General features: G+C 44.8%; 1 protein-coding gene across 2 annotated transcripts; it reads right to left on the bottom strand.

The window, feature by feature from the left end:
* Positions 1-31615: 31615 nt before the first annotated feature.
* THAP12 (THAP domain containing 12) lies at positions 31616-69840 on the bottom strand. 2 transcript variants are annotated; one of them, XM_069759385.1, is made up of 5 exons: positions 69591-69840; positions 66981-67101; positions 55265-55369; positions 52949-52985; positions 31616-38117 (listed from the first exon to the last, which is right to left on the bottom strand). In XM_069759385.1, exons 1-5 carry the CDS (start codon positions 69677-69679, stop codon positions 36193-36195), a joined length of 2277 nt encoding a protein of 758 aa, XP_069615486.1. In that variant the 5' UTR covers positions 69680-69840; the 3' UTR covers positions 31616-36192. The 2 variants fall into 2 exon arrangements, with proteins under 2 accessions (XP_069615486.1, XP_069615487.1); XM_069759386.1 differs by having other exon boundaries at positions 35771-38114; positions 69591-69823.
* Positions 69841-72089: the final 2249 nt, after the last annotated feature.

Below are 72089 nucleotides of genomic sequence, written 5' to 3'. Positions count from 1 at the left end.
TTTTTGAACACTCTGCGTGGTCTTTAGTAGGTTTTAGTGCTGATCGCAAAGTTACCTTTCCTATCCTCTGTCTATTTAGTAAGTCTGGCCTCCCTTTGCTGAACCTGTCTCATTTCTGAGTTTGTGACTTTCATCTTTACTCACAGTCAATATATGTGGGGGGCTTCCTTTACCTTTGGGGAATTTCTCTGAGGCAAGGTAGGCTTTATTTTCCATCTCTAGGGCTAGATAGTTCTTAGGCTGTGACGAGGCGCCTAGGGTCTGGTCAGGAGCGCTCCACGGCTATTTCTAGTGTTTGTGATAGGATTAGGGCTTGCGGTCAGCAGAGTTCCCACATCCCAGAGCTCATCCTGTATGAGGTTTAACTATCAGGTCATTCCGGGTGCTCCTAACCACCAGGTCATAACAGTCCTGATGTCCTGCCTGTGTCCTGATGTCCTACCTGTGCCCTGATGTCCTACCTGTGTCTTGATGTCCTGCCTGTGTCCTGATGTCCTGAGATCCACCCTGTGATGACGTCCTTCTTGGATCGGTGTCTGATGTTCTCCTGATGAGCCTGTGCTGCGCCTGAGGGCTGAGAGAGAGGCTATCCTAGTATACCCCATGCCAGATGACCCTGGACTGCATCAACCCGTGATGACTCCTGCCATCGTCTGACTTCTGTCCAAGGTCCACCCTGTGATGACGTCCTTCTTGGATCGGTGTCTGATGTTCTCCTGCTGAGTCTGTGCTACGCCTGAGGCCTGAGGGAGAGGCCATCCTAGTATGCCCGTGCCAGATAACCCTGGACTGCATCAACCCATGATGACTCCTGCCATCGTCTGACGTCTGTCCAAGGTGTCCTGCCTGTGTCCTGATGTCCTGCCTATGTCCTGATGTCCAGCCTGTGTCCTGACGTCTAGCCTGTGATCCGATGTTCCACCGGTTTCCCGGGGTTCACCCAGTGACGACGTCCTTCTGGGATCGGTGTCTGATGTTCTCCTGCTGAGCCAGTGCTACGCCTGAGAGAGATGCCGTCCTAGTATGCTTGTGCCAGTTGATCCTGGACTGCATCAACCATTGATGACTCCTGCCATCGTCTGACGTCTGAGACGTGTACCCTTCCTTGATGTGTGGAATCGGGATCCTGACATTATGTTTTTGTTATGTACTGTGCTTTCATTTAAGTAAACTTTGTTTCTTCAGACCTGAAGTTGTGCGGTGTAGTCTAGTTCTGCATATTGACATCTTGTTCACATGCTCAGCTGCCACAGACCCTGCTCGCTGCCCTTCCCTAGTCTGGGTAGTTCCAGGTTACTCGGTGGTCCAGTGGGTCCAAATTGCATTCCTTTTTGGGACGCTCGCCCACGTCATCATGGTCAGGCGACGTGGAGGCGTCGGCTTGGCCACTTCTGCAGTCGCAGCCGTGACAGTGGGGCAGTCTGTCCATAGGACAACAATCACTGCACAAATCTGGCCTTTATGGAAGAGTGGCAAGAAGAAAGCCATTTCTCAAAGATATCCATACAAAATGTTGTTTAAAGCTTTCAAAAAGCTACCTGGGAGACACATCAAACATGTGGAAGAAAGTGCTCTGGTCAGATGAAACAAAAATCAAACTTTTTGGCAACAATGCCAAACGATATGTTTGGCGTATAAGCAACACAGCTCATCACCTTGAACACACCATCCCCACTGTCAAACATGGTGGTGGCAGCATTATGGTTTGGGCCTGCTTTTCTTCAGCAGGGACAGGAAAGATGGTTAAAATTGATGGGAAGATGGATGGAGCCAAATACAGGACCATTCTTGAAGAAAACCTGTTGGAGTCTGCAAAAGACCTGAGACTGGGATGGAGATATGTCTTCCAACAAGACAATGATCCCAAACATAAAGAAAAATCTACAATGGAATGGTTCACAAATGAACGTATCCAGGTTTTAGAATGGCCAAGTCAGAGTCCAGACCTCAATCGAGAATCTGTGGAAAGTGCTGAAAACTGCTGTTCACAAATGATCTCCATCAAACCTCACTGAGCTCGAGCTGTTTGCCAAGGAAGAATGGGCAAGAATTTCAGTCTCTCGATGTACAAAACTGATAGAGACATACCCCAAGAGACTTGTAAATCGGAGCAAAAGGTGGTGCAACAAAGTATTAAGTTACAGGGGCCGAATAATATTGCACGCCCCACTTTTCAGTTTTTGAATTTCCACAAAATTTAAAATAACCAATAAATATCGTTCAACTTCACAATTGTGTTCCACTTGTTTACATTTGGTATCTTTATGTTTGAAGCATGATATGTGGGAAAAGGTTGAAAAGGTCCAGGGAGCCGAATACTTTCCCAAGGCACTGTAACTGTGTCATTTCCTGCAGAGATGAGTCTCGACTGGACAAAGTGATGCCGGTCTGTGCTGGATGAAGATGAAAAGCAAAGATGAAGGACTTCAACTAGAGACGTCACTGGTGAGTCAGTGTATTACCTGTACACTGACACTATAAATATGCATTATTTAGTACATACAGAGCTTCTGTGTATAATGTCACTGGTGATCACTGTATTACCTGTACACTGACACCATATACAGAGCTCCTGTGTATAATGTCACTGGTGATCCCTGTATTACCTGTACACTATATACAGAGCTCCTGTGTATAATGTCACTGGTGATCCCTGTATTACCTGTACACTATATACAGAGCTCCTGTGTATAATGTCATTGGTAATCACTGCATTGCCTGTACACTCGTATATTATATACAGAGCTCCTGTGTATAATATCACTCGTGATCACTATATTACCTGTACACTGGTGGTGTCTACAGTGAAACATGCTGGTTGCTTGGTGATTTCTACAGTGAAGCATGGTGGTGGCTCAGTGATGTTTACAGTGAAGCATGTTCGTAGGAGATAACATCATGCCTTCCGTGAGGAATCTGAAGCTTGGGCGTTATCAGACCTTCCTACAGGACAATTATCCTAAGCATACCTCACACTCCACCAAGAACTTGGTTCCAGAAGGAGTCCGGGAAAACTCTGGAGTTGCTGTGACAGTTACCAGACATAAACCACAATTTTTTATAGGATTTGAAGAAGGCAACTGCAGCAAAAAAATAAAAATAAATAAATAATATTAGTGACCAAAGGCCATGAGAAATGGGCAAAGACTCCTCAGGAACGCTGCCAGAAGTTGGTGTCTTGCTCGTATCTTATCTGTGGCAGATAACAGCCAGAGGGGCAGGTTATAACAGCCAGAGGGGCAGCAGGTTATAACAGCCAGATGGGCTCCTTTATTACTAAGAACGCTGGTCATGAAGGGATAAATAATTCTGAGACTGTAATAGTCAGTAAAAGTGGCATTTTATGGTGAATTTGGAAAAAACACTTTTTGTATTAGTTGTGTTGAGAGTTTTACATTGTTTTTGTTACAATGGTTAAATGTAAACAACAAAAAGTTTTTACATTTTGTAATAAACTGAATTTACTGTGAGGCGACTGAATATTTTTGACTGCACCTGTACATAATTAGTCCAGGAAAAGCAGGATGATAACTTCTGAGATCACCCAAATGTAGCCAAAGCGGTATGTGCTGGGGTTCACATACTTTTCCAGGGCTCTCTGGTCATGCATTTCTCATTTCACCACAGATCTGGGCTGATGTGAGTCAGTTTTGGAAATCCTTGTTATATGTGGTTCAGGGAGCATCAAAGTCGGCACTGATTGTGGTTACTACAAAGTAAACTGAGGAAACCACAGAGCGGCTCCCACCCATTACTTATCATCTGTGATCTCGGGACGGGCACCGCAGAGATCATCTCCATCCAGATTTCTCATGACTGACGCATCAGAATTTTACAAATAAGGTATCATTTTTATTGGCGTTCAATCGCCTATACAGCCATATCGCTGCTTCCATGTGTAACAGCCTGCTGCCATGTTCCACTTAAAGCATTGTCGTAGAGAAAAATGGTAACATCCATGAAGACATCTTTGGAGAGAGGACACTTCACCCTCACATTGAACAAACGGGATTAATTTTTATAACTGAAGTTCGTGAAAAGTGTTGACACTTTCAACCTCCATTGAACTAGGACCTCCTGCCGTGATCAGGTAATTACAGCAGAGATCTGCTCTGAGGACTCCGATATTTATGAGAGATACATTTTCGGTGTCGTAGGGAAGGGACAGACATAACGCATTCACTCACATCACCGCAAGGCCGGCGTAACACCTCCAACTTAAAATCGTTCCGATGGATGATGCTATCCGTGTCATGTTTCTTCTCTATAGAAAGGTAAAATCATGATAGGAAACATTACGACAATATCTTCCGCCTGGGACCTCCAGGGGCGAAGATATTCTGAAACTTAGGGATCTCAAAATCTGCTAAAAGACCTAGGACATGAGGCTATCTCCAGGAAAAGGAAGGTGGAAGCAGGGTATCGTACTTCCTGAATACTCAGGCAGAGGGCAGCTTTATGAGCCGGCCTTCAAATGGATAAGATCACTGGTGGACACAGGCTGAAGAAGACCCCTGTCTGTGCAGGAACAATATATGGGCCGTTTGCAGTCCGACAGCTCGTCATAATGCACAATTGCACCTGCTTTGGAGAAAGCTGGGAGTTATAGTTCATCAGTTGAAGGAGACCAGTGCATTACTGAGCAACATGCCACCCCTGAATACAACAAAAAAAGAGCTATGACCTCCAAAGTTGAACAACCATACCCAAGCCTGACCCCACCATGCACAATGCCAAGCGGCAGCTGGAATAGGGTAAAGCCATCATCAACGGCCTCTGCTGCGGTGGAGATGCATTTGCCCATCTGACAGTCTTAGGGGTCAATTTTAGACATCAGGAGGACATATTCTGAGTCTTATGCCCAAATTCTGCTGGAAACCTGCCCAGAAAAGCGGAAAAGGGAGATTCGGCCCCATGCAAATGAGATTCCTGAATGCATAACGTGGGTGGTGAAGAGGGAGGGGGGTCACATACTTTTACAAATTAAAAGAAAATTTAAAAAAAAAAGTTAACGCCACAAACTTTTTTTTCAAATGCAAATCTACCAGTCATGAAACCTGAGCCCAAACCGAGCGTATTTGGAAAATCTGCTCACGGCTCAGTCATCGCTTTCATTAATATTTTCCCCGCTGTAAACAAATGAAGCAAATTAGAACCTGTGAAGCCACAAAATCTGCCAAAATTAGAAACCCACAGCGGTTTATATAACAGGAACACATGAAGTCCTGCGCAAACGCCCCGGCGTAGTCCGCACGCACGGCCCGCCGTAGAGCAGATCACTGGTCCTAATGACTGCAGTGCCATCTAGTGGTCACAAAGATCATTTCACCCGAAAATCCAAAAAATCAGCAGCATGTTCACATTTGGAGGGGTTCTCTTATGGAAACCAGTTTGACTACCGTCACGTTCTCCACTTGGGAACACCCAGCTTTCCTGGAATCCTCTGTGCTGCTGTGAGGACTCTGCCCTCTTGGGATCTTGTGTTGCCTGCCATTACGCTGACAGGTAGCGATGGCAGAACTGATTGGACAGGTTTGAGGTCCGAGGTTCTGCTGACAGGTGACCTCATGAGGCGCCGCCGTTTCGGATCCTTTCCATTTATGTGTATTTTGGGCTCAGTTACATTTTCCGTTCAGGAAGTTTTCAAGAATTTGATCGTTATTTTGCATATTTTTCCTGCCGCTATCTCCGAGCCACCTGAGTATTCGGTTCTGCTCCGTGACCTTCTGTCCCCTGTGTGAAGCTGGATTTAAAGAGACACCGCACAATATTGTAAGAAAAAAGAAAGTAGCAAACCCTCAGCTGTGAACAATTATAGGCCATATTCACTTGCTACAACTGTAACAAACCTTCAGCTGTGAGCAGTCAGAGGCCATATTCACTAGATACAACTGTAGCAAACCTTCAGCTGTGAGCAGTCAGAGGCCATATTCTCGACATACAACTGTAACAAACCTTCAGCTGTGAGCAGTCAGAGGCCATATTCACTAAATACAACTGTAGCAAACCTTCAGCTGTGAGCAGTCATAGACTATATTCACTAGATACAACTGTACAGTTGTGGCCAAAAGTATTGACACCCCTGCAATTCTGTCAGATAATACTCCGTTTCTTCCTGACAATGATTGCAATCACAAATTCTTTGGTATTATTATCTTCATTTAATTTGTCTTAAATGAAAAAAACACAAAAGAGAATGAAGCAAAAAGCAAAACATTGATCATTTCACACAAAACTCCAAAAATGGGCCAGACAAAAGTATTGGCACCCTCAGCCTAATACTTGGTTGCACAATCTTTAGCCAAAATAACTGCGACCAACCGCTTCCAGTAACCATCAATGAGTTTCTTACAATGCTCTGCTGGAATTTTAGACCATTCTTCTTTGGCAAACTGCTCCAGGTCCCTGATATTTGAAGGGCGCCTTCTCCAAACTGCCATTTTTAGATCTCTCCACAGGTGTTCTATGGGATTCAGGTCTGGACTCATTGCTGGCCACCTTAGAAGTCTCCAGTGCTTTCTCTCAAACCATTTTCTAGTGCTTTTTGAAGAGTGTTTTGGGTCATTGTCCTGCTGGAAGACCCATGATCTCTGAGGGAGACCCAGCTTTCTCACACTGGGCCTTACATTATGCTGCAAAATTTGTTGGTAGTCTTCAGACTTCATAATGCCATGCACAAGGTCAAGCAGTCCAGTGCCTGAGGCAGCAAAGCAACCCCAAAACATCAGGGAACCTCCGCCATGTTTGACTGTAGGGACCGTGTTCTTTTCTTTGAATGCCTCTTTTTTTCTCCTGTAAACTCTATGTTGATGCCTTTGCCCAAAAAGCTCTACTTTTGTCTCATCTGACCAGAGAACATTCTTCCAAAACGTTTTAGGCTTTTTCAGGTAAGTTTTGGCAAACTCCAGCCTGGCTTTTTTAGGTATCGGGGTAAGTATTGGGGTCTTCCTGGGTCTCCTACCATACAGTCCCTTTCATTCAGACGCCGACAGATAGTACGGGTTGACACTGTTGTACCCTCGGACTGCAGGGCAGCTTGAACTTGTTTGGGTGTTAGTCGAGGTTCTTTATCCAACATCCGCACAATCTTGCGTTGAAATCTCTTGTCAATTTTTCTTTTCCGTCCACATCTAGGGAGGTTCGCCACAGTGCCATGGGCTTTACACTTCTTGATGACACTGCGCACGGTAGACACAGGAACATTCAGGTCTTTGGAGATGGACTTGTAGCCTTGAGATTGCTCATGCTTCCTCACAATTTGGTTTCTCAAGTCCTCAGACAGTTCTTTGGTCTTCTTTCTTTTCTCCATGCTCAATGTGGTTCACACAAGGACACAGGACAGAGGTTGAGTCAACTTTATTCCTTGTCAACTGGCTGCAAGTGTGATTTAGTTATTGCCAACACCTGTTAGGTGCCACAGGTAAGTTACAGGTGCTGTTAGTTACACTAATTAGAGAAGCATCACATGATTTTTCCAACAGTGCCAATACTTTTGTCCACCCCCTTTTTTATGTTTGGTGCGGAATTATATCCAATTTGACTTTAGGACAATTCTTTTTGTGTGTTTTCATTTAAGACAAATTAAATGAAGATAATAATAACAAAGAATATATATATATATATATATATATATATATATATATATATATATACAGTCATGGCCAAAGTATAGACACCCCTGCAATTCTGTCAGATAATACTAATTTTCTTCCTGAAAATGATTGCAATCACAAATTCTTTGTTATTATTATCTTCAATTAATTTGTCTTAAATGAAAAAACACAAAAAGAATTGTCTTAAAGCCAAATTGGATATAATTCCACACCAAACATAAAAAAGGGGGTGGACAAACGTATTGGCACTGTTCGAAAAATCATGTGATGCTTCTCTAATTTGTGTAACTAACAGCACCTTTAACTTACCTGTGGCACCTAACAGGTGTTGGCAATAACTAAATCACACTTGCAGCCAGTTGACATGGATTAAAGTTGACTCAACCTCTGTCCTGTGTCCTTGTGTGTACCACATTGAGCATGGAGAAAAGAAAGACCAAAGAACTGTCTGAGGACTTGAGAAACCAAATTGTGAGGAAGCATGAGCAGTCTCAAGGCTACAAGTCCATCTCCAAAGACCTGAAAGTTCCTGTGTCTACCGTGCGCAGTGTCATCAAGAAGTTTAAAGCCCATGGCACTGTGGCTAACCTCCCTAGATGTGGACGGAAAAGAAAAATTGACAAGAGATTTCAACGCAAGATTGTGCAGATGTTGGATAAAGAACCTCGACTATCATCTAAACAAGTTCAAGCTGCCCTGCAGTCTGAGGGTACAACTGTGTCAACCCGTACTATCCGTCGGCGTCTGAATGAAAAGGGACTGTATGGTAGGAGACCCAGGAAGACCCCACTTCTTACCCCGAGACATAAAAAAGCCAGGCTGGAGTTTGCCAAAACTTACCTGAAAAAGCCTAAAACGTTTTGGAAGAATGTTCTCTGGTCAGATGAGACAAAAGTAGAGCTTTTTGGGCAAAGGCATCAACATAGAGTTTACAGGAGAAAAAAAGAGGCATTCAAAGAAAAGAACACAGTCCCTACAGTCAAACATGGCGGAGGTTCCCTGATGTTTTGGGTTTGCTTTGCGGCCTCTGGCACTGGACTGCTTGACCGTGTGCATGGCATTATGAAGTCTGAAGACTACCAACAAATTTTGCAGCATAATGTAGGGCCCAGTGTGAGAAAGCTGGGTCTCCCTCAGAGGTCATGGGTCTTCCAGCAGGACAATGACCCAAAACACACTTCAAAAAGCACTAGAAAATGGTTTGAGAGAAAGCACTGGAGACTTCTAAGGTGGCCAGCAATGAGTCCAGACCTGAATCCCATAGAACACCTGTGGAGAGATCTAAAGATGGCAGTTTGGAGAAGGCACCCTTCAAATATCAGGGACCTGGAGCAGTTTGCCAAAGAAGAATGGTCTAAAATTCCAGCAGAGCATTGGAAGAAACTCAATGATGGTTACCAGAAGCGGTTGGTCGCAGTTATTTTGGCTAAAGGTTGTGCAACCAAGTGTTAGGCTGAGGGTGCCAATACTTTTGTCCGGCCCATTTTTGGAGTTTTGTGTGAAATGATCAATGTTTTGCTTTTTGCTTCATTCTCTTTTGTGTTTTTTTCATTTAAGACAAATTAAATGAAGATAATACCAAATAATTTGTGTTTGCAATCATTTTCAGGAAGAAACTGAGTATTATCTGACAGAATTGCAGGGGTGTCAATACTTTTGGCCATGACTGTATGTGTCTCAATGACACATTATATATATATATATATATATATATATATATATATATATATATATATATATAGAAAAAAATTGGAACAGCATCTACAGAATACCTTAATGCAGTGCAAAGCTTTCCCAGCCAGTGATCCAATGGCTTCCAACAATATGAAAAAAATAAGAAAAGCAGCACAAAAAATAAGAAAAAAGTGGACTTTATTGCCTGAACGGCGTGGCAACGTTTCGGATACAACAATCCTTTTTCAAGCCTTGAAAAAGGATTGTTGTATCCGAAACGTTGCCACGCCGTTCAGGTAATAAAGTTAACTTTTTTCTTATTTTTTGTGCTGCTTTTCTTATTTTTTTCATATATATATATACAGTGGGGCAAAAAAGTATTTAGTCAGTCAGCAATAGTGCAAGTTCCACCACTTAAAAAGATGAGAGGCGTCTGTAATTTACATCATAGTTAGACCTCAACTATGGGAGACAAACTGAGAAAAAAAAATCCAGAAAATCACATTGTCTGTTTTTTTAACATTTTATTTGCATATTATGGTGGAAAATAAGTATTTGGTCAGAAACAAAATTTCATCTCAATACTTTGTAATATATCCTTTGTTGGCAATGACAGAGGTCAAACGTTTTCTGTAAGTCTTCACAAGGTTGCCACACACTGTTGTTGGTATGTTGGCCCATTCCTCCATGCAGATCTCCTCTAGAGCAGTGATGTTTTTGGCTTTTCGCTTGGCAACACGGACTTTCAACTAACTCCAAAGGTTTTCTATAGGGTTGAGATCTGGAGACTGGCTAGGCCACTCCAGGACCTTGAAATGCTTCTTACGAAGCCACTCCTTCGTTGCCCTGGCGGTGTGCTTTGGATCATTGTCATGTTGAAAGACCCAGCCACGTTTCATCTTCAATGCCCTTGCTGATGGAAGGAGGTTTGCACTCAAAATCTCACGATACATGGCCCCATTCATTCTTTCATGTACCCGGATCAGTTGTCCTGGCCCCTTTGCAGAGAAACAGCCCCAAAGCATGATGTTTCCACCACCATGCTTTGCAGTAGGTATGGTGTTTGATGGATGCAACTCAGTATTCTTTTTCCTCCAAACACGACAAGTTGTGTTTCTACCAAACAGTTCCAGTTTGGTTTCATCAGACCATAGGACATTCTCCCAAAACTCCTCTGGATCATTCAAATGCTCTCTAGCAAACTTCAGACGGGCCTGGACATGTACTGGCTTAAGCAGTGGGACACGTCTGGCACTGCAGGATCTGAGTCCATGGTGGCGTAGTGTGTTACTTATGGTAGGCCTTGTTACATTGGTCCCAGCTCTCTGCAGTTCATTCACTAGGTCCCCCCGCGTGGTTCTGGGATTTTTGCTCACCGTTCTTGTGATCATTCTGACCCCACGGGGTGGGATTTTGCGTGGAGCCCCAGATCGAGGGAGATTATCAATGGTCTTGTATGTCTTCCATTTTCTAATTATTGCTCCCACTGTTGATTTCTTCACTCCAAGCTGGTTGGCTATTGCAGATTCAGTCTTCCCAGCCTGGTGCAGGGCTACAATTTTGTTTCTGGTGTCCTTTGACAGCTCTTTGGTCTTCACCATAGTGGAGTTTGGAGTCAGACTGTTTGAGGGTGTGCACAGGTGTCTTTTTATACTGATAACAAGTTTAAACAGGTGCCATTACTACAGGTAATGAGTGGAGGAAAGAGGAGACTCTTAAAGAAGAAGTTACAGGTCTGTGAGAGCCAGAAATCTGGATTGTTTGTTTCTGACCAAATACTTATTTTCCACCATAATATGCAAAAAAAATGATAAAAAAACAGACAATGTGATTTTCTGGATTTTTTTTTCTCAGTTTGTCTCCCATAGTTGAGGTCTACCTATGATGTAAATTACAGACGCCTCTCATCTTTTTAAGTGGTGGAACTTGCACTATTGCTGACTGACTAAATACTTTTTTGCCCCACTGTATATATATATATATATATATATATATATATATATATATATATATATATACCTATTCTATGTGTACACATTTATTCCACCTATTCTATTCTAACCTGTCAGTGTGATGTTACTGTACACCGCGCTGAATTACCGGCTTTTCTCTCTAACCCCGCTGCTTATTTCTCGCAAGTCACACTGCTGGTCCGTGTGTAATCCATATTTTTCTCGCCACCATAGACTTTCATTGGCGATTTTTTTGCGCAATACGGTGACAAACGCAGCATGCTGCAATTTTCTACGGCCGTAGAAAGCCGTATAATACTGATCAGTAAAATACGGCTGATAGGAGCAGGGGCATAGAGAAGCATTGTACCGTATGCAATCCGTACTTTCTGCACCTCTCTTACGTCCGTAAAACTCGCCAGTGTGACGCCGGCCTAATGCTTTGCCATCATATGGCTATAGGGCACGACCTCTACTGCCCCAGCAGGGGGCGGCAGTGACACGTGAGCTTACATTAACACCCCAAAAAAATAGCTTTGGATGTGACTAGAGAAGGTGATGCTGATGTGCGATAATCAAATACAGGGGAGAATGGGTTAAAAAGGCTAATAAAAATAAAGCAGTGAAGGTCACCACATGCCCCTCCCCCTTGTATCAATTACGTCTCTCGTGCTTCCCATGTATAAAAAGACTTTTATTTGCCATAAACGACAACCTGCCCCGATCCTGCAGCGGCCGAACATAAAGCGATAATATCCCAGGACTTTACGAGGCCAGACAGTCACTTTTTATTTCAGTCATCAAGGCTGAGAGCGAGCAGAAGGTAATCGGAGCGAGCGGAGACGTGACGGCGTAAAATAATTGGAAGGTTAGAAGGATCTGGCGAAGCGGAGGTCACGGAATACCAGGAACACGACAAGAAGAAGAAAGCCGATAACTGAGCGTAAAAAGAGAGTTCACGGATAGGGATCATTATCATTATTAGGGCAAGTAATTATCTTCGCCTTGTTTCTCCTATGCTGAACCCCACAATGTCCTTCTCCAGTTATTGCTCTCTCTGTATGATGTGTCCTAAGTAGGCAAGTCATAACTTGGTGATCCTTGATGTCGGTGACATGCCTGGCTTGATTAGTGAAAAAATTGATTTGTTTGTTCTTCTTGCAATCCGTGGTATTGATAATATCCTTCTCCAGCATATTTAGAAGCCGTCGATTCTTTTTGTCTTGTTTATCGTCCCAGGTTTCACACACAGTACAGAGCAAAAGTTTGGACACACCTTCTCATTTAAAGGTTTTTCTGTATTTTCATGGCTATGAAAATTGTACATTCACACTGAAGGCATCAAAACTATGAACTAACACATGTGGAATTATATACGTAAAAAAAAAGTGTGAAACAACTGAAATTATGTCTTATATTCTAGGTTCTTCAAAGTAGCCACCTTTTGCTTTGATGACTGCTTTGCACACTCTTGGCATTCTCTTGATGAGCTTCAAGAGGTAGTCACCAGGAATGGTTTTCACTTCATATGTGTGCCCTTGTCAGGTTTAATAAGTGGGATTTCTTGCCTTATAAATGGGGTTGGCACCATCAGTTGTGTTGAGCAGAAGTCTGGTGGATACACAGCGAATAGTCCTACTGAGTAGACTGTTAGGGTATGTGCACTTGTTCTGGGTTTTTCGCAATAAAAATGCTATAAAAATGCATAAAAAACGCATAGATATGCATCCTATCATTTAGAATGCATTCTGCAATTTTTGTGCACATGATGCGTTTTTTTCCGCAAAAAAAAACGCATCACGGTAAAAAAAAAAAGCAGCATGTTCATTAATTTTGTGGATTTTTCCCGCTATTCTATGCATTGGGAAAAAAGGCAAAAAAAAAAAACGCATGCGTTTTTCTGGCAGAAATGTCCGGTTTTTGTCAGGAAATTTCTGCAAGAAATCCTGACGTGTGCACATACCCTTAGAATTTGTATTATGGCAAGAAAAAAGCAGTTAAGTAAAGAAAAACAAGTGGCCATCATTACTTTAAGAAATGAAGGTCAGTCAGTCCGAAAAATTGGGAAAACTTTGAAAGTGTCCCCAAGTGCAGAGGCAAAAACCATCAAGCGCTACAAAGAAACTGGCTCACATGAGAACCGCCCCAGGAAAGGAAGACCAAGAGTCACCTCTGCTTCTGAGGATAAGTTTATCCGAGTCACCAGCCTCAGAAATCGCAGGTTAACAGCAGCTCAGATTAGAGACCAGGTCAATGCCACACAGAGTTCTAGCAGCAGACACATCTCTACAACAACTGTTAAGAGGAGACTTTGTGCAGCAGGCCTTCATGGTAAAATAGCTGCTAGGAAACCACTGCTAAGGACAGGCAACAAGCGGAAGAGACTTGCTTGGGCTAAAGAACACAAGGAATGGACATTAGACCAGTGGAAATCTGTGCTTTGGTCTGAAGAGTCCAAATTTGAGATCTTTGATTCCAACCACCATGTCTTTGTGCGACACAGAGAAGGTGAACGGATGGACTCTACATGCCTGGTTCCCACCGTGAAGCATGGCGGAAAAGGTGTGATGGTGTGGGGGTGCTTTGCTGGTGACACTGTTGGGGATTTATTCAAAATTGAAGACATACTGAACCACCATGGCTACCACAGCATCTTGCAGCAGCATGCTACTCCATCCTGTTTGCATTTAGTTGGACCATCATTTATTTTTCAACAGGACAATGACCCCAAATACACCTCCAGGCTGTGTAAGGGCTAATTGTCAAAAGAGGGAGAGTGATGGGGTGCTACGCCAGATGACCTGGCCTCCACAGTCACCAGACCTGAACCCAATCGAGATGGTTTGGGATGAGCTGGACCGCAGAGTGAAGGCAAAAGGGCCAACAAGTGCTAAGCATCTCTGGGAACTCCTTCAAGGTTGTTGGAAGACCATTTCCGGTGACTACCTCTTGAAGCTCATCAAGAGAATGCCAAGAGTGTGCAAAGCAGTCAAAGCAAAAGGTGGCTACTTTGAAGAACCTAAAATAGTTGTTTCACACTTTTTGTTAAGTATATAATTCCACATGTGTTAATTCATAGTTTTGATGCCTTCAGTATGAATGTACAATTTTCATAGTCATGAAAATACAGAAAAATCTTTAAAAGAGAAGGTGTGTCCAAACTTTTAGTCTGTACTGTACATATGTTAGGACACTAAAGACCGAACTACAGTTAGGTCCATATATATTTGGACAGAGACAACGTTTTTCTAATTTTGGTTATATACATTACCACAATGAATTTTAAACAAAACATTTCAGATGCAGTTAAAGTTCAGACTTTCAGCTTTTATTTGAGGGTATGCACATTAAAAATGGATAAAGGGTTTAGGAGTTTCAGCTCCTTAACATGTGCCACCCTGTTTTTAAAGGGACCAAAAGTAATTGGACAGATTCAATAATTTTAAATAAAATGTTCATTTCTAGTAATTGGTTGAAAACCCTTTGTTGGCAATGACTGCCTGAAGTCTTGAACTCATGGACATCACCAGATGCTGTGTTTCCTCCTTTTTGATGCTCTGCCAGGCCTTCACTGCTGTGGTTTTCAGTTGCTGTTTGTTTGTCGGCCTTTCGGTCTGAAGATTAGTCTTTAACAAGTGAAATGTATGCACAATTGGGTTGAGATCAGGTGACTGACTTGGCCATTCAAGAATATTCCACTTCTTTGCTTTAATAAACTCCTGGGTTGCTTTGTCTTTATGTTTTGGGTCATTGTACATCTGTAGTATGAAACGACGACCAATCAGTTTGGCTGCATTTGGCTGGATCTGAGCACACAGTATGGCGGCTCTGAATACCTCAGAATTCATTTGGCTGCTTCTGTCCTGTGTCACATCATCAATAAACACTAGTGACCCAGTGCCACTGGCAGCAATGCATGCCCAAGCCATCACACTGCCTCCGCCGTGTTTTACAGATGATGTGGTATGCTTTGGATCATGAGCTGTACCACGCCTTCGCCATACTTTTCTCTTTCCATCATTCTGGTAGAGGTTGATCTTGGTTTCATCTGTCCAAAGAATGTTCTTCCAGAACTGTGCTGGCTTTTTTAGATGTTTTTTAGCAAAGTCCAGTCTAGCCTTTTTATTCTTGATGCTTATGAGTGGCTTGCACCGTGCAGTGAACCCTCTGTATTTACTTTCATGCAGTCTTCTCTTTATGGTAGATTTGGATATTGATACACCTACCTCCTGGAGAGTGGTGTTCACTTGGTTGGCTGTTGTGAAGGGGTTTCTCTTCACCATGGAGATTATTCTGCGATCATCCACCACTGTTGTCTTCCATGGGTGCCTAGGTCTTTTTGCATTGATGAGTTCACCAGTGCTTTCTTTCTTTCTCAGGATGTACCAAACTGTAGATTTTGCCACTCCTAATATTGTAGCAAATTCTCGGATGGGTTTTTTCTGTTTTCGCAGCTTAAGGATGGCTTGTTTCACCTGCATGGAGAGCTCCTTTGACCACATGTTTACTTCACAGCAAAACCTTCCAAATGCAGCACCACACCTCAAATCAACTCCAGGCCTTTTATCTGCTTAATTGAGAATGACATAACAAAGGGGTTGCACACACCTGTCCATGAAATAGCCTTGGAGTCAATTGTCCAATTACTTTTGGTCCCTTTAAAAACAGGGTGGCACATGTGAAGGAGCTGAAACTCCCAAACCCTTCATCCAGTTTTAATGTGGATACCCTCAAATGAAAGCTGAAAGTCTGAACTTCAACTGCATCTGAATTGTTTTGTTTAAAATTTATTGTGGTAATGTCTATAACCAAAATTAGAAAAATGTTGTCTATGTCCAAATATATATGGACCTAACTGTATGTATGAGCCGTGTTTCCATCGCCAGTGAAATGTTCCTTGATTTGAAGATCTTGTCCGGTAACTTCATTGCCGATTTGCCCATCGCTATTCTCCTATTGACGTCTGGTGTTGTCGCTGCATCTTGATTGATCATCGGTTCGAGTAGGCTGAAGTTCTTTACAACTTCCATTCGTTGCGTTCTATCTCATATGTGTCCCGGTTGTACCTGGAAGTTGTCAACATCTTTGTTTTTCTTTGTGTTGAGTAGCAGTCCCATATTTCAAGTTTCCATCTTGACGCTCCGTAATGAATCCTTCATTCCATCTACGCTTGTTGCCATCAATGTTGTATCATCTGCGCATTTTATATTGTTGATTCATCCAGCAAGTTTGAGTTCTTGCTTGCGGAGCTCAGCCAATGAAAGCAGAGACAGAGAGATGGACCTGTACAGCAAACGCTCTATATTGGGCCGTGCCCTATGGTGGAACATTGCCCATAGCCCGGTCAATCAAGGGTAGTGGCCGCAGTCTGTGTGACATTGGGTCACTCCTCAGTTTGGTAACCTCAGCTTCCAGAGTTTGGAAGTTGACGTGACCTCACCAGATATACTATTTTACTGGTATTGACACTGGCTTATCTTGACCCTCGTAACGCTGTGGTCTGAGCTTGATGTTATCTCCGGTGCTCCTCTAAGTTTCGTCTACTTAAGATCCAACTAGGAAAGTCCATGGCTTCATATGGAGATAAGTTTGTAGATAGGCAAGGTTTCTTAGACTTCACACCCTAACTAAACCACAATCAAACCATACATTGTCACTATCTTGGTGACTTTCGTTGCATGAGCTCAAAGTACGTTGGCAGCCAGAAAAATCACTGCCAGCGATTGTTGCACGGTGCAAGTAATTCAATCCACAATTGGAATGGATGAAACCTCGGCGTGTAACGGGTCCATACACTACCTGGTATATACGATGCCCTCCCGCCATGATGAATACTTTAAATAATAGACACATGAGTGCAGTCTGGGTTCATTACAGATGCCTGGATTGCTTTGTCTTGCATGACTTCCAGAAGAATAGGAAACCATTAGAGATAATTCTGATTGATCGGGCTGGCAGATGAAATACACAGGGGTTTAAATCAACACATGGAAACGGATACTTCTCTGAGTTGTAAGATTAGAAAAAAAGCTTCATCAATCAACCGCAAAAGGAAATGACATTTCAGAGGCTCCGAGCAAAAACAGAGATAAAATTGGAAGCAGATCTTAGTCCGTCGCTGGTTGGGATGCCACACTCAGGCGTTTCAGACATATTGGGAGGAAGTTTATCACAGTATCAAGATATCAATTGACTCTGGAGTCAAAATGGTGCAAATTGGACTTTTTTTTTCAATTTTATTTTCCTTATGCGTCCCCAAAAACTGAACAGAACAAAAAAACATGGAACATGTTTCTCTCTACTGCTCCTCAGCACTCAGAGGTGATGGGGGAAGATTTAGGAGGAAGAAATGTCTTGGACGGACTTGTGTGACTGAATGGAAAACCTGACTTGAATGATTAATATGTGCGTCTCGATACATTATATGGACAAACTTATTAATTTCATCATCATTTCAAAACTTTCTGGGTATAATTATACAGGTTATAGAAATAAGAAATTTTACAATACAATTTGGATAAAATTTTCTAAAACCTCAGCAGAGAAAAGTAACTGGCAAATTGAGCAACAATATGGATTTCATATTCATAGCAAAAGATGAAATTTGCCAGATTGGTCGACTTCACAACAATTCTACAACAAAAACCTCATTATTTTTTTAAGCAAATGATATTTGGCTTCAGAAGGTCCACAGTGTAGACTTTGGCAAATACACTAACTATCCATAATATAGTTTAAGTACATAGATGTCCAGCCTGAAAATTTGCTTCATCTCAGTCTCTTAAGACAAAGGTGTCTACAACACAACACATATTTGGGGGACACCATGTATCTGCTTATTTTTGGTGCAGTATCTTCGTCTCCAGACTTAAAAAAATGTGGCCTAATATGCCGTATAGAAAAGACGCGATTTGTCAGTAATTCTTAGGAAACTGCTAAAGTGATAGGTAATCCTTACAAAAGAATAAAAGTCTTGTTAGTCTTCGCACAGTATTTCATTTTTAAGCAAAACCTCTCACCACCTATAGTAGAAAGTAAGGAGTCCACTTCTTTGTTTTTGATATTTAAGGCGTTCCAGTTTTCCGGTCTACCTTTTTTGCAGGAGGATAATCAATACATCAGCATTATATATAACTTTCGCCTTGCTTCTAGACTCTGCTTATGAAACGATAAAGAAAGTGTGGTCATCTGGTTACGAAACTGGGCAGATTTGTCTGGAAAAGTGGAAGGATAGCTATGGAGTTTAACGGTGGTTGTATTGGCTCAATTAATGCTCATAGATTTTACAAAAGCAGAGAACTTTAATCAGGGCTGTGGAGTCGGTAAGCCAAACCTCCGACTCAGACTCCTCAAATTCCATGACTCCGAATCCACCAAAATGGGCTCCGACTCCACGACAGGGCTGTGGATTCGGTTAGCCCAACCTCCGACTCCTCAATTTCCAGGACACAGACTCCAACACCACCAAAATGGGCTCCAACTCCACAACTCCCTGACAGAGCTGTGGAGTCGATAAGCCAAACCTCAGACTCCTCAATTTCCATGACACAGACTCCGACTCCAGCACCCTGACTTTAATGACTCATGTGCAGCCATATGGTGCCACTGTATGGCTCAGTTTTACAGAGGTATTCCAGAAGTCATACTTCTAAAGGCAACTTGCTCTGTCTTGTTGCATCCAATGCTTTTGTGATTTTCTTTCTCTAGGCCGTTTCCCTTCCTTTACCAGTCATCTCCAACCTGTACAGCAGCACAAATGGATGCAAACTCCAGCTATCTCCCTGAAATCAGACCCCATACTAGACCCTTCCAGAAGTATTGTGGAGGTTGCAACAAATACAGTCATGACCAAAAGTGTTGGCACCCTTGAAATTGTTACAGAAAATTATTGCAACTACAAATTTTGTTATACACGTTTACCTCCTTTGTGTGTATTGGAAAAAGACAAAAATACAGGAAAAAAAGGCAAATTGGACATAATTTTACACAAAAAAAAACACAAAATAGACTGAATAAAATGGTTGGCACCTTTCCAAAACTGTGGGTGAAGAAATTTGTTTCAAGCACATGATGTTCATTCAAACTCACCTGTGGCAAGTAACAGGTGTGGGAAATATGAAAATTACACCTGAAACCAGATAAAAAGCGGAGAAGCTGACTTAATATTTGCATGGACAAGGAGAACAGAAAGAGGAGAACTGTCTGAGGACTTGAGAACCCAAATTGTTGAGAAATATCACCAAAGTTGCAAGTCCATCTCCAGAGATCTTGATGTTCTTTTGTCCACGGTGCACAACATGAATCAAGAAGTTGACAACCCCTGGCACTGTATCTGATCTCCATGAATGTTGAAGAAAGGTTGTAGTCCGGATGGAGCCTAAGCAGCCCCAATCAATTTCCAAAGAAATTCAAACTGTCCTGCAGGCTCAGGGTGCATCAGCTTCAGCGCAAACTATCCACTGACATTTAAAATTAAACGCTATGGCAAGAAAACCCAGAGGACCCCATTGCTGACACAGACATAAAAAAGCTAGACTGCAGTTTGACAAAATGTATGTCAGTAAGCCAAAATCCTTCTGGGAAAGCGTCTTGTTGACAGATGAGACCAAAACAGAGCTTTTTGATAAAGCACATCATTCTACCGTTCATTGAAAACTGAATGAGGCATACAAACAAAAGAACACACTGCCTACAGTCAAATATGGTGGAGGTTCAAAGATGATTTGGGCTTGCTTTGCTGCCTCTGGCACTGGGTGCCTTGACTATGCTCAAGGCATCATGAAATTTGAAGATTACCAAACGATTTTGGGTGGCAGTATAGTGTCCAGTGTCAGAAAGCTGGGTTTGTGTCCGAGGACATGGGTCTTCCAGCAGGACCATGACTCCAAACATACTTCAAGAAGCCCCCATGAATGTATGGAAACAAAACGCTGGAGAGTTCTGAATTGGCAGCAATTAGTCTGGATCTAAATCCCATTGATCACCTGTGGAGAGATCTTAAAAATACTGTTGGGAGAAGGCTTCACATGAAAGACCTGGAGCAGTTTGCAAAAAATAGTGGTTGAAAATCCAAGTTGAGAGGTGCAAGAGGCTTGCTGATGGTTATAGCAAGCTGTGGAGACATGAGGGTCAGTGGTTGCTCTTGTTCACTGTCTTTGGAAAGACTGCACAAGCCAGAGTTCACCCCACTCAACGCCCATAATCCTTCCTTGTGGGCAGACTATGACTCAGACACCACAGGCTGAGGGTGACACACTGCAGTAATACTTTATTCGATCATCAACAGTCAACAACATATAGTACATTCGCAACAAAAACACAAGATGGTGCAAATGACAGAGTGTCACCATCTTGCTGGCTCACCGGGGATTAGAACCTTTGCGACTTTGGTGCATCCAGGGCCAACTACTCCAACTAGTAGCACCCCGCTTTTGGTGGGCACCCACTGAGAAGGGAGCTGCAACCTTAAGAAACGGACCAAGCAAAGTGAGATAGATGGCCAGGTGACCCGATTGCCAAACCTGGCTTCTCCAAATGTTTTAATGGGTTCAGTGATGGACAGTAGAGCAGATCTGTATTCCACAAACTGGATATGTGGTTCCTCGGCTAATGTCCTGTAGAGTCAGTCTGAAGACAGAGGCAGACAACTTTTATATTCTACAGCTCTCATTCAGGGCATTCTCCCACAGGATTGGAGGAAAGAAGGGGAAGGTAATCCCTCATTGTTCGATTGTTCAATTAGACTGCATATTTGTCATCCAAGTTGTGCAGACTAGTACATCACTGGGGGATGATGCAATACGTTATCAGCAGGCATTCCACAAATTAACACACAACTAAAGGTCAATGTACAGACACATGAACCAATGGCTCTTGACCTACTGAACAAAGAGGAATAAGTCATCTGGCATAATTAGGAATAATCCCCATCTCCCCCCCCCCCCCCCGGCACCAGTGGCCAGGTTGACGGTGTGTCATCACAGACTAGATTTATTGCAGTTATTGATTGCAATTATTTATTCCAAGGGGTGTGGAACCATGTATTAGGCTGAAGGCGACAAAAATTTGTAACATAGTTAGTAAGGCCGAAAAAAGACATTTGTCCATCCAGTTCAGCCTATATTCCATCATAATAAATCACCAGATTTACGTCCTTTTACAGAACCTAATAATTGTATGATACAATATTGTTCTGCTCCAGGAAGACATCCAGGCCTCTCTTGAACCCCTCGACTGAGTTCGCCATCACCACCTCCTCAGGCAAGCAATTCCAGATTCTCACCGCCCTAACAGTAAAGAATCCTCTTCTATGTTGGTGGAAAAACCTTCTCTCCTCCAGACGCAAAGAATGCCCCCTTGTGCCCGTCACCTTCCTTGGTATAAACAAATCCTCAGCGAGATATTTGTATTGTCCCCTTATATACTTATACATGGTTATTAGATCGCCCCTCAGTCGTCTTTTTTCTAGACTAAAAAATCCTAATTTCACTAATCTATCTGGGTATTGTAGTTCTCCCATCCCTTATTAATTTTGTTGCCCTCCTTTGTACTCTCTCTAGTTCCATTATATCCTTCCTGAGCACCGGTGCCCAAAACTGGACACAGTACTCCATGTGCGGTCTAACTAGGGATTTGTACAGAGGCAGTATAATGCTCTCATCATGTGTATCCAGACCTCTTTTAATGCACCCCAGGATCCTGTTTGCCTTGGCAGCTGCTGCCTGGCACTGGCTGCTCCAGGTAAGTTTATCATTAACTAGGATCCCCAAGTCCTTCTCCCTGTCAGATTTACCCAGTGGTTTCCCATTCAGTGTGTAATGGTGACATTGATTCCTTCTTCCCATGTGTATAACCTTACATTTATCATTGTTAAACCTCATCTGCCACCTTTCAGCCCAAGTTTCCAACCTATCCAGATCCATCTGTAGCAGAATACTATCTTCTCTTGTATTAACTGCTTTACATAGTTTTGCATCATCTGCAAATATCGATATTTTACTGTGTAAACCTTCTACCAGATCATTAATGAATATGTTGAAGAGAACAGGTCCCAATACCGACCCCTGCGGTACCCCACTGGTCACAGCGACCCAGTTAGAGACTATACCATTTATAACCACCCTCTGCTTTCTATCACTAAGCCAGTTACTAACCCATTTACACACATTTTCCCCCAGACCAAGCATTCTCTTTTTGTGTACCAACCTCTTGTGCGGCACGGTATCAAACGCTTTGGAAAAATCGAGATATACCACGTCCAATGACTCACCGTGGTCCAGCCTATAGCTTACCTCTTCATAAAAACTGATTAGATTGGTTTGACAGGAGCGATTTCTCATAAACCCATGCTGATATGGAGTTAAACAGTTATTCTCATTGAGATAATCTAGAATAACATCCCTCAGAAACCCTTCAAATATTTTACCAACAATAGAGGTTAGACTTACTGGCCTATAATTTCCAGGTTCACTTTTAGAGCCCTTTTTGAATATTGGCACCACATTTGCTATGCGCCAGTCCTGCGGAACAGACCCTGTCGCTATAGAGTCCCTAAAAATAAGAAATAATGGTTTATCTATTACATTACTTAGTTCTCTTAGTACTCGTGGGTGTATGCCATCCGGACCCGGAGATTTATCTATTTTAATCTTATTTAGCCGGTTTCGCACCTCTTCTTGGGTTAGATTGGTGACCCTTAATATAGGGTTTTCATTGTTTCTTGGGATTTCACCTAGCATTTCATTTTCCACTGTGAATACCGTGGAGAAGAAGGTGTTTAATATGTTAGCTTTTTCCTCGTCATCTACAACCATTCTTTCCTCACTATATTTTAAGGGGCCTACATTTTCAGTTTTTATTCTTTTACTATTGATATAGTTGAAGAACAGTTTGGGATTAGTTTTACTCTCCTTAGCAATGTGCTTCTCTGTTTCCTTTTTGGCAGCTTTAATTAGTTTTTTAGATAAAGTATTTTTCTCCCTATAGTTTTTTAGAGCTTCAATGGTGCCATCCTGCTTTAGTAGTGCAAATGCTTTCTTTTTACTGTTAATTGCCTGTCTTACTTCTTTGTTTAGCCACATTGGGTTTTTCCTATTTCTAGTCCTTTTATTCCCACAAGGTATAAACCGCTTACACTGCCTATTTAGGATGTTCTTAAACATTTCCCATTTATTATCTGTATTCTTATTTCTGAGGATATTGTCCCAGTCTACCAGATTAAGGGCATCTCTAAGCTGGTCAAACTTTGCCTTCCTAAAGTTCAGTGTTTTTGTGACTCCCTGACAAGTCCCCCTAGTGAAAGACAGGTGAAACTGCACAATATTGTGGTCGCTATTTCCTAGATGCCCGACCACCTGCAGATTTGTTATTCTGTCAGGTCTATTAGATAGTATTAGGTCTAAAAGTGCTGCTCCTCTGGTTGGATTCTGCACCAATTGTGAAAGATAATTTTTCTTGGTTATTAGCAGAAACCTGTTGCCTTTATGGGTTTCACAGGTTTCTGTTTCCCAGTTAATATCCGGGAAGTTAAAGTCCCCCATAACCAGGACCTCATTATGGGTTGCAGCTTCATCTATCTGCTTTAGAAGTAGACTTTCCATGGTTTCTGTTATATTTGGGGGTTTGTAACAGACCCCAATGAGAATTTTGTTACCATTTTTCCCTCCATGAATTTCGACCCATATGGACTCGACATCCTCATTTCCTTCGCTAATATCCTCCCTTAAAGTGGACTTTAGACAAAACTTTACAGAGACAAACCCCTCATCCTCTCCGATTTTTACGATCCTTTCTAAACAGACTGTAACCCTGTAAGTTAACTGCCCAGTCATAGCTTTCATCTAACCATGTCTCGGTTATTCCCACTATGTCAAAGTTACCTGTAGATATTTCTGCTTCTAGTTCTTCAATCTTGTTTGTCAGGCTTCTGGCGTTTGCGAGCATGCAGTTTAGAGGATTTTGTTTTGTTCCAATCTCCTCGCTGTGGATTGTTTTAGAAATGTTCTTACCTCCCTTCTGAGTATGTTTTCCTGGGTCTTCTTTGTTCGAGTCTAATGTTTTTCTTCCCGTCCCCTCTTCTTCTAGTTTAACGCCCTCCTGATGAGTGTAGCAAGTCTTCTGGCGAATGTGTGTTTCCCAGGTTTGTTGAGGTGTAGTCCGTCTCTGGCGAGGAGTCCGTCGTACAAGTAATTCACACCATGGTCCAGGAATCCGAATCCTTGTTGTCTGCACCATCGTCTTAGCCAGTTGTTCGCATCAAGGATCCTGTTCCATCTCCTGGTGCCATGCTCGTCTACTGGAAGGATAGAAGAAAAAACTACCTGTGCATCCAGTTCCTTTACTTTCTTCCCCAACTCTTCAAAGTCTTTGCAGATTGTCGGTAGGTCTTTCCTTGCCGTGTCATTGGTGCCAACATGTATCAGAAGAAATGGGTGGACGTCCTTGGAGTTGAAGAGCTTTGGTATCCTATCGGTCACATCCTTGATCATCGCACCTGGAAGGCAGCATACTTCTCTTGCGGTTATGTCCGGTCTGCAGATGGCTGCTTCTGTGCCTCTCAGTAGTGAGTCTCCCACCACCACCACTCTTCGTTGCTTCTTGTCAGGGCCATCTTTGGGGCTTAGTGTGATGATATGTCTAATTTGTTTTTTTTTCTGCTTTTTTGTGTTACTCAAATACACACAACGGAAATAAACTTGGGTATAACAAATCATGTGTAATCGCAATAATTTTCTGGGAGAAATACTTCATGTTCCGGAAAAATTTCAAGGGTGCCAACACTTTTGGCCAAGACTGTATTTTTAAATATTATGTCAGAGATGGGGGCCGGCTTAGCCATTGAAGTGACCAGTCGGCCACATTAGACTAAACTATTATTTCCAGGATGAATTCTTGTTTTGATCAACGCTATTTTCAGATAGGTAGAATATATTTACAACCAATTTTTTTTAAACTTTTTTTTTATTCAGAACAAAGAATCCAAACTAGATTTTGAATGTTTTTGACATAAAATGCCTTTTTAGGTCTCAGAGTAGTGAGAGTCCGACAACCAGCGTCGATCAGCTGGTCTAGGAAGCACCTGGAAGCAACTGAGGATCTGCAGTACCAGGCACTGAACCATAAAATTCACAGATTTCACTCTGGTCACCAATGAAGAGGATGAAGCCCCATTTTTATCAAAGTTCCTATAAGTCCGACTTCATAAACCAAAATATTATATTGCTCATCAGTGTAAGCGTTCTTTCCCGCATCAGTTGGCTTTTTTTGCCATCTGTTATTAAGGACAGATCACTGACACATTACATTCAATATGCAATAAGGATTGTTAAACTGCCCGCCAAAAATGGTTCCAGCACGCTTTAAAAACCAAAACAAAATCACAGACTGTTTTTCATGTACGAGAACCTGACAAGAATACTTCCAAAGGCAAAAAACTTTAAAGCAGATCTTTAAAATACCTTTAATAAGCACAGTAACTAGTGATGAGCGAATGTGCTGGGATAAGGTGTTATCCGCCATGCTCGTGTGCTAACCGGCAGTCTTCAGCATGCTCAAAAAATATGTTCAAGACCCTTGCGGCTGCACGTCTCACGGCATTTCGACAGCTGCCTAAGAAACAGGCAATCCCTGCATGTGTGGAGGCTGTCAAACATCCGCGAGACATGGAGCCGCAGGGACTTGAACATATTTTTCCAAGGATGCCGAAGACATTCGGTTAGCACCCAAGCATGGCAGATAACACCTTATCCGAGCACGTTCGCTCATCACTAATAGCAACCCATTGTTGCTAAGGCCGGCTTCACACTTGCGAATTTTACGGACGTAAGAGCGCAGAAACTACGTCCGTAAAACTCTCAAAACATACTTTAAAGCCGGTAATTCAATTACCGGCTTTTGCTTTCTCCTTCCTAAACCCGACATGATATGAGACATGGTTTACATACAGTAAACCATGTCATATCACCATTTTTTTTGCATATTCCACACTACTGTTAGTGGTGTGTATATGCAAAATTTGGCCGTTCTAGCTAGTAAATTAAGGGGTTAAATGTCGGAAAAAATTGGCGTGGGCTCCCGCACAATTTTCTCCGCCAGATTAGTAAAGCCAGTGACTGAGGGCAGATATTAATAGCCTGGAGAGGGTCCACGGTTATTGGCCCCCCCCTGGCTAAAAACATCTGCCCCCAGCCACCCCAGAAAAGGCACATCTGGAAGATGCGCCTATTCTGGCACTTGGCCACTCTCTTCCCATTCCCGTGTAGCGGGGGGATATGGGGTAATGAAGGGTTAATACCACCTTGCTGTTGTAAGGTGACATTAAGCCAGATTAATAATGGAGAGGCGTCAATTATGACACCTATCCATTATTAATCCAATACTAGCAAAGGGTTAAAAAAAATACACAAACACATTATTAAACATTATTTTAATGAAATAAAAACAAAGGTTGTTTTAATATTTTATTGAACGCCCAATCCAATCACTGAAGACCCTCGTTCTGTAACAAAAAAACATAATAAACCAACAATATCCTTACCTTCCGCAGATCTGTAAAGTCCAACGATGTAAATCCATCTGAAGGGGTTAAAATATTTTGCAGCCACGAGCTTTGCTAATGCAACTGCTCATGTCTGCAAAACCCCGGAGAATGTAGGTAAAGTAGGTCAATGACCTATATTTACCTGCATTTGCGGTGAGGCGCCCTCTGCTGGTTGTTCCTAGATCGTGGGAACTTTCCTAGAAAGCTCCCTGGCTCGAGATCATAAGAGGGCGCCCTCTGCTGGTTGTCCTCATAACCCTTCATTACCCCATATCCCACAGCTACACGGGAATGGGAAGAGAGTGGCCAAGTGCCAGAATAGGCGCATCTTCCAGATCTGCCTTTTCTGGGGTGGCTGGGGGCAGATGTTTTTAGCCAGGGGGGGCCAATAACCATGGACCCTCTCCAGGCTATTAATATCTGCCCTCAGTCACTGGCTTTACCACTCTGGCGGAGAAAATTGTGCGGGAGCCCACGCCAATTTTTTCCGCCATTTAACCCCTTAATTTACTAGCTAGAACGGCTACATTTTGCATAGACACACTACTAACATTAGTAGTGTGGAATATGCAAAAAAAAATGGTGATATGAGATGGTTTACTGTATGTAAACCAGGTCTCATATCATGTCGGGTTTAGGAAGGAGAAAGCAAAAGCCGGTAATTGAATTACCGTCTTTCTGCTATATCGCGCTGGATGAAATATTAATATATATACATATATGTGTCTACTGACATACAGTGGGGCAAAAAAGTATTTAGTCAGTCAGCAATAGTGCAAGTTCCACCACTTAAAAAGATGAGAGGCGTCTGTAATTTACATCATAGGTAGACCTCAACTATGGGAGACAAACTGAGAAAAAAAAATCCAGAAAATCACATTGTCTGTTTTTTTAACATTTTATTTCCATATTATGGTGGAAAATAAGTATTTGGTCAGAAACAAACAATCAAGATTTCTGGCTCTCACAGACCTGTAACTTCTTCTTTAAGAGTCTCCTCTTTCCTCCACTCATTACCTGTAGTAATGGCACCTGTTTAAACTTGTTATCAGTATAAAAAGACACCTGTGCACACCCTCAAACAGTCTGACTCCAAACTCCACTATGGTAAAGACCAAAGAGCTGTCAAAGGACACCAGAAACAAAATTGTAGCCCTGCACCAGGCTGGGAAGACTGAATCTGCAATAGCCAACCAGCTTGGAGTGAAGAAATCAACAGTGGGAGCAATAATTAGAAAATGGAAGACATACAAGACCACTGATAATCTCCCTCGATCTGGGGCTCCACGCAAAATCCCACCCCGTGGGGTCAGAATGATCACAAGAACGGTGAGCAAAAATCCCAGAACCACGCGGGGGGACCTAGTGAATGAACTGCAGAGAGCTGGGACCAATGTTACAAGGCCTACCATAAGTAACACACTACGCCACCATGGACTCAGATCCTGCAGTGCCAGACGTGTCCCACTGCTTAAGCCAGTACATGTCCGGGCCCGTCTGAAGTTTGCTAGAGAGCATTTGGATGATCCAGAGGAGTTTTGGGAGAATGTCCTATGGTCTGATGAAACCAAACTGGAACTGTTTGGTAGAAACACAACTTGTCGTGTTTGGAGGAAAAAGAATACTGAGTTGCATCCATCAAACACCATACCTACTGTAAAGCATGGTGGTGGAAACATCATGCTTTGGGGCTGTTTCTCTGCAAAGGGGCCAGGACGACTGATCCGGGTACATGAAAGAATGAATGGGGCCATGTATCGTGAGATTTTGAGTGCAAACCTCCTTCCATCAGCAAGGGCATTGAAGATGAAACATGGCTGGGTCTTTCAACATGACAATGATCCAAAGCACACCGCCAGGGCAACGAAGGAGTGGCTTCGTAAGAAGCATTTCAAGGTCCTGGAGTGGCCTAGCCAGTCTCCAGATCTCAACCCTATAGAAAACCTTTGGAGGGAGTTGAAAGTCCGTGTTGCCAAACGAAAAGCCAAAAACATCACTGCTCTAGAGGAGATCTGCATGGAGGAATGGGCCAACATACATAGTAACATAGTAACATAGTTAGTAAGGCCGAAAAAAGACATTTGTTCATCCAGTTCAGCCTATATTCCATCATAATAAATCCCCAGATCTACGTCCTTCTACAGAACCTAATTGTATGATACAATATTGTTCTGCTCCAGGAAGACATCCAGGCCTCTCTTGAACCCCTCGACTGAGTTCGCAATCACCACCTCTTCAGGCAAGCAATTCCAGATTCTCACTGCCCTAACAGTAAAGAATCCTCTTCTATGTTGGTGGAAAAACCTTCTCTCCTCCAGACGCAGAGAATGCCCCCTTGTGCCCGTCACCTTCCTTGGTATAAACAGATCCTCAGCGAGATATTTGTATTGTCCCCTTATATACTTATACATGGTTATTAGATCGCCCCTCAGTCGTCTTTTTTCTAGACTAAATAATCCTAATTTCGCTAATCTATCTGGGTATTGTAGTTCTCCCATCCCCTTTATTAATTTTGTTGCCCTCCTTTGTACTCTCTCTAGTTCCATTATATCCTTTCTGAGCACCGGTGCCCAAAACTGGACACAGTACTCCATGTGCGGTCTAACTAGGGATTTGTACAGAGGCAGTATAATGCTCTCATCATGTGTATCCAGACCTCTTTTAACGCACCCCATGATCCTGTTTGCCTTGGCAGCTGCTGCCTGGCACTGGCTGCTCCAGGTAAGTTTATCATTAACTAGGATCCCCAAGTCCTTCTCCCTGTCAGATTTACCCAGTGGTTTCCCATTCAGTGTGTAATGGTGACATTGATTCCTTCTTCCCATGTGTATAACCTTACATTTATCATTGTTAAACCTCATCTGCCACCTTTCAGCCCAAGTTTCCAACTTATCCAGATCCATCTGTAGCAGAATACTATCTTCTCTTGTATTAACTGCTTTACATAGTTTTGTATCATCTGCAAATATCGATATTTTACTGTGTAAACCTTCTACCAGATCATTAATGAATATGTTGAAGAGAACAGGTCCCAATACCGACCCCTGCGGTACCCCACTGGTCACAGCGACCCAGTTAGAGACTATACCATTTATAACCACCCTCTGCTTTCTATCACTAAGCCAGTTACTAACCCATTTACACACATTTTCCCCCAGACCAAGCATTCTCATTTTGTGTACCAACCTCTTGTGCGGCACAGTATCAAACGCTTTGGAAAAATCGAGATATACCACGTCCAATGACTCACCGTGGTCCAGCCTATAGCTTACCTCTTCATAAAAACTGATTAGATTGGTTTGACAGGAGCGATTTCTCATAAACCCATGCTGATATGGAGTTAAACAGTTATTCTCATTGAGATAATCCAGAATAACATCCCTCAGAAACCCTTCAAATATTTTACCAACAATAGAGGTTAGACTTACTGGCCTATAATTTCCAGGTTCACTTTTAGAGCCCTTTTTGACCAACAACAGTGTGTGGCAACCTTGTGAAGACTTACAGAAAACGTTTGACCTCTGTCATTGCCAACAAAGGATATATTACAAAGTATTGAGATGAAATTTTGTTTCTGATCAAATACTTATTTTCCACCATAATATGCAAATAAAATGTTAAAAAAACAGACAATGTGATTTTCTGGATTTTTTTTTCTCAGTTTGTCTCCCATAGTTGAGGTCTACCTATGATGTAAATTACAGACGCCTCTCATCTTTTTAAGTGGTGGAACTTGCACTATTGCTGACTGACTAAATACTTTTTTGCCCCACTGTGTGTGTATATATATATATATATATATATTTTTAACACATGGATCCCTTGTATATCCGTATGTCGGTTTTGCAAGCCTGCGATAAAAACACGCAGTACGGATGTCATACGGATTACATACGGAGGATGCCATGCGCAAAAAACGCTGAAACACCCTGCCTACGGAGGAGCTACGGACCACTATTTTCGGGACTTTTCAGCGTATTACGGCCGTAATATACGGACCGTATTTTCATACGCTGAGTGTGAAGCCGGCCTAATAGAGATGAGCGAACCCGAACTGTAAAGTTTGGGGTAAATACCAGATACCTAGTGTCCGGTGTTGAACTATGAACATGGACTTCTCATGGAAGTCCGTTTTACAGTTTTGGATTCCAGTTCAGAAGTTGGTTCCCCATTGATTTTAATGGGTTTGGGTTCAGGGACAAGTTTAGATACAGTCCTTATACTTTGGACTAATGTTTGTTTGGGTACCAGAACCTAAACTTCCATGGGTCTACTCATTCCTATTCAGTTTGTAATAGGATTGACGTAGAGCACCCCATCCGTAGTGTTGACATTGTCTATTGTCTCTAATGGGTCAGACTGCCAAGACCGAGGTTATCTATGATCCGGGCACTAGTTGGAAGAGCCTTGTTGTGTGTTACAGCCGAGCTCAAGCCACGACAATGCATGTACCATATGTTGGGCAGCACGCAAGAAATCCCAATGCTGAATGTCTGAAAATTGCAAACATTTGTCTTCTAAAAGGAAAGGATGGCAAACAAGTATAGTCCATGAAGAAGGCTAAAACAAGTCACCGATAAAGTGAGTCTTCTTAAGGTATAAATCCAGGTTTGTGCGTACAATTATGCGACGGTGGTATTGGCGCCATTGATCAAAGCTCCTTGTTTCTTGAATTATCGGTTAGATGCAGACTATTCCCTTTATCCGTCCTTTCATCACCCTAAAACCTGACAGAATTCTCTCCGACAAGGACAACAGACCCCATTAGTTGTGCATGTTATCCATTAAGTCTTTACCATTTGCCATCGTTATGATTAAACATTTTTTTTTTTTTTTTTACAAATTACTGTCCAATTTGTTACGACTTTGTCTTCTTTTGTTTCCCCCCCCCTGACTTTTCCTTCTGGACTTGGGTTGGAGATGGGAAGGATTGCGGTGACATGAAAAGTACATGAGAATGTAATGAGGAAATGTTTTCTTCATGACATACAGATTGGCCGTCCGCAATCGCAGTTCCTGAGCAGCTGTGGCTGATAAACGCTGTCACAATCTTTCAAGGATGAATTTAAAAGCGGAGAAATTGGAAGGAGAAAAAAAACAGAACATCCAGCAGCCGAAGTGACGGACGATGCAAGGAGTAAGTCGTTCTTGTGCAAGGAAAATGATTTGTGGAATTTGTTTTTGCCCAACTTCTTGCTTTCTAAAAATGAAAAAAAAAAAAAAAAAACACTCAAACTTTTTGAGCAAATTTAGAGGCAAAAAACAGGGGCATACGGTAATTCATGAGCATTAACGAAGAAAAAATGATGACCACCTGCTGGTGTCTAACGTGGAATAGGAACTTTTGGGTCAATGAGGCCCCAGATCAAAGGTTATGACTGCTAATTCTACACCCTGTATAGTTCTCTACTGGATGACTTTTTAGCTTTGCAATTTGCATTTGATTAGCAAACTTTTTCGAGCAGGAATCTGGACACTAAGGATTCCCTGAAGCCACCTGTAGTAACAGCCACACGTTGTGAACAGATTGGTAAATTTGTAGAATTGGTTGGTTCTGAACTAACAAATCCACTCACCAGTAAGGTGATTTTTTATGGAAACTAGTAATATGGCTGAGCCGATACAGCAACGTGTCACGATATTACATGATCTTGTGATGTAGCAGATCAGTTGCAAAACATCCAAACTTTTTTTTTTCTCTTAAATACAGGTTGTCTGCAACCTGTTGGCAATTAGTCCTTTTTTTGCAGCCAAATTGCAGCTCTAAGTTACTCTGGAGCCCTAAATATTTTGTGGACTAACCCACAAAGTGAATCAACTTCCTTAAATTGTGCTTGGTGTCGGTATATAATGGACACAGCTCAAAGAATCGATCATCCCATCGGTTTGGAAATACTCATTGAATCAGTACTCATCGTCCCTTTATATCGGCACAGGTCAATGAATCTGTACTCATCGTCCCTTTATATCGGCACAGGTCAATGAATCTGTACCCATCGTCCCTTTATAATCGGCACAGGTCAATGAATCAGTACTCATCCTCCCTTTATATTCTGCACAGGTCAATGAATCTGTACTCATTGTCCCTTTATAATCGGCACAGGTCAATGAATCAGTACTCCTCCGTTTATAATCAGCACAGGTCAATGAATCAGTACCCATCGTCCCTTTATAATCGGCACAGGTCAATGAATCAGTACTCATCGTCCCTTTATATCGGCACAGGTCAATGAATCTGTACTCATTGTCCCTTTATATCGGCACAGGTCAATGAATCAGTACTCCTCCGTTTATAATCAGCACAGGTCAATGAATCTGTACCCATCGTCCCTTTATATCGGCACAGGTCAATGAATCAGTACTCATCCTCCCTTTATATTCTGCACAGGTCAATGAATCTGTACTCATTGTCCCTTTATAATCGGCACAGGTCAATGAATCAGTACTCCTCCGTTTATAATCAGCACAGGTCAATGAATCTGTACCCATCGTCCCTTTATAATCGGCACAGGTCAATGAATCTGTACTCATTGTCCCTTTATATCGGCACAGGTCAATGAATCAGTACTCCTCCGTTTATAATCAGCACAGGTCAATGAATCTGTACTCATCGTCCCTTTATATCGGCACAGGTCAATGAATCTGTACTCATCGTCCCTTTATATCGGCACAGGTCAATGAATCTGTACTCATCCTCCCTTTATATCGGCACAGGTCAATGAATCTGTACTCATCCTCCCTTTATTTTATATCGGCACAGGTCAATGAATCAGTACTCATCGTCCCTTTATATCGGCACAGGTCAATGAATCAGTACTCCTCCGTTTATAATCGGCACAGGTCAATGAATCTGTACTCATCGTCCCTTTATATCGGCACAGGTCAATGAATCTGTACTCATCCTCCCTTTATATCGGCCCAGTTGGATGAATCAGTACTCATCCTCCCTTTATATATCGGCACAGGTCAATGAATTAGTACTCATCATTCCTTTATATCGGCCCAGTTTGATATAAACCAGAACTCATGGTCATTTATATCGGCACAGCTCATTGAATCTGTACTCCTCATCCCTGTGTATCGCTTCCGCTCAATGAATCTGTACTCATCGTCCCCCAATATCAACACAGTTCAATGAATCTCTAATCTTCATCCCTTTGTAGAAAATGGATCTGATGTTCTCAAGTGCTCCAGTTGAATAGCTAATGTATCCGCGTGGCGGACCATTTTAGAAGGTGGCACGTAATGAATAAAGGTTTGCAATGGAAATTTCTGGGCAACAGGTCAAGAGGAAGCAAAAGTAAGACACACGCATTTACCCGTTATTTCTATTTGCTTTTTAAAGTTGCTTTAGAATCAGACTACGGCATGATCCGTGGAGTGGTAAAGACATCTTCGGACTGAATGAAATGAGAAAAGGCGTGCTCTAACTCTTTTAGATACCACTATAAATCTCTTCTGCCAGAATTAAACATTTGGTGTGGATTACTGCAAATATCCAGATGTTCAGCTATGACAATCTAAAAGGAATTTCCCAAAACCTAAAGGAATCGTAGACCACCTGCAACATCTTCTAGAAGAGACGTTATTCTTCGTAGAGTTGATGAAATGCCATCTGATGAAACCGGTTATGACCAAGACCCGGCTCTGTAATGACGACTTAAGAAAATTATTCTGATCCTGTAAAGGTTATTAAACCAACTATGGAATCAATTTTTTGTACTGTCATCACTACAAAAGCTGCTGCAGGCTGGGATGGGAACATAGAAAAAAAATGCCTACGTTTCTTCTTATCCGATTACCAAAGTGATATAATACTGAGCAAAACGTGCATCTACACAATTATTCCATGGCTTAGAAATAGTTTGTATCTTGCAATTTTCACTAATTTTTCCATCTGCATGCTTTAACTATAATTGTCTTTGAGCTAGTGGGCGTAGACCAGTTGTCATGATGTCTCCCATACATAGACATGAATGATTCCTGCTCTCCTGTCTCTTTGTAACAAATGTGACGAAGCAGCAGAGATTGTTATGTGAAGAACTGAGCAGTGTAGCTGTGAGTCCAGCACTGTGGTGAGATAAAGCACTAAGAAAGCAGCAAACACGGTTTGTGTCCCTCTGCCCCTCCAATCTCCATAGATTTTAATAGGTAGCTGTAACTTGATCTCTAAGTGAGCTGGAATTTCGTCTCGTTTCTGGAATATAGCTGTTTTACAAATGCGGAGTTGAGGAAGCAGGGTGAGAAGTGGCTCAAAGTTACTAGCAGGGACGCTTCTGGTTATAAAAGTTCACCACAGACTGAACGACTGTGTTCCTAACTGTGGTATGATATTGTTGAGGCGCAAAAGTCATACACCAGCCATGCACATTAGACTGAGGTTGGTTTAGCGGACATATATGCTTTCCATTGATCCCACCCACAGTCATGCATGCTTGGCTTGGTGTGCATGAGTGTCAAACAAGGACCAATATGAAATCAAACAGCACGATCCATCATTCCCTCCATATCTGAGCAACATTAGGGGGGGATCCCACATACATCCTATAGAGCATTTACATCTTCCACAATTTAGTTCTAAGGAAATTTAGAGAAGGTCATTGTGGCCAGTCGTAAAGGGAGTCTATTAGCACAGAATGACTGTTCAAACCGAGTACAGGCACGTGGTGCACCCTTGGTGTAGCCGAGCAGTTCAGCACACCTTCCCACCATCTCCGTTCCCCCTTCAATTCTGATTATCTTTGGTTTTGATAGAGCCAGAGAAGGGTGGAGTTTGAAAAAAAAATAAAAAATAGGTGGTAATTCATACTGGAGTGTTTAGCCAAACCCAGGGTGCACCAAGCACCGGTATTTGGGTTGAACATTCATTCTGTGCCAGTCTACCTTTAAATAAGGGATAAAATAGACAATAAAGAAGTCCCTTGTTCAAAGTGGGTGGATAATCGACGTACTGTAAATCGGCACTTGAGAAAATAGTTTAAAAATTACTTTCTGCAAGGAAAACAAGTTTATATTTTTGTTCCGTTAAGTCTTAGAAAAAAAAACCAAAACAACTATTTCAGTATAAAAATACAAACAGTACAATATTTGTACACTTTTCTTTCCCCATCTCTATAGCTTGGCTATTCTGTACTACTCCTGTAATTAATATACAGTGCGGAAATCAAATCTATTAAGTTTTCTTCGCAACGTCTCCAAGTATAAAGATTCTCTGTACATAACTACAATGTTAGGGTCAACTTAGGTCGAAATACTGAATGCCCTTGTCATGGATCATTTTATAAAGTTTTGGTAACAAATTGCATTTTTTTTGGCAGATGGTCAACAGAATTGGAACATAAAATTTTCCAAGTAGGAAAAACTCAAAATTCTTGACGACTAAGTACAAACATATTGGACTTATGTGTAATCGGCATCAAACTTCAACCACAATTTCCGAACTTGGAGATGTGGACTCAAACTTATCGTTATTTTCCACCATTTTCATGTAGATGTCCACCATTACATCCAAATCATGTTTGGAGTCATAGCTTATGTTGACGAAGGCCAGTTGACTTGACCTTTGCTCCACGGGTGTGCTCTCTAAGTAGAACCTCAGACGCTTTCGTCCACTTTCAAATTTCTCATTTTCGACTTTAAAATCGGGTAAAATGCACAAAACCTTAAGAAGGGCGTAAACGTTGGGAAAAAATTTTATGTCTGGGAGATGAAGAGACTCGAAGATGTTAGACGGAAGCTCAACATCTTTGCTTCTGTGTTTCCACTTGACGCGCCAGCAGTGAAGTTCTGCAGAGAGCGTTTCGGGACTGGGAAGGTCATATTTATATAGATCTGTATTATGTTCTTCACTGGTGCTGAATTTTAGCTGGCCCATGACAGATGGAACAAGCGACAAGCATTTGAGGGCCTTCAGGTGCTGTTCAGAAAAGATGTCCTTCAGTCCTTGAATGATGTGTTCGATGGTCGGTATGCTAAGAGTTTCTTTATAGAAGTTTTCTGACGTTAGGTCCGGTTGCAAGTTTGTGTGCTGTATTCTACGGAAACGACTTGGAAGTTGTACCGGGATGTCGATCTCGGCGGCTAAGTTTGTGGCTTCCTCAAACCAAAACTCGTGATAGACTTCGATATTCTCCATGACTTCATTCAAAGCATGTAAAACTGCAGTCAAGCTGTTGGCTGCAGAAAATACATCGGAAATCAGCCCGTGCAAGTTTTTTCCAAAAGCTCGAGTAAACGATAGAGCGTTTTTCAATATGACGATAGTGACGACAAAGTCAAAATCCGTCAAGGCACTGGACAGTTGAAAAGCGCGTGCGATGATTCTCGTATTCCATCTAGAGGAGTTATCGCAGGCTATTCCATCCAAGCAGAGAACAAGAGAATGAAGGAGAGTCACTATAATTTCAAAGGTATCGTGCCTGCTTGTCCACTCTGATCTCAGGATTTCCTTCAGTTCATTACCCTTTTCAATATTGTCCATGAAAAGATTGGTGATGGCATTTTCCAGCTCGTACTGTAAGCTGGGCGTCTTACTAAAAAGTAAATAAATATCTTCCAAAGTCCCCAACACCACCGAAACACCAGCAATAGGTATTGATTTTGCCAACCAAATATTCAAGGCACAAGAAGAACAGAGCGTATATGTTGCTTGGGGACACTTTTGCAATAACCGCGACGCTACAATTTTCATTTTAGAAGAGAATTTACTGGAAGCAATGAACGACTGTCCACGGCAATATTCCAGATTTAGTTTCCATTTTTCTGTGATGGTCGTTAGGAAGCTCATGGCTATGATTTCAGCATCCCCTTCGCAAGAGAGGAACCCAACAAAGTCTTCGTGGAGGTTGTTGGCGTCGTCTATATGCCTGATGAAAACGGGCATGTGCTCTTCTCCAGCCAAGTCAACCGCGTCTTCGACAATAATTGAAAAAAATTGAGAGTTGCGTACATCCCGCATCACCTCCTCTCTTATGCAGCTATCGCAAACTTCCAAGATCTGCTCCTGCTGAAAACGTGAGCAGTATTCCTGATTGACTGCGAGCATCTCAAATCTCTTTCTGAGAACTTCATCCCCAGAATTTATACGATAATCAAGAAGGGCCTGGAAGTTGTCCGGGGAATAAACTCCATCCGGATCTTTAAAACTTCGTCCTTCCAAGGAAACATTTTGCTTTCCCATCAGTAGCACAATCTCAAACAAAGACTTTACGTAGTCCTTGTTATATCTTTCCTCATCGGTCATTGGCGTGCTTTCTTCTGAGTCTTCAATTTCTATTTGGATTTCTACATCATTGTTGTTGCCCTCATGGTTTTCTTGCAAAGGGATGACAGAAGCGTCTACTGAAAGAAAAAGAAAAAAACAACAACTGTTTACTGCACAGAAGATACACAATTTTTCAAGAATGACCTACAGAATTGAGTTTGCTCTCAACAACCAAGTGATCGATGGTGGTGCTGGGTGTCGGAACTCTTCTGATCTTATATTGTTGACTTATCCTGGACAACCAAGACGTCGACAACCAGGGTTGTGGACTCGGTAAGCCAAACTTTCAACTCCACAGCCCTACCTCACCACTGAGCATATACATAAATTGCAGCACAGATTCATCTCAACTAAAAGCCGAGATCCTTAGATCAGGAACAGAACAGACATTTATACGACATTTCAGAACTTTCGCAAATTCTATGAAAACATTTACTGCATTGTGCTACTGTACCCAATTTATTAAATATTTCAGGAGTCAGAGTCGGTCCATTTTATACCGACACCACCAAAACGGACAGACTCCACAGTGATGTGGACAACTCATTTAATGTCATGTAGAGCAAATAAAACTGGTAAAGCTAAAAAGAACAATGGCAAAACTGCATGGACCTGAATTCTAAGTAATGTTTGTGACTTCTTTGTTTGCATCAGACAGAAAACAATTTGACCAAAACTGAATTTAACTGCTCTCTTGGCACCGTCAGAACAATTCTGTATTACATTTCTGTTGTCAGACATCACCTTCCTTGCCCATGCTCTCGTGACACTCAGTCTACACGAACATGCTCTACATATTTATACACGAACGCTGAAAATGGCTTTGGGGGTAACAGAAGTACATTCAGTAAATTGTGCAACATACAAACCAAAATGCCCGAAATTTTTGCATGCCTCTATGAGAAAGTGGGGCAAGAAGAAAGTGACTTTAAACTCCGAAAAGTTCTAAAAAAAAAAAAGTACACCCAACGTCTGACATGCTGTGCGCATCCCGGCGATGTAGCAAATGTCACCTGCAAGTAAAAAACATTCAAAAAGTTGTGGCCAGACGCTCCCATTTATTAAAAAAAAAATAATCTGCTTTTTATATTCCCCATGGAGCATCCAGGTCCCGCACTGGACAGGCTACAGGTCACTTGTTACCAGGTGTTTCCCTTCAAGGCCCAAAATCCACAAATTATAAAGTCTACTTTGTTTTAGTGGTTAAAGGGACTCTGTCACCTGAATTTGGCGGGACTGGTTTTGGGTCATATGGGCGGAGTTTTCGGGTGTTTGATTCACCCTTTCCTTACCCGCTGGCTGCATGCTGGCTGCAATATTGGATTGAAGTTCATTCTCTGTCCTCCATAGTACACGCCTGTGCAAAGCAATCTTGCCTTGTGCAGGCGTGTACTATGGAGGACAGAGAATGAACTTCAATCCAATATTGCAGCCAGCATGCAGCCAGCGGGTAAGGAAAGGGTGAATCAAACACCCGAAAACTCCGCCCATATGACCCAAAACCAGTCCCGCCAAATTCAGGTGACAGGTTCCCTTTAAAGCTGCCGACAATTTTATTTTTTGTCTAGTGTCTTATCACCCCCCATAGAAGTCACAGAAGCTCTGCTCACACTTTTAGAGTCAGAAGCAGGTGTAACGCCTAAAGGGTTTTCATATCGTTTAGATTTAAAAAAACAAACAAATAAAACAAGCAAATAGTTTTGATTAGGAATGAGTGGTAGCAGATTTGGTGCAGATGCATACATAGGGACACTTATTGGGGCAAATCTTGTGGTCGACTACGACCAAGAACAGTGTTCGAAGCGCGTCGGTTTTGTTCTCATTTTCACGTGCTGACTTTTTTTTTCCTTTTTTTAATGTTGTTTTTCCATTAATAAAAGTGTTTTTATTTATACATCTATTTTTTATTTCTCCAAACAGTGCTGGCTTTTTCTTCTCATTTTTTTCTGCATATCCCCCCGGGGTGCCGCGCAGCATCTGTACACCTATGCCTTGATGAGCTGGCTCCTCTCCTGCAGTCATGCTAATACAACCATCGGATGTGTGATCGTAGGGGGGGGGGGAAGGGATCTGATCCCAGGAACGCAATGATCGACAGGTACGAAGTAGAAGTCACCATAGCCTTGTGGTCGTGTCTGGCTCTGTGGCTTAGCGCAGCACCGTTCACTATCCTGCAGTGCTAGATACATCGGCATAGCCCACGCCTGTCGATAAGGCTTTGACTAGACCGTGACGCTCCATCAAGGCCATCGAAGCAAGATCCCGGGGAAAAAAAAAGTAATCATGAATAAATTCCTGAATATCTTTAATAAATTAGTAAATCACATTGGCTTTGTCCGGAGGTAATCACGACCGTACAGCGAGATGACCGCGGTCTTGTTGCTCTGCCAGAAACCTGTCGTAGAGCGTTAGAAGAGCAGATGCTCACACTACAGCGAGCGCCTCCGTAGACAAAACTAAAATTATTGGAAAACTAAGGGAACTTAGGAATTTATTCTTAATGACGTTTTAGATTTTTTTTCATTCATTCTTTATAATGCGGCCACTATCCGCCTCGCACTAGGATTTTGTTGTAAATCAGCTGCGGATTTTAGGCGAATGATACAAATCAGCAGAAAGTACCGTAGATACAGACAGCGACAAATCAGACCACAATTCTGGATCACGTACATAGTTTTTTTTCGTTTGCTTTATTTCGCTCTAAAAAAAAATATAAATAAATAATATTACAATTACAAACTAGTTGAATCTATTCTTAAAGGGGGATGTCCATTTTTCAAAAAGTTCAATGGTACAAAGTTTGGAACTGCTTAAAATAATAAAGTGAGCATTACTTACCTTCTGCCGATCCTACGATGCCGCTCTTCTGATCGCCGCAGGTCTTTGTGGCTACAGCGATGAGGTCACGTCTGCGGCATGTGACCGCTGCAGTCAATCACTGGGCTTTGTGGCCGTGCTGAGGGCGGGGCTTGTTGACATGAGGTCTCTGCTGCAGCCAATCACTGGGCTTTGTGGTCGTGCTGAGGGCGGGGCTTGTTGACATGAGGTCTCTGCTGCAGCCAATCACTGGCATAGAGCAAGAGAGTTGGTAGAAGGGAATTTCATTACTTTTTTATTTTTCAAGCAGTTCAATATTTTTTGAGCGACCGATCTATGAAAATGGAAAAACCCCTTTAACTATTACTGGGGATAATCTACAAGATATTTACATTACACCATCACAGAATAGAAGAGATACCGCGGCATTGGCGACCAATATGCAGTGTGATTGGTTAAAACATGGTAGGGTGCAGCCTTAATAACCGGTAAAATCGATGATCGGACATAGTCTCGTCAGGATAGCACATATACAAAAAACAAAACAAAATGTGAGCGCCCGCGCCCCAATAAGCAGGAGTAACAGCTTCATAGTCACTTTTCTTTAGAGTCTAAGGCAGATACGAAAGCAACCGAGGACCCTTCCCTGTTTTTACAGTGGGTCTCACGTGAATTAGTGTTCTTTAGTACAGTGGAGCTTGAAAGTTTGTGAACCCTTCAGAATATTCCATATTTCTGCATTAATTTGACCTAAAACTACATCAGGATTTTCAAAAAAGTCCTATAAGTAAATAAAGAGAAACAAATGAATTAAAAATATTACACTGCCATAATGATAAAATATCACAAGTCTCAGTAGTAAAAGTATGTGACCCCTTTTACTCTTGGTCTCATGCATCCACAAATCATCGTTCCGGTAGACTTCTCGCTTGTCCAGGGGATCTAGAGCAAAACTGCAGACAGGGAGCAATGTTCTTTCTGGCTTTTTCCTTGCATTGCTGCCATGCTAATCATTGTTGTTCAGTGTCCTCAGTGTTAACGTGAGAGAGACCTTTGGTTGCTTAGAGGTGACCTTGGGTTCCTCTGTAACCTCATCTTGCTACTGGAGTGATCTTTGTCAGTCGACCACTTCTGGGTAGGTTAATAATTTGTACACAATCTGTGGATTGTTGGGAGTCCAAACTCCTTAGAGATGATTCTGTAACCTTTTCCAACCTGATGAGCATCAACAATTCGTTCCGTGATCCTCAGAGATCTTCTTTGTTCATGTCATAAACGTGTGTTGCGTAGATGAAATTTTGATTGATCCCTGCTCTTTACATAAAACAGGCCGCCCACTCACACCTGATTGTTATCCCATTGATTGAAAATCCAAAAGTCTACTTTCATTTATCAGCTAAATCTAAAGGTTCACATACTTTTGCCATGCACAGAAGTGAAATCTTGTCCTTTGTTTTTTTTCTCTTTATCTATTTTTAGCACTCGTGTGAAAATCTGATGTAGCCCTGGGTCAAATTTATGTAGAAATTGCAGAAAATTCAGAAGGGTTCACAAACTTTGAAGAGCCACTGTGTATCTGATTGAGGGTCTCCTTGTGGAGAGCCAGCTGTACAGTCAGTGCAACCTGGGAAAATGAAGCAAATGAGCTGTTCTCCAGGAGAAAGAAAATAATTAACTTGCTAGAGTCACCTACAGGAGGTCATTTTGACAACATCTTTAAAAATTATTTAGAAGGGGCTTTTCTCGTGAAGACCACCACTGTCCTCATGCTCTCATAGGGAATAAGGGAGGCTCACGTATGGCCTTCAGAAACCAAAACAGAGTCCTTTTATAAGCAGTGTCTTGTGTTTTGATGGACGTGGCCCGTCCAGGCATCTTCCATGGTTGCAACGTTCATTGGGAACATGTATGGTCAGAAGCGGCCAAGCCAAACTAAACCAGTGATGATCTTTTGACCACGGACTTCTGGCCATTAGGGTCTGCCGCCTTCTCCTGTACCGGTCATCCGATGCCACGTGAACGAGGTAGGAACAGTAGGTAGCGGTGGACTCGTGTGACAGTCAACTTTAAGGGCAAGTCCATTTTCACCAGATCTTGGTTACGGTAGAATTAAAAAAAAAAACCTCTCAAACTTGCCCTCTGATAATCCAGAAAGTCTAATAATGCAGTAAAATAATTTGGACTTTCACCAGCACTGATGCCGATGATGTCCGACTGTGTGGTGAACATTCAAAAAAAAAAAAAAAACCCATTTCCCGCATTTTCAAGTTCATTAACGTTGCCTTAACACATACACTGTCTGCTGTGGAACTACAAGAGCCAAGTCACCTTCCCAGCAGCTTTATAGAGGGTGCTGAGAATGACCTCCAGCTGTAACTGCTTACAGATCCGACCTATGTAGCGACCATGGATCCCGAGAATTAAGTGGCGCAGCAATGTTGCTTCCGCCTCCAGTTTTCTTCCTTGCCCAGCGGCGCTGCAGTTTAGACGCAAAACCGGCGCTACACTCAAAAGCAGAGCTGCACCCTTCATTCTTATGTTCCCCACCTATCATCCTGGATATAGGTCATCACGTTACAACATGGAAATCCCTCTAACGAAAATCCGTGCATCTTTCTAATAGACTTTGTGTTCCGCACCCTTCCCAGGCGATGAATGAAAACACTAAGTTTACAACTAGAGGCTACAAAATTAAACTAACCCCATGAATCTCACAGCCGAGGGTTTGCTACATTGGAGTTGCCATCTCTGCAATGAAAACCATCTCTTTCTCCTACCCGTTTGTTACAATGTATCAGCGCAGGTAAAATGTGTTAAGTCTGGGGGGTGAAGAAGGATTCCAGCAGATGCCACCGCCGGAGAGCGAGGGGGTGATGGACAGAAGTCGTCTATGTGAAAGAGGTAAGGGTGGGCTCACGGTGGCGGCTCGTCTTGTGCAGAGATGTAGCGCATCAGCCGCGGGCTGACCGTGGGGACGCCTCCTTGGCTACGTTCGATATAACAGAAGATGAGATTGGTCAGCGCCATTCGAAGACTCGCTTGTTGGCTGTCGGGCACCCGAGCCAAGTAAGGTACAAGACACCGAGCAAAGTCCATGTGAGGATCTTCTTCCTCTAGATCCTCTTGGAAATGTTGGGGGTGGATGGTATAATGGGGTCCGGCGGCTTCGGACTCGGTCTTTATGAAGTCTGGGGGTGATGGCGGCTCTTCCTTGATGGACACAACCTGGATTGGGTCATCATCCGTCCTCTCGCCTGTCCTCCTCGCGGCAGGTCGCTGGACGGCCTTCCTAAAAAAAAAACAAAAAAAAACGAGATTTTGGGATGGTTTCTGAACACTTTCCAGGCTGCGAGAAGATCGAGAACTTGGAAGCGAGACTTACTTGTCAACCACCATGATTGGCTGAAGGAACATTAACTCCTTGAAATGGGGGCAGGCAGGTACCTCGGCCCCGGGGGGAGGCAATTCTTGGCCCATCTGCCTGTGGAGCTCCTGTCGGAAATTCTCCTTGAGTAAGTGCCATTGTGTCTGCACCTCCCGCACTGGAAATAAAGCACAGGTTTTGCCCCGTTAAGTCATACAATAAAGTAAAAAAAAAAAAAAAAAAAATATATATATATATATATATATATATATATATATATATATATATATATATATATATATATATATATATATATATATATATATATATATATATATATATATATATACACATATACACATACATACACACACACACAGGTATATTTATTTGCAAAAGCTTTGCTATATCTGAAATGATGCCATGTACTCTAGTCACATCCGGAGCTGCAATTAAGCTTCCGTAAGTATCCTGCTGCTGTATAGGATGGCGTGCACTGGCAATATTGGGCGCTGAATGGTGGGAACGATCGCACTCCTTGGAGGTAGGGGGTCTTGTCGGTGAACGGCTGTTCTGGGACCCCCCCCCCCCCCCCGTAAAGTATATTAGCGCGATACTTGGAGGACATAAATACATTTAAAAAGGGACAGCTTAAGAGATTGCAAGTAGGAACTTGAAGGCAGCTTTAGCTGTGACTGGAGTAGAAGCAGCAGTTGTATTTGCAAAGTTCTGCATCTTAAGATACCTAGTCCCTTTTTTTCTATTATTTTTTTTTTCCTACCCACCTTTCATGGATCGCTGCTGCGGGTTCAGGCTGTCCCAGTCCATAAATATCTCGGAGGAGATCTGGTTCCAGACGGTCCCTCTCCTCGCCAGCTCGCTGTAGGAGTCGTGCCAAGGGTCGTACAGCTCGGGATGCCGACGTACGAGCGCTATCAGGAGCTCAATATCAAGGAATGATTTGGACGCCATGAGGAAACTGTGTTGTAATCCGAATACCACCTCCGTTCCTGTATAGACAGGAAATATTTGCCAGGGCGTCAAAAAAAAAAAAAAAAAAAACGTCCGAAGTGGGGAGGGAGACATCTTTCCATCCCTAGGAGAGGCCATCCATGGACTCCAACCATCATCACTCCCCAAACATGTTTTTGGCAGTGGCCGATACTGCGGCTCAATCCCATACACTTAAGGACCTAAGCTGCAATACCAGACACCGCCACTATCAAAGGGACGGCGCTGTGATCCTCTCAATCAGCAGATCAATGGGACACCACTGGTAAGGATTGCCTAACCTAGGGAGAAACCCTAATTAAATAAATGATGATATTTTCTTAATTATACTTAAGTTTTTAGGTCAACAGTCAACTTAATAACTGTAACAGGTTTCTTAGACTTTTTTTTTTTTGCATTTAAAGGGATGATTTTACCACTAAATTTAGTGGTATTGCTGTATAGATCTTAGTAGACTAATAAAAATGATACTTTTCTTATATTATTCCGATGTGCCAGTGCTGAGAAATCGAGCGTTGAAGTCACATGTGAAGATAGACAGGAAATGAATTAGGGGCGTGGCCATGCATTAGGGGCGTGTCCATACACCCAGCTGACCACACCCCCAGTGCAATTACAGGCTAACTTGGCACGTGGCTCCTCGTCTTGATTTCTCAGCGCTGGAACGACGGATTACTACAAGACAGGTATCATTTTTATTGTTGTACTAGGAGCTATACAGTCAGTGTCAGTTCCAATAATAAAAACCTCCCTTTAATTATAAAGATATATTTTTTTTACTTTATTCAGTAACCTGCCATTGATGAAGGATAGTGGATCGCCCCTTCTAGGTCTATGTATTTGCTTTGTTTTACCCCTATATGAGATTACTATGTTTTTTTTTTTTTAATCAATAATGTAATGTAGCACCCTGTCACTTCTGTCCAGCACAGTATAGAGAGGATGTCCTGCTTTCATTAGTGGTATTTTGGGACTATTAAATGCACAGGGCGATAAGAAACACATAAAAATACATGAAACATTCTGTATATAGGGAGGAAAGCGCTGCTGTTATTAGGAAGGGCAGGTCACTCTGTATATAGGGAGGAAAGCGCTCCTATTATTAGGAAGGGCAGATCACTCTGTATATAGGGAGGAAAGCGCTCCTGTTATTAGGAAGGGCAGATCACTCTGTATATAGGGAGGAAAGCGCTCCTATTATTAGGAAGGGCAGATCGCTCTGTATATAGGGAGGAAAGCGCTCCTATTATTAGGAAGGGCAGATCACTCTGTATATAGGGAGGAAAGCGCTCCTGTTATTAGGAAGGGCAGATCACTCTGTATATAGGGAGGAAAGCGCTCCTATTATTAGGAAGGGCAGATCACTCTGTATATAGGGAGGAAAGCGCTCCTGTTATTAGGAAGGGCAGATCACTCTGTATATAGGGAGGAAAGCGCTCCTGTTATTAGGAAGGGCAGATCGCTCTGTATATAGGGAGGAAAGCGCTCCTATTATTAGGAAGGGCAGATCGCTCTGTATATAGGGAGGAAAGCGCTCCTGTTATTAGGAAGGGCAGGTCACTCTGTATATAGGGAGGAAAGCGCTCCTATTATTAGGAAGGGCAGATCGCTCTGTATATAGGGAGGAAAGCGCTCCTATTATTAGGAAGGGCAGATCGCTCTGTATATAGGGAGGAAAGCGCTCCTGTTATTAGGAAGGGCAGGTCACTCTGTATATAGGGAGGAAAGCGGTCCTATTATTAGGAAGGGCAGATCGCTCTGTATATAGGGAGGAAAGCGCTCCTATTATTAGGAAGGGCAGATCGCTCTGTATATAGGGAGGAAAGCGCTCCTGTTATTAGGAAGGGCAGGTCACTCTGTATATAGGGAGGAAAGCGGTCCTGTTATTAGGAAGGGCAGGTCACTCTGTATATAGGGAGGAAAGCGGTCCTGTTATTAGGAAGGGCAGGTCACTCTGTATATAGGGAGGAAAGCGCCCCTGTTATTAGGAAGGGCAGATCACTCTGTATATAGGGAGGAAAGCGCTCCTGTTATTAGGAAGGGCAGATCACTCTGTATATAGGGAGGAAAGCGCTCCTGTTATTAGGAAGGGCAGATCGCTCTGTATATAGAGAGGAAAGCGCTCCTGTTATTAGGAAGGGCAGATCGCTCTGTATATAGGGAGGAAAGCGCCCCTGTTATTAGGAAGGGCAGATCGCTCTGTATATAGGGAGGAAAGCGCTCCTATTATTAGGAAGGGCAGATCACTCTGTATATAGGGAGGAAAGCGCTCCTGTTATTAGGAAGGGCAGATCGCTCTGTATATAGGGAGGAAAGCGCTCCTGTTATTAGGAAGGGCAGATCGCTCTGTATATAGAGAGGAAAGCGCTCCTGTTATTAGGAAGGGCAGATCGCTCTGTATATAGGGAGGAAAGCGCCCCTGTTATTAGGAAGGGCAGATCGCTCTGTACATAGGGAGGAAAGCGCTCCTGTTATTAGGAAGGGCAGATCGCTCTGTATATAGGGAGGAAAGCGCTCCTATTATTAGGAAGGGCAGATCGCTCTGTATATAGGGAGGAAAGCGCCCCTGTTATTAGGAAGGGCAGATCGCTCTGTATATAGGGAGGAAAGCGCTCCTGTTATTAGGAAGGGCAGATCGCTCTGTACATAGGGAGGAAAGCGCTCCTGTTATTAGGAAGGGCAGATCACTCTGTACATAGGGAGGAAAGCGCCCCTGTTATTACGAAGGGCAGATCACTCTGTACATAGGGAGGAAAGCGCCCCTGTTATTACGAAGGGCAGATCACTCTGTATATAGGGAGGAAAGCGCTCCTGTTATTAGGAAGGGCAGATCACTCTGTATATAGGGAGGAAAGCGCTCCTGTTATTAGGAAGGGCAGGTCACTCTGTATATAGGGAGGAAAGCGGTCCTGTTATTAGGAAGGGCAGATCACTCTGTATATAGGGAGGAAAGCGCTCCTGTTATTAGGAAGGGCAGATCGCTCTGTATATAGAGAGGAAAGCGCTCCTGTTATTAGGAAGGGCAGATCGCTCTGTATATAGGGAGGAAAGCGCTCCTATTATTAGGAAGGGCAGATCGCTCTGTATATAGGGAGGAAAGCGCCCCTGTTATTAGGAAGGGCAGATCGCTCTGTATATAGGGAGGAAAGCGCTCCTGTTATTAGGAAGGGCAGATCGCTCTGTACATAGGGAGGAAAGCGCCCCTGTTATTAGGAAGGGCAGATCACTCTGTACATAGGGAGGAAAGCGCCCCTGTTATTAGGAAGGGCAGATCGCTCTGTACATAGGGAGGAAAGCGCCCCTGTTATTAGGAAGGGCAGATCGCTCTGTACATAGGGAGGAAAGCGCTCCTGTTATTAGGAAGGGCAGATCACTCTGTACATAGGGAGGAAAGCGCTCCTGTTATTAGGAAGGGCAGATCGCTCTGTATATAGGGAGGAAAGCGCTCCTATTATTAGGAAGGGCAGATCGCTCTGTATATAGGGAGGAAAGCGCTCCTGTTATTAGGAAGGGCAGATCGCTCTGTATATAGGGAGGAAAGCGCCCCTGTTATTAGGAAGGGCAGATCGCTCTGTATATAGGGAGGAAAGCGCTCCTGTTATTAGGAAGGGCAGATCGCTCTGTATATAGGGAGGAAAGCGCTCCTGTTATTAGGAAGGGCAGATCGCTCTGTATATAGGGAGGAAAGCGCTCCTGTTATTAGGAAGGGCAGATCGCTCTGTATATAGGGAGGAAAGCGCTCCTGTTATTAGGAAGGGCAGATCGCTCTGTATATAGAGAGGAAAGCGCCCCTGTTATTAGGAAGGGCAGATCGCTCTGTATATAGAGAGGAAAGCGCTCCTGTTATTAGGAAGGGCAGATCGCTCTGTATATAGGGAGGAAAGCGCTCCTGTTATTAGGAAGGGCAGATCGCTCTGTATATAGAGAGGAAAGCGCCCCTGTTATTAGGAAGGGCAGATCACTCTGTATATAGGGAGGAAAGCGCTCCTGTTATTAGGAAGGGCAGATCGCTCTGTATATAGGGAGGGAAGCGCTCCTGTTATTAGGAAGGGCAGATCATTCTGTATATAGAGAGGAAAGCGCTCCTGTTATTAGGAAGGGCAGATCATTCTGTATATAGGGAGGAAAGCGCTCCTGTTATTAGGAAGGGCAGATCACTCTGTATATAGAGAGGAAAGCGCTCCTGTTATTAGGAAGGGCAGATCGCTCTGTATATAGGGAGGAAAGCGCTCCTGTTATTAGGAAGGGCAGATCGCTCTGTATATAGAGAGGAAAGCGCTCCTGTTATTAGGAAGGGCAGATCGCTCTGTATATAGAGAGGAAAGCGCTCCTGTTATTAGGAAGGGCAGATCGCTCTGTATATAGGGAGGAAAGCGCTCCTGTTATTAGGAAGGGCAGATCGCTCTGTATATAGGGAGGAAAGCGCTCCTGTTATTAGGAAGGGCAGATCGCTCTGTATATAGGGAGGAAAGCGCTCCTGTTATTAGGAAGGGCAGATCGCTCTGTATATAGGGAGGAAAGCGCCCCTGTTATTAGGAAGGGCAGGTCACTCTGTATATAGGGAGGAAAGCGCTCCTGTTATTAGGAAGGGCAGATCGCTCTGTACATAGGGAGGAAAGCGCTCCTGTTATTAGGAAGGGCAGATCGCTCTGTATATAGGGAGGAAAGCGCTCCTGTTATTAGGAAGGGCAGATCGCTCTGTATATAGGGAGGAAAGCGCCCCTGTTATTAGGAAGGGCAGGTCACTCTGTATATAGGGAGGAAAGCGCCCCTGTTATTAGGAAGGGCAGATCGCTCTGTATATAGGGAGGAAAGCGCTCCTGTTATTAGGAAGGGCAGATCGCTCTGTATATAGAGAGGAAAGCACTCCTGTTATTAGGAAGGGCAGATCGCTCTGTATATAGGGAGGAAAGCGCCCCTGTTATTAGGAAGGGCAGATCGCTCTGTACATAGGGAGGAAAGCGCTCCTATTATTAGGAAGGGCAGATCGCTCTGTATATAGGGAGGAAAGCACTCCTGTTATTAGACAGCCGGTCCCCTGGAAACACAGACTTCACATCAAGCATGAAAATTGGATCAGGCTGCTAAAACAAAAACAAATGATGGGATGATGACTGCAGGCTGAAACTGGTGTAACTGGAGGTAACCACTGACACGTGTAACCTAAGGTGTCCATGGCCTTTACATGACGATCATATTACAGCTTCATACGACCACTGAGCAGTCAGGTGGCAGACATCAACTTCAATCGGACCTCAAGGACTGAGGATTTTCAGCGGTACATTTACATTTGACCTTTTAAAAGTTTTTTATTGCAATTTTCCGGGAAGCGCAGAGACCAAAAAAAAAAACATGACAATTCTAGAGTTCTGATATTTCACTTCTTTACGACATTTTAAGTACGGTTTCAATAATTTCACATGTTGTTAGATCAGACTTTTTATTTTGGACACAACGATATCGAATAGGTTTTTTTTTTTTTTTTATTTCTTTAATTTTTGAAGAGGGGACAAGGAGGCAATTTAAACTGTCATAGCTTTTTTCTTAGTCTTCCTAGGTCACTTGATCCTGCGAGTCGTTGCGTGTTAAATGCCGCTGCAATGTGGCATTTAACAGGTTAACAATAGCAGGTGAAGCACTGATCCACTTGCAATTGTTAGCGGCAGGTCCTGGCTGTAACACGCAGCCATCACCTCCTGCCGGGTACGGGGCGGGCTCACTGCTTGAGCCCGCTCCGTACACCTGCTTCTGACATGCACGGTGGATATTGTGAAGGGGTTAAATTGTTTAAAATGCAGCGATTGGGGCTGGTTGCAGATCTGCAGTTACAGGCTGGTGCCGACTGTGCAACACAACCGGCGCCTGTCTGCTCTGAAGACGCTTCGGCTCCTAACCAGGCTTCATACTTTGCTTTAAATAACCTTCAACAATTTTCCGGTTTCTAGGATCAGTTTACACTGGACGGATCCCATGCGGATAACCGGGTCAGCGCCAGAAGTCTGCGTCCTGGGCTCAGGATTATTTTCACAGAAATGCAATATACAGGTATATACAGTAATCAGAACGGAATGAAGCCATGTTGGCACCTTATAGCTCAGACTAGTTATTCTGATTAATTCTTCATCAGTGGCGAGCATGTGCGCGATGAAAGTGTATGTATACCATGGGGCGATTATAAATATGGCCGCCTCCGTACGAGCGCTGGGACTTACGCTTATCTGTTGTGACGTACGACCAGAATTAATGTAGGAAACTGATGGATACAGATGAAGATGAATGGACGCCAATCACTGGAGTTGGTGCGATTTGATTTGCAGGATCTGGTCCATCAATCACTGATGACGGCATTTAATAAGCGCAGACAGGAAGCGCGCCACTGATACCTGCAACCGGCGCTCCTGTCATGTGACTGCTGGGCGCCTATGGGTTGTCGCAACAGCCGGGGGTCTGCAGAAGACCCCTGTGCCTCTCATCACAATCCTGTGAACACCAGCGCTCATAGACATAGTGATTTCTGCTACCCATAGTGATGAAGTCCTGCTATATAACCGGAAGATCGCAGCTTCAAGTCCCCTAAGGGGACTATTGAAGACAGGAAAAAAAAAAAAAGTTTTAAAAACGTAAAAAAAAAAAAAAAGTTCAAATCACCCCCCTTTTGCTTCATTAAAATACGACAATAAAAAGAAAATACAGATTTGGTTTCGCTGCGTTCAGAAATGTCCCAGCTATCAAAATATAAAATAAATTAATCAAATAGGTAAACGGTGTAACGAGAGAAAAAATGAAAAATGACAATTACGTTTTTTGGGGTTTTTTTTTGCTGCTGCAACTTTGCAATAAAATGCAATAACGGGCGATGAAAATATTGTATTTACCCCAAAATGAAAATCAATAAAAATCATCAGCTCAGGGCACAAAATAAGCCGTCACCCAGATCACGAAAAAGAGAAACGCTACGGGTCTCGAAGAATGGCGACAAAAGCAAAAACTTTTTTTTTTTTTTCCATGCAAAATTCTTTATTTTTTGTTTTTTTTACCACTAACAAATAATAAACTAGACATGTTTGGTATCTGCGTACTAGGACCGACCTGGAGAATCATAATGAAAGGTCGGTTTTATCGTATAGTGAACATGGCAAATAAAAAAATAAAAAATTGTGGAATTACACTTTTATTGTAATTTCTCCGCACTTGTATTTTTCCCCCCCCATTTTCCAGTACACTATATGGTAAAATCAAAGGAGCCTTTCAAAAGTGCAACTCGTCCCTGCAAAAACACAAGCCCTGATACGGCTGTATTGATGGAAAAAAAACCAGAAGGTTTGGGTCCTGGAAGAAGGGGAGGAAAAACGGATTATCGCCTGGGGGTGTTCAGGTTAATGGGGTGGGCAGCTCCTAGCTGTTGGCATCCGCTGCTCTTTTTTTTGATTATTTGGCCTGATGATTGATGACGGGATTTGCTGTTTGTAATCCAAACCCTTCATGTGTTGCAGATGTCAATCAGCCGCGAGACATGCAACCCCGGGGACTAAACATATTATTCGAGCGCGCCGGAGACAGTCGCTTAGCACCTGAGCATGGTGGAGATCGCCTTGTCCGATCACGTTCGCTCATCACCAGTGCCAATAATGAAGCCTCGACGGTGATACAGACCCAGTCACATTTCATTACTGACCCCCATAATAAACGCTAAGACAGAAAAGGGAAATCACTTACGTTTCCGCTCTTTCAATATCCGGATTTCTTCTTCGCTCTGAGGAGAAATGGAATAAGATGAATGACGGGAGAAGGAGAAGGTTAAAAAAAAAGTCAGATCAGTGATTGAGCAGAGGATGATGACTACTCTACAAGGCCGCAGAGAGAGAGAGGATCCAGCGAGAATCCAAGAAAGGAAAGCAGAAAAGTGCAGGTTTTGGGTCGGATTGTTTTTTTTTTTTCCCTTTGCTTTCTTGGGTAAAGAACAGTGCAAGTGAAGAGGATGCGAGTCCATGAGGACCCCGGCCCCCTGTGCATTTTGTGCTGTATTCCCCCCCCCCCCCATCTATAGGCTACTGGAGGGATCCCGAAAAGAAACGCAAAAATTCTGCAAAAAACGCAATAATCCGAGCAGATTGCTTTTATGCATTTGGAGAAAAACATGCAGCGTTTCTGCAGAGCTGAACATGACCCAATACAGTCCTGATCTGTCCTCATCCCGCACCGTCCACCCCAGAGGTGTCACCCACAGACAAAATGTAAGGTCCAGGGGGGGATTTCCATCTGGTATTGCGGTAGAATCCGACCTGTGGGACCCCACCGATCCTGGGAATTAATGGTGCAGCACTGCACACATTACACCGTTTTCCCCCCAAATTTACAGGGACCGTCTGCACGGGCCACCTACAGGATGCTAAATCAGTGCCCCCTTCGTTCAGCACAGCGCCCAAGTGGGGGGAGTACGGCCATTCTGGGGCTGCTCCATGAGATCGGTGTCTGACTTACACAATAACAGGATAGTGTCGCTCTGCTGAGCCCCCGACCACGTGGGCGCTGCTCAGACTCCTCCGCTGGAAATCTCCAACACATTAATGTATGAGCCGTGCGGGGCAGCGGGGGAGAAGCCGAGCCCAGGGGAAGGAACAGGGGACAAGCCGAGCTCAGGGGGAGAAGCCGAGCTCAGGGGGAGAAGCCGAGCTCAGGGGAACAAGCCGAGCTCAGGGGAACAAGCCGAGCTCAGGGGAACAAGCCGAGCTCAGGGGAACAAGCCGAGCTCAGGGGAACAAGCCGAGCTCAGGGGAACAAGCCGAGCTCAGGGGAACAAGCCGAGCTCAGGGGAACAAGCCGAGCTCAGGGGAACAAGCCGAGCTCAGGGGAACAAGCCGAGCTCAGGGGAACAAGCCGAGCTCAGGGGAACAAGCCGAGCTCAGGGGAACAAGCCGAGCTCAGGGGGAGAAGCAGGGGAACAAGCCGAGCTCAGGGGAACAAGCCGAGCTCAGGGGGAGAAGCAGGGGAACAAGCAGGGGAACAAGCCGAGCTCAGGGGGAGAAGCAGGGGAACAAGCAGGGGAACAAGCCGAGCTCAGGGGTAGAAGCAGGGGAACAAGCAGGGGAACAAGCCGAGCTCATGGGGAGAAGCAGGGGAACAAGCAGGGGAACAAGCCGAGCTCAGGGGTAGAAGCAGGGGAACAAGCCGAGCTCATGGGGAGAAGCAGGGGAACAAGCCGAGCTCAGGGGGAGAAGCAGGGGAACAAGCAGGGGAACAAGCCGAGCTCAAGGGGAGAAGCAGGGGAACAAGCCGAGCTCAGGGGAACAAGCCGAGCTCAGGGGAACAAGCCGAGCTCAGGGGGAGGAGCAGGGGAACAAGCCGAGCTCAGGGGGAGAAGCAGGGGAACAAGCAGGGGAACAAGCCGAGCTCAGGGGTAGAAGCAGGGGAACAAGCAGGGGAACAAGCCGAGCTCATGGGGAGAAGCAGGGGAACAAGCAGGGGAACAAGCCGAGCTCAGGGGTAGAAGCAGGGGAACAAGCCGAGCTCATGGGGAGAAGCAGGGGAACAAGCCGAGCTCAGGGGGAGAAGCAGGGGAACAAGCAGGGGAACAAGCCGAGCTCAAGGGGAGAAGCAGGGGAACAAGCCGAGCTCAGGGGAACAAGCCGAGCTCAGGGGAACAAGCCGAGCTCAGGGGGAGGAGCAGGGGAACAAGCCGAGCTCAGGGGGAGAAGCAGGGGAACAAGCCGAGCTCAGGGGGAGGAGCAGGGGAACAAGCCGAGCTCAGGGGGAGAAGCAGGGGAACAAGCCGAGCTCAGGGGGAGAAGCAGGGGAACAAGCCGAGCTCAGGGGGACAAGCCGGGGAACAAGCCGAGCTCAGGGGGACAAGCCGGGGAACAAGCCGAGCTCAGGGGGACAAGCCGAGCTCAGGGGGAGAAGCAGGGGAACAAGCCGAGCTCAGGGGAACAAGCCGAGCTCAGGGGAACAAGCCGAGCTCAGGGGAACAAGCCGAGCCCAGGGAGAGAGGCCGTTCTGATCTAATTCAGGGGCAGATACAGGGAACATCCTTACCAGCTCCTTTATTCTCTTCCTGCGTCTGCCGGGGTTTCCGAGGTGACTAGTGAGGTCAAATATGGTTGGGATGGCATTCTCCCGAAGGACGGTCCTGTACGGGCTCTGAAAAAAGGAAAATAGCAGAAATTATTATTAGGAGACTTTTATATGCATGTTCGATATGTGGGAAAACTGAGAGGAGCAGCAAGCTGTAGGGGGCTACACGTGGATAAAGATTAAAAGACCCCTCCCTGCTACTGAAGTCCCTCCTATAAGGGACCCCCTCCTATTAGGGATCCCTCCTGTTATGAACTCCTTGCCCCTTATTAGGGACCCCCTCACAACGCCTCCTATTAGGGACCCCCCTGTCCTCCTTCTTGGTGTTCTAAATATTCACACAGGAGGGCTCTCTGGCGCGTCGATTCCACATTGGGGGGGCGACTGGTAGTATGTGGCAGCTATCAGCAGGTATCATCCTTTTCCAATTAATAAGCGGATACCTTGGCAAATGGCCGATGGATGCCACGTCATTAGCGCTCAGATGTGCAGCTCAGGCACGTTGGATTTCAACTCGTCCTCTAAAATCCGTGTGTCGCCCCTCATCTGATGCGTACGGGCGCCGATATTATCATTATGCTTTGCTTATATTCCACAGCGCTGTACAGACATCATCATCGCTGTCCCCGATGAATGGAGAACCTGGAAGAAACCCTCCGAACACGGGGAGAACATACAAGGTCCTCGCGCTGCGGTGCTAACCACTGAGCCACCGTGCTGCCCTAGGAGATCTCAGATGCTGATGGCACATGTGGTGCTACAGACATAATGCCACAATGGCCACGAGACACTGCAGCGCTAACGTTGGATGAGGCCGACTGGATAAATCTATGTAGCTTATGCATGGATGCAGAATTAGGGCGACTGTCAGCAACTAGTGGCAGCCCGCTGCAATTAGAGCACACTGGGAGTTGTAGTTTCACAATGGCAGAAGTGAGGTAGGTTACTGATCGCTAAATTAAAGGGATTGTTCAGGAGTATAAATACCTCTCTTTTTGCAAATAAAGACCACCATCTGCTGGTCTGGTCTGGTATTGCAGCTCAGCTAAAGTGAAAGGTGCTGAGCAGCAATATCACACTCAACCTGAAAACAGGTGGTGGAGCTGTTTTTTTTTGTTGTTTTTTTAAAGTAGCCATGTTTTTCTAATACTGGTAAGGGATTGTACCAAAAATATGCGAGATTCCATATTGATAGGATAAGGGGTAACTTACTGATCACTAAGAACTGGGCTCTACAAAGTCGAGCATGTGCACCTCTGCTCCATCCATCCTCTATGAGACTGCCGTGTCCAGCAATTTCTGACCGTCCCATAGAGAATGCAGAGCCTCATTCTCGGGATGACCCCTGGCGACCCCCAAATATCAATAAGAGATCTCATACACACACACAGTCATGGCTGAAAGTGTTGGCACCCTTGAAATTGTTCCAGAAAATGAAGTATTTCGCTCAGAACATTATTACAATTACACATGATTTGTTATACACAGGTTTATTTCCTTTGTGTGTATTGGAACAGCAGAAATAAAAAAAAAAAAAACAAGAGAAAAATAGGCAAATTGGACAGAAATTCACACAAAAGCCCAAAATTGTTGGCATCTTTCTAAAACTGTGAGTAAACAACTTTGCCTCAAGCAGCTGATGCTCGTTCAGAGTCACCTGTGGCAAGTAACAGGCGTGGACAATATGAAAATCGCACCTGAAACCAGATAAAAAGGGGAGAAGACGACTCAATCTTTGCATTCTGTGTTAAGCATGGAGAACAGAAAGAGGAGAAGAGAACGATCTGAGGACTTGAGAACCAAAATTGTTGAAAAATATCCACAATCTCAAGGTTACAAGTCCATCTCCAGAGATCTTGATGTTCCTTTTGTCCACAGGGTGCAACATAAGAAGTTTACAACCCATGGCACTATAGCTAAACTCCCTAGACGTAGACGGCAGAGAAAACAATGATGAAATGTTGTAATGTAGGACAGTCCGGATGGAGGATCAGCAGCCCCAATCCAGGTCCAAAGAAATTCAAGCTGTCCTGCAGACTCAGGGGGACTATCTGTCCACATGTGAATGAAACGCTATGGCAGGAGACCCAGGAGGACCCCCCACTGCTGACACACATAAAAAACCACAACTGCAGTTTGCCAAAATGTACATCAGTAAGCCAAAATCCTTCTGGGAAAGTGTCTTGTGGACGGATGAGACCGAGATAGAGCTTTTTGGTAAAGCACATCAATCTACTGTTTACTGAAAACTAAATGAGGCCTACAAAGAAAACAGAACCTACAGTCAAATATGGTGGAGGTTCAAAGATGTTTTGGATCTTTTGGCACTGGGTGCTTTGACTGTGTGCAAGGCATCATGAAATCTGAAGATTACCAAAGGATTTTGTGTGACAATGTAGTGCCCAGTGGCAGAAAGTTGGGTTTGTGTCCTAGGTAATGAGTTTTACAGCAGGATAATGACCCGAAACACTTCAAGAAGCCCCCAGAAATGGATGTTAACAAAGCGCTGGAGAGTTCTGAAGTGTCAGCAATGAGTCCGCATCTAAATCCCATTGATCACCTGTGGAGAGATCTTACAATAGCTGTTGGGAGAAGACGAAATATGAGACCGGGAGCAGATTGTGATAGAAGAGTCGTCCAATATCCCAGCTGAGAGGAGTCAGAAGCTTGTGGATGGTTATAGTAAGTGACTGATTGCAGTTATTTATTCCAAAAAGGTGCAACCTAATATTATCCTGAGGGTGCCAACAATTTTGTCCAGACCGTTTTGTGGTTTTGTGTGAATTTATGTCCTATTTGCCTGTTTATCCTCTTTTTTTTGTGTGTTGTTCCAGTACACACAAAGGAAATAAACATGTGTATAACAAAACACGTGTAACAGCAATAATTTTCTAGGAGAAATACTACATTGTAAGAACAATTTCAAGGGTGCCAACGCTTTTGGCCATGACTGTAATACTTGGCACAGCCAATTTAAGAGATGTATCACTGATTAACCCCTCCACGACATATCACGTATATATACGTCATATGTCGTGTCTCCCCTTTTGATGCAGGCTCCTGTGCCAAATCACGATCCACCTGCAGCTGTTAACATGTTAGATACCGCTCTCAATCTCCGACAGCATCATTTAACATGATCACGCCATCGGCACCCCATATGATCAACCGGGGGTCTGCAGGAGCCCCCCACACTTGTCATTGCCAATCTGCTATGAGTGCTGCCTAGTGGCCGGCGCTCATAGCAGATGATTTTTGCTACATACAGCACAGCTGAAGCCCCGCTATGTATAGCACAAGTGATCAGACTTCCCCTAAGGAGGCTATTAAAGTAAAAAGTAGGAGAAAAAAAAAACATTTTAAAAAGTTCCAATCACCCCCCCCCCCCCCCTTTTGCCCCATTCAAAATAAAACAATAAAAAAAATATTAAAAATACACATATTCGCCAGATCTATCAATATATAAAAATAATTAATCCAATTGGTAAAAGGCCTAATGAGAAAAAAAAATTGTACAATTTAACTTTTTTTTGGTATTTTTTGCCCCAGTTTTCTACTACACTATATGGTAAAATCAATGGTGGTGTTCATAAGTACAACTTGTCCCGCAAAAAACAAGCCTACAAACGGCCATATTGAAGGGAAAAATAAAAACGTTATGGCTCTGGGAAGAAGGGGAGCAAAAAAACGAAAATACAAAACCGAAAAATCTCAAGTTGTTAAAGGGGTTGTCCAGGACTTTAACACTGATAGCTTATCCTTAGGAGAGGTCACCAATGTCTCATCGGTGGGATACAAAGGCACAGATGATTGGCCTCAGGGAGACCAAAACATCCAACACCGCGGAGACACCATCACGTGTTTCTCAACGCAGTGATTCCAGAACACTGCCCCCATCCCTTATGGGAAATATGCAGATACATGTAAAGAAGCTGCGGAGACACCATCACGTGTTTCTCAACGCAGTGATTCCAGAACACTGCCCCCATCCCTTATGGGAAATATGCAGATACATGTAAAGAAGCTGCGGAGACACCATCACGTGTTTCTCGACGCAAGCAGTGAATAGCCAGGCCTTTCCCCGGGAAGGAACAACCACGGGAAGGGCAGCATCCTATGAAGGAAAGCCACCTATGCCAAGCATGGTATCCATCCACAGACAGCTGTTTCGGGGTTTTTGCCCCTCATCAGTGTGGAGTAGGAATCTGGCTATTAGGAGCAGTGCCTAGTAAAAAGGCTATAAAGGTGGGATATGACACCCAGTGCCCCCCGCCGATCAACCTGTCAGTTACTGTGCTGCACAAAAAATATAGTTCTTACCGATAACGGTATTTCTCTGAGCCCATGACGGCACCACGGAGAGAGGGGATCCGCCCACCAAGGACAGGAAACCTACGGATAAAAAGGCGGTACCACTCTCCTGCATCAGTTTGTTTACATAGATAATGATGGGAGACTACTAAGACATTTGTAAAATTTTTAACTGTTTAGCATAACAAGATACCGCGTGACTTTAAACTATAAATGGACTATGGCACTATTTCCATGTGTGCACCCATAAGTGAAGGGAGGGAATGTACGGGTGCCGTCATGGGCTCAGAGAAATACCGTTATCGGTAAGAACTATATTTTTCTCTGATCGCCCATGACGGCACCACGGAGAGAATTGCATAGATAGTACATTCAGGGGGGGACCACCGCCTCTAGAACCCTTTTACCGAAAGTAAGGTCTGAAGAGGAGATTAGGTCCAATCTATAGTGCCTATAGAATGTGGATGGTGAGGACCAGGTAGCAGCTCTACATATCTGGTCAATGGAAGCTCCGGCCTTCTCCGCCCAGGAAGTTGCTACTGCCCTTATTGAGTGAGCCTTAACCTCCCCGGGAACGGACATCCCACTTGCCGAGTATGATAGACTGATGGCGTCCGTGATCCATCTTGCTATGGTGGCTTTAGATGCTTTTTTCCCCTTCCGGGGACCCTGGAAACACACAAACAGAGAGGGATCCTCCCTACTCTCTCTAGTGGCTTCTACGTAATGTAAGAGACATCTTCTTACATCTAGTGTATGTAGTGTTTGTTCCTCCTTGTTCTTAGGGTTAGGGCAGAAGGAGGGGAGAGATATCTCTTGAGACCTGTGAAATTTTGAAGCCACTTTCGGGAGATATGCTGGGTCTGTTTTTAGAACAACCCTGTCCTCTAGAAATTGTGTGTGAGGAGGGTTGGCTGAGAGAGCCTGTAAGTCGCTGACCCTACGGGCAGAAGTGAGGGCGACTAATAGAGCTGTTTTGAGGGATAGCGTTTTTATTGTAGATTCATGTAATGGTTCGAATGGAGGACTGGTCAGGGCTTTAAGGACCAAGTTTAGGTCCCATTGTGGAACCACTTTTACTGGCAGAGGCCTCGATCTTCCTGCTGCCCTAATGAATCTAGAGACCCACCTATTTGAAGCTAGGTCAAAATTAAATAGGGCTCCTAATGCCGCCACGTGAACTTTTAGGGTACTGGTGGCTAAACCCATATCCAACCCGTTTTGTAGGAACTCTAATATGGAATTGATGGGAATCTCTTTCCCTATTTTTGCACCTGAAAAGGACAGAAACTTTTTCCATATTTTGCCGTACTGTTTTGTTGTAACCGGCTTCCTACTTTTTAACAGAGTTGAGATTAACCCCGAAGAGAACCCTCTGCTTTCTAATATTTTCCTCTCAAGAGCCAGGCTGTCAAGTGCAAGTTCTTGACTTGTGGATGACAGATTGGGCCCTGTGACAACAGATCCTGGAGGTCTGGTAATACCCAAGGGTCGGATATTGACATCTTCCTCATCCATGAGAACCAAGGTCTCTTCGGCCAGAACGGGGCAATTAAAAATGACCAGCGCCCCGTCCTCCCGAATCTTCCTCAGCACTGCTGGAATCAGAATGAGGGGAGGAAAGGCATAGACCAGATGGTGACCCCAAGGAATCAGGAACGCGTCCACAGCTACTGGGTTCCCCAGGGGAGATAGGGAGCAAAAGGAGGCTACTTTTTTGTTTAAATGGCTCGCGAAGAGATCTATTTTGGGAACACCCCATTTTTGCGTGATCTGGGTAAATATCTCTGGATTTAGTTCCCATTCCCCCTGTTTTAGGCTGGATCGACTGAGGAAGTCTGCCTTGTAATTGTCTACTCCCTTTATGTGTAGGCTTGTCAGGGATAGAAGGTTGCTCTCGGCTATTTGAAGGATCGAGTTGGTCACTTCCATTAGATTTTTGGAACGGGTACCCCCCCTGATGATTTAGGTAAGATAATACCACCCGATTGTCCGACATCACCCTTACATGGTGAGATTGAAGGACTCCCAAGAATTCCTGAAGGGCAAATTTTACTGCCAGGAGTTCCTTCATATTGGAGGAATTGTTTGCAAGGGAAGGAGACCAAATGCCCTGAGCTACCAAGTCGCCCAGATGAGCTCCCCACCCTGAGGGGCTTGCGTCCGTGGTTAGGACCTTTGATATCGGGATTACCCATGGGACTCCCTGGGAAAGATTTTCCTGCAACGTCCACCAAATCAGAGAGTGATTGGTGCGAGGAGATAATGTTAACCGCCCGTCTAAATGCTCTCCTAGGAGGATTTGCTCTGATAGTAGCTGCCATTGGAGATCTCTTGAATGTAGTTGGGCCCACTGGACCGCAGGGATGCAAGAGGTCATAGAGCCTAACAGGGACATGCCCTGACGGAGAGTTATAGAGGGGAGAGATTGTACTCTTGACGCTAAGCTCATTATCTTTTGTATTTTGCTCTCTGGGAGCCGGCATTCCATTTTCCTGGAGTCTAGAGTGAGACCTAGGTACTCCTGAACCTGAGAAGGCACCAATCTGGATTTCTCTAGGTTTATTAGCCAGCCCAGGTCTTTTAGAGAATGAATCACTAAATCTAGCTGATTCTTGCAATGTTGCGGGGAGGAGCCTATCACCAGAAAATCGTCCAGATATGGTACGATCAGGGTGTTTTCTTCCCTGAGGTGAGCCATTACCTCCGCGACCAGCTTTGTAAAAACCCTCGGGGCTATTGCTAGGCCAAATGGTAGGGCTGTGAACTGGAAATGGCTTAGGACTCCCTTGATGTGGACTGCCATTCTAAGGAATCTTTGGTGATCCTTGTGTATTGGGACGTGATAATATGCGTCCTTCAGGTCCAGGACCACCATGAAGCATTGAGGAAACAGCATTTTGATTGATGATTTTATCGTTTCCATCTTGAATGTCTGAACCTCTAGGTAATTGTTTAGGTTCCTCAAATTGATAATAGTCCTGAAGGAACCATCTGGTTTCTTTCTCAGGAACAGAGGGGAATAGTACCCTTGCCCTCTTTCTTGAGGGGGAACTTCCAGGAGTACTCCTTTTTTTTTTACTAACCCCACAATCTCGTTCTCTAGTGTTAACTGCTCTTCTGCCGAGGATCTTGTGGATGTTATCTTGAAAGAGGGACGAAGGTACCTCTTGAATGTTAGGGTACCGTCACACAGTGCAATTTTCATCGCTACGACGGTACGATCCGTGACGCTCCAGCGTCGTAACAATATCGCTCCAGCGTCGTAGACTGCTGTCACACTTTGCAATCTACGACGCTGGAGCGATAATTTCATGACGTATGTGCGATGTAGAAGCCGTTGGTTACTATGCGCACATCGTATACGATATATGTTACACCATGCAATCATGCCGCCACAGCGGGACACTAGACGACGAAAGAAAGTTTCAAACGATCTGCTACGATGTACGATTCTCAGCGGGGTCCCTGATCGCAGGAGCGTGTCAGACACTGCGATCTCGTAACTATATCGCTCGAACGTCACGAATCGTGCTGTCGTAGCGATCAAAATTGCACTGTGTGACGGTACCCTTAATCTCAGTCCTGATTTTATGATGTTTAAGATCCATTGACTGGAGGTAATCTTTTCCCAGGCTGGGAGAAAGAGAGATAATCTCCCTCCCACCTGGGGCGAACCTTCATTGTGGAGGTTTCTTGCTGTCACTGAGGTTTTTGTTAAAGATAAACCCTTTATTCTTGTTCTTCTTATCTTCCCACTTCCCCTGGCCTCTCCCTGGGTTCTTACGGAAAAACCTCTTGTTCCGAAAGGGCTTCCTATAAGAGGGGAGACCCAGAGAGGGGAAGGACTTTTTCTTGTCCCCTGCTTTTTCCAGGATGTCATCTAGAGTCGACCCGAACAGAAACTCTCCTTCACAGGGGATGGTACACAGTTTCGTTTTCGTCTGCAGGTCACCTGGCCAATTCTTAAGCCAGAGGGCGCGCCTAGCCGCATTAGCAAACACTGCTGCTCTGGCGGACAGCCTGATGGAGTCGGCCGAGGCGTCAGCTAGGAAAGCCGCGGCCCCTCTCATTACGGGTAATGTGTTCAGAATTGAGTCCCGGGAAGTTTTCCCCTGTAATTGACCCTCTAGTTGGTTCAGCCAGATCATCAGAGAGCGTGAAGTGCATGCTGCTGCAACTGCCGGCTTCAGGCCTCCTCCCGCTGCCTCCCAGGAACCCTTGAGAAAGGCATCTGCCTTCTTGTCCATGGGGTCTTTTAGAACTCCCATGTCCTCAAACGGGAGGGCGAATTTCTTTGAGGCTTTAGCAATTGCTACATCTAATTTGGGGGCCTTCTCCCAAAAGGAGCACGATTCCTCCTCAAAGGGGTATTTCCTTTTTGGCGTTAAGAGAGTCTTCCTCATGGGCTTCTTCCATTCCTTCTTAATCAAGGCCGCGATTGCTTCGTTAAGCGGAAAAGCTCTTCTCTTTTTCTGTTCTAGGCCCCCAAACATGATGTCTTGTACTGTTTTTTTAGGATGGGAGTCTACCAACCCCATGGTACTTCTCACCGCCTTTATGAGGCCATCAGTATCCTCTAGAGGGAAACAGTTATGTCCCCCTGAGGAAGAAGTAGATGATGCAGATGAGTCGGAGGAGACGGATGACATTGAACTATCACTTTCGGATTTTGAGACTGGAGATGGGGACCTATGTTTGGTCTTTCTCCTTTTTTTCCCACTTTTTAGTGACCTAAAGGTGTCCTCCACTTGCTCCTTAATTAGGCTTTTAAGATCTGTTGCAAACCCAGGAAGGTTTTCAGATACAGTCTGCTGAATGCAAGTATTGCATAGTCTCTTATCCCATGTAGGTGGAAGATCCTCTCTACAGATGGCGCAACTTTTGTGATTAGTTTTAGCTACGCTTTTCCTCCCCTAAAAGAGACAAATAACAATCTTACTGTCTCTGACATTCACGAAGATCCACTTAAAACCTCCAGGACCCATAAATACCGGTTGGGGATTCTCTGCCTCTGGCTTTCTCCCCGACGCCGTACTGGACTCCTTACTGTGTTGAGACCTTTGGCGTTCCTTGCTGGTGTCCTGGTGCCCTTTCTGCTGTCGCCTTTTTTGCTGCTGCTGCTGCTGTGGCGATGCTACAAGTGGAGGTGATTCGGGCAAAGGTGATGCCGGGTCGCTCGTACTGCTGCTGGTCTGCGGATGCTGCCTCGAGCTTGGCTTAGCTGGCGCTCCTATTCTCTTGAGGCTCCTGCTTATTAATGCAGAGCCACTGGGAGGATATGGATTCTGCTATTTGAACCCTCCCGCCGCTCCCCGCACCTGCGCAGTAGCGACCGCTCCCATAGAGGAGTGCCGAACGCCAGCGCCTGCGCAGTAACTCTACGAGGTGCCAAAAACGCTCTAGCAGCCATCCTGCCGGTGCCTGCGCAGACCGCGCCAAGCGCCCCGCCGGCGCCTGCGCAGAGCGCACCAGGCGCCCGGCCGGAAGACCCGCCGGCGCCTGCGCGAAGCGCACCAAGCGCCTGGCCGGAAGCCCCGCCGGCCTGCGCAGAGCGCACCAGGAGCCCGGCCGGAAACTCCCGGCGCCTGCATGAAGCGCCCAAGCGCCCGGCCGGAAGCCCCGCCGGCGCCTGCGCATACCGGCGCACGAGCGCACCGCGAGACCAGCCTAGATCCCGGGCATGCGCCGACTTCCAAAATGGCGCCCGGGATGCAGATATGGCGCTGCTGACCGGCGCCCCCGGTCCTATGCAGACCCTGTAGCTCTTTCTCTGCACGCCCGATGGCGGTGCAGCGTGCAGACTTATGCTTGTTTTAGGGAGGGTCGCGCTGCACCTCCCGCAACCACAGAGGGACCCCCCTGGATGTTGCCGCTGCTGCATCTTACCTGGGGAGGTGACCGCGAACTCCTTGTCACCTCCCCCGCACACCCTGTCGGCCCACTGGCTCCCAGCGGTGGCGCTTCGGGTCACCACCCTAGCCGAGGCAGAGGGACCCCAGCTGCCTGAATCGGACTGGTTGGCCCCGGAATTCCAACGACGACTGGTAAGTCCATAGGTCTCCCATCATGGACAGGAAACCAACTGATGCAGGAGAGTGGTACCGCCTTTTTATCCGTAGGTTTCCTGTCCTTGGTGGGCGGATCCCCTCTCTCCGTGGTGCCGTCATGGGCGATCAGAGAAACAGCGCCATCTACAGAATAGTGGCCGCGGTGGGTACTGCACATCGATCTAATCAATAGCGGGTGGGTGGTGAGTAACCCCACCAAGTGTCGCACCCCCACTGATCAGACAATCGGTGACATATCCTAAGGATAGGACATCAGTATTAAAGTCCTGGACAACCCCTTTAGATGGGTACATTTGAGTTTCTACAAGAGCTGGGTGACAGTGGCGGCCATGGTGGTTTTCTTATTATGGTTTTGTATTATCTTGCAGCAAAACTACAACTCCCAGAAGAAGCTCACATTGGGAGTTGCAGTTTCAGACCTCTGCTCAATGCTTTTCACTGCAGCTTTGCTCCAGTATGGCACGTCTGTCACCAGCTTAGCTGACTTGTCTAATGTTAGCACACTGTGTCAGATTACCGTTTTGTCCCTCCATGCTTTACACTGCAGCTCCGTTCTTATTGGCGTCACAGCTATTAAAAATAAAAAAGGCCCTCCAGTGGTACGCTGCCTAAATCTTGGCTGCATTCTCTACTGTAGGTACAATGTGATCCACCTCCTGTGTCAGCGCCGTCTCTCCTTGCTTTATACTGCAGCACTGCTCATTCATGGCACAGCTATAAGTGGCTCGGGCTTAGCTGCATAATCAAAGTCTGAACCGAAATCTTCCTCTGGTCTCATTAGTGGCGATAGCGGTTGCTCGATAGCTCCATGCTTCAGGGTATGTGCCCACGCTGCAGATTTTCCTGCGGATTTTTCCGCAGTGGATTTGGAAAATCCGCAGTGCAAAACCACTGCGGTTTTCACTGCGGATTCTTCTGCGGTTTTTCACCAGCACTTTCCTATTGGTGCTGGTTGCAAACCGCTGCGGAATCCGCACAAACAATTGACATGCTGCGGAAAACAATCCGCAGCGTTTCCGCGCTGCATTTTCCGCAGCATGTGCACAGCGTTTTTTTTTCCCCTTAGGTTTATATGGTACTGTAAACTTTGGGAAAACTGCTGCGGATCCGCAGCGGTCAAATCCGCTACGGATCCGCAGCAAAAACCGCAGCGTGTGCACACAGCCTTACACTGCAGTAGCGCTCCACTAGTGATTATATTGTAGCGGCATGGTATAATGCGAGTGTATTGTGACCACACGAAAATCAGACTCATCTCGGGCTAGTGGTTTGAGCGCAGATTGCCAGGTACTCACACTTCTGCAGATCATGGAGTCCTCAAAGTGCTGGGCGCATAATCTGTAGTGCTTGTTCAGCTGATCGGGGGTCTTGTCCTCCAGATCATATCTCCGACAGTTCTCCACCCACTTCTGACACCTGCAAAATGAAAGATTAAAAAAAAAATAATAATAATTAAAATAAAAATGTAAACTGCATTGAAATTAAAATAGCAAAAAATAAATTACCACCAAGATGAAAAAAAAAAAAAAAAAGGCTAGGTTCACATTGCGTTAGTGCCATCCGTTTAGCGCATACGCTAACGCAATGTACAAAAAGGGATTGCGTTTAGCGATCCCGATCTGCGCTAGCGAGAAACGGACCTCGAACGTTTGAGGTCCGTCAGAAAATAACGGGAGATCGCTAACGTATGCCAAAAAATGGGATGCGTTAAGATACATTGGGTGCGCTAACGGATCCGTTACATAGCATTAATTGCGCCATGTAACGGATTCCGTCAGCGGATACCCACTAACGCAATGTGAACCCAGCCTAAAATGTTTTGAAATAAAAATAGAAAAGAAAAACTAAAAAAAAAAAAATGTAAACTGCATTGAAACTAATAGCAAAAAATAAATTACCCCCACAAAATAAAAAACATATTGAAATAAAATAGAAGAGAGAAGCTGAAAAAAGTATTGAAAAAAAAAATGAATAAAACTACCCCATCCATCATTTATCTCTCAGAAGAAAAAAAACACAAACAAAAAACTGTATTGCTGCATCCATAAAAGTCCAATCAAAAAAATTAAAGATAGAATTTCACACCATAAAGAATAAAAAAAAAAAATACCATGTTTATCCCCAAAATAATAAGTCCAGTTTTGCACAAAAAAACAAACAAAAAAGAACAAAACATCTTCATTGACCTAAAAATAATTAAAAACTTTAGGGTCTCAGAAAATAGCGACAAACCAATTTTTTCTTTTTTTTTTAAAAAAAATCTAGAAATTTGTAAAAACCACTAAAATGTAAAAAAAAAAGAAAAGAGAAATATATATATATATATATATATATATATATATATATATATATATATATATATATATATATCTGTTTGGCATTGCTGTACTGGTGCTACTCGGGAATCACATCTCTGGGCAATTTTTGCGGCTGTAGTAATAAAACTCAACGCTGGAATTGAGTTTTGTTTTTTTTCCACTATTTCATCCTATGTGGAATCATTTCATATGTAAAGTAAAAAAATAAATAAAACGGCAAAAAATTAAAAAAATAATTTAAAAAATAATAGACGTTTTGTCTAACGGTATTACGGTAGTTTCAAGACCTCTGCTTCCAACCAATGAATGGAAACCGTCTCATAGAGGGATGGGTCCTTGTTACTTGTTTGTTACAATGTATCAGTGCAGAGTGTCGGTGGGGTAAATGGCGCAGTCCCCGAGGTCGCACCGGCCCATACAGATACATGAAGTGGTCAGGCTCGGGTTGGGAGCGCCGGCCGGCCGGTCCATCCGATTTATATGGCGGTCAGACAGCGTGAGAAGCCCCTCACCCCACTGATCGCAGGTGCGAGGGTCCAGATCAAATTGATAAAAAATGAAACAAAAAAAAATCCAATAAAGGGGTCTAACGGGGGACGGAAATGGCCGAGCAGCACTCAGGACCCCCGAGTATTCCGCTATGACAGCAGATCACGTGACTAATCGATCACCAAGGATGACGCCCCCCGAGGCGACCGCAGGGTCCCTGCTGGGAACAGGTTATTGCTCTCTGTTATCAGCCGGCACACATAGGACAGATGAGGGGCCCCAGGTGTGGAGAAGGTGGGGGTCCCCGTCACTGACCCCAATACACAGACATAAATGGCTGAGGACCCTCATTATCCCCCAAGAGGGGCGCCCCTCGCAGAGGCCCCCCCCCCCCGCCCTCGCAGAGGCCCCCCCCCCCCGCCCTCGCAGAGGCCCCCCCCCCCCCCGCCCTCGCAGAGGCCCCCCCCCCCGCCCTCGCAGAGGCCCCCCCCCCCCCGCCCTCGCAGAGGCCCCCCCCCCCCGCCCTCGCAGAGGCCCCCCCCCCCCGCCCTCGCAGAGGCCCCCCCCCCCCCGCCCTCGCAGAGGCCCCCCCCCCCCTCGCAGAGGCCCCCCCCCCCGCCCTCGCAGAGGCCCCCCCCCCCGCCCTCGCAGAGGCCCCCCCCCCCGCCCTCGCAGAGGCCCCCCCCCCCCGCCCTCGCAGAGGCCCCCCCCCCCCCGCCCTCGCAGAGGCCCCCCCCCCCCCGCCCTCGCAGAGGCCCCCCCCCCCCCCGCCCTCGCAGAGGCCCCCCCCCCCCCTCGCAGAGGCCCCCCCCCCCCCGCCCTCGCAGAGGCCCCCCCCCCCCCGCCCTCGCAGAGGCCCCCCCCCCCCCCGCCCTCGCAGAGGCCCCCCCCCCCCGCCCTCGCAGAGGCCCCCCCCCCCCGCCCTCGCAGAGGCCCCCCCCCCCCGCCCTCGCAGAGGCCCCCCCCCGCCCTCGCAGAGGCCCCCCCCCGCCCCCGCCCCCGCAGAGGCCCCCCCCCCGCGCCCCCGCAGAGGCCCCCCCCCGCGCCCCCGCAGAGGCCCACCCCCACGCCCCCCGCCCAGTCAGGGGCTAATCTCACCGGCCCGGGTCCCGCGGGAATCTGAAGAACGCCAGGTCGGACTGCGTGCTCTTTCGGGTGCAGTTCGGGGCTGCGCAGAAATTCGGCATTTTCCTTATGTAACGGTTTTTCCTTGGGGGGGGAGGGGGAGCACCGGGATGACCCGGAATCCTCCCCTCACCAGGGGGCGCGCTGACTACCGGGAGACACACAGGCGGCCGCCGCTCCACACTGCTGTGCGCGGCCTGGAGGAATCACACACCTATCCCACAAAGCACCGCGCGGCCGCTCTAACCTCACACTCCACTCTATGGTTCACTGCAGAGTAAGCGGGAAACCACAGAGATGTGCGAGGGGAGGGATAGAGCGGAGCGTGCTGGGAGGACCTGGCAAACGGCGTCACCTGTGGTCCTGTACAGAGAAACATCTCCAGACTGAGGGCTCTGAGCCGTGTATCTAATGCTGTAGTGTGATACTGTCTGCTGAGCTGTGTATCTAATCCTCTCCGGTGTGATACTGTCTGCTGAGCCGTGTATCTAATCCTGTCCTGTGTGATACTGTCTGCTGAGCCGTGTATCTAATCCTATCCTGTGTGATACTGTCTGCTGAGCCGTGTATCTAATCCTCTCCTGTGTGATACTGTCTGCTGAGCTGTGTATATAATCCTCTCCTGTGTGATACTGTCTGCTGAGCCATGTATCTAATCCTCTCCTGTGTGATACTGTCTGCTGAGCCGTGTATCTAATCCTGTCCTGTGTGATACTGTCTGCTGAGCTGTGTATCTAATCCTCTCCTGTGTGATACTGTCTGCTGAGCCGTGTATCTAATCCTGTCCTGTGTGATACTGTCTGCTGAGCTGTGTATCTAATCCTGTCCTGTGTGATACTGTCTGCTGAGCCGTGTATCTAATCCTGTCCTGTGTGATACTGTCTGCTGAGCCGTGTATCTAATCCTGTCCTGTGTGATACTGTCTGCTGAGCTGTGTATCTAATCCTCTCCTGTGTGATACTGTCTGCTGAGCCGTGTATCTAATCCTGTCCTGTGTGATACTGTCTGCTGAGCTGTGTATCTAATCCTATCCTGTGTGATACTGTCTGCTGAGCTGTGTATCTAATCCTGTCCTGTGTGATACTGTCTGCTGAGCTGTGTATCTAATCCTCTCCTGTGTGATACTGTCTGCTGAGCTGTGTATCTAATCCTATCCTGTGTGATACTGACTGCTGAGCCGTGTATCTAATCCTATCCTGTGTAATACTGTCTGCTGAGCCGTGTATCTAATCCTGTCCTGTGTGATACTGTCTGCTGAGCTGTGTATCTAATCCTCTCCTGTGTGATACTGTCTGCTGAGCTGTGTATCTAATCCTCTCCTGTGTGATACTGACTGCTGAGCTGTGTATCTAATCCTATCCTGTGTGATACTGTCTACTGAGCTGTGTATCTAATCCTGTCCTGTGTGATACTGTCTGCTGAGCTGTGTATCTAATCCTATCCTGTGTGATACTGTCTGCTGAGCCGTGTATCTAATCCTGTCCTGTGTGATACTGTCTGCTGAGCTGTGTATCTAATCCTCTCCTGTGTGATACTGTCTGCTGAGCTGTGTATCTAATCCTCTCCTGTGTGATACTGTCTGCTGAGCTGTGTATCTAATCCTATCCTGTGTGATACTGTCTGCTGAGCTGTGTATCTAATCCTCTCCTGTGTGATACTGTCTGCTGAGCCGTGTATCTAATCCTGTCCTGTGTGATACTGTCTGCTGAGCTGTGTATCTAATCCTGTCCTGTGTGATACTGTCTGCTGAGCTGTGTATCTAATCCTATCCTGTGTGATACTGTCTGCTGAGCTGTGTATCTAATCCTCTCCTGTGTGATACTGTCTGCTGAGCCGTGTATCTAATCCTGTCCTGTGTGATACTGTCTGCTGAGCTGTGTATCTAATCCTCTCCTGTGTGATACTGTCTGCTGAGCCGTGTATCTAATCCTGTCCTGTGTGATACTGTCTGCTGAGCTGTGTATCTAATCCTATCCTGTGTGATACTGTCTGCTGAGCTGTGTATCTAATCCTGTCCTGTGTGATACTGTCTGCTGAGCTGTGTATCTAATCCTATCCTGTGTGATACTGTCTGCTGAGCCGTGTATCTAATCCTCTCCTGTGTGATACTGTCTGCTGAGCTGTGTATCTAATCCTATCCTGTGTGATACTGTCTGCTGAGCTGTGTATCTAATCCTCTCCTGTGTGATACTGACTGCTGAGCTGTGTATCTGATCCTATCCTGTGTGATACTGTCTGCTGAGCTGTGTATCTAATCCTATCCTGTGTGATACTGACTGCTGAGCTGTGTATCTGATCCTATCCTGTGTGATACTGACTGCTGAGCCGTGTATCTAATCCTCTCCTGTGTGATGCTGTGTGCTGAGCCGTGTATCTAATGCTGTAGTGTGATACTGTCTGCTGAGCTGTGTATCTAATCCTATCCTGTGTGATACTGTCTGCTGAGCTGTGTATCTAATCCTATCCTGTGTG

Source organism: Ranitomeya imitator, chromosome 3 (assembly GCF_032444005.1).
Source record: "Ranitomeya imitator isolate aRanImi1 chromosome 3, aRanImi1.pri, whole genome shotgun sequence".
In the NCBI taxonomy this organism is placed as follows: domain Eukaryota; kingdom Metazoa; phylum Chordata; class Amphibia; order Anura; family Dendrobatidae; genus Ranitomeya; species Ranitomeya imitator.
This window is presented reverse-complemented; position numbering and strand designations above follow the sequence as displayed.

Coding starts and splice junctions, on each gene's coding strand:
- THAP12 (XM_069759385.1), bottom strand. CDS start 69,679: ATGCCGAATTTCTGCGCAGCCCCGAACTGCACCCGAAAGAGCACGCAG. Junction 52,986..55,264: donor GGAAGAGAATAAAGGAGCTG/GTAAGGATGTTC, acceptor ATTTCTCCTCAG/AGCGAAGAAGAAATCCGGAT. Junction 38,118..52,948: donor GATATTGAAAGAGCGGAAAC/GTAAGTGATTTC, acceptor TTTTTCTTTCAG/TAGACGCTTCTGTCATCCCT.